Source organism: Manihot esculenta, chromosome 2 (assembly GCF_001659605.2).
Source record: "Manihot esculenta cultivar AM560-2 chromosome 2, M.esculenta_v8, whole genome shotgun sequence".
NCBI lineage: Eukaryota > Viridiplantae > Streptophyta > Magnoliopsida > Malpighiales > Euphorbiaceae > Manihot > Manihot esculenta.
The window spans coordinates 28,016,969-28,089,057 of record NC_035162.2 but is presented as its reverse complement, the minus strand read 5'-3'; the positions used below and the strand labels follow the sequence as shown (position 1 = coordinate 28,089,057).

The following is a 72,089-nucleotide window of genomic DNA, read 5'->3' as shown; positions in this document are numbered from 1 at the left end:
GTTATTGTAGGCAAACTCCACCAAAGGTAGATGCTGCCTCCAAGAACCGCCAAAGTCCAGCACACACATTCTAAGCATATCCTCAATAGTCTGGATGGTCCTCTTTGACTGTCCGTCCATCTGGGGGTGGAAGGCAGTGCTGAAATCCAACCTAGTACCCATGGCATTCTGCAGACTCCGCCAAAACCTGGAGGTGAACTGGGGCCCTCTATCTGACACTATAGAAACAGGAACCCCATGCAGTCTGACTATCTCATCTACATACACCTGCGCCAACTTGTCCACAGAGTAGCCACTCCTGACAGGGATGAAGTGAGCAGATTTGGTGAGTCTGTCCACAATCACCCATATGGAGTCCAATCTGTTGGACGCTGCCGGTAACCCCACTACGAAGTCCATAGCTATATTCTCCCATTTCCACTCTGGAATAGGTAGCGGGTTAAGCATTCCAGCCGGCTTCTGATGTTCCAGCTTCACCCTCTGACATACTTCGCAGGCTGACACAAACTGTGCCACTTCTTTCTTCATAGTTGGCCACCAGTAAACTTTCTTCATATCTTGATACATCTTGGTGGCTCCGGGGTGAATGCTGTATCTTGCATTATGAGCCTCTCTCATAATGTCTCCTTTTAGCCCTATGTCATCTGGTACACACAATCGACTCCCATAGCGGAGGATCCCCTTACTGTTGAATCGGAACTCACTGTCCTTGCCTGACTGAACAGTCCTGGCAATCTTCACTAACTCTGGGTCCTCATGCTGTTTCTGAGCCACCTGCTCCAGAAACACGGGTGTCACTTTCATCTGAGCAACCATAGCACCTGTACCAGACAGCTCCAACTGTAGACCTTCCTCAATGAGCTTGTAAAACTCTTTCACCACTGGTCTTCTCTCTGCCATGATGTGGGATAGACTGCCTAGTGACTTCCGGCTTAGGGCGTCTGCCACGACATTCGCCTTACCCGGATGATACTGAATCTTATAATCATAGTCACTCAGCAGCTCCACCCATCTCCTCTGCCTCAAGTTCAAATCCCTCTGACTCAAGATGTACTGCAAGCTTTTATGATCTGTGAAGATCTCACATTTTACCCCATAGAGGTAGTGCCTCCATATCTTGAGTGCAAAAATCACTGCTGCCATCTCTAGGTCATGTGTGGGGTAATTCAACTCATGCTTCTTTAGCTGTCTAGAAGCATAAGCAATCACCCTCTCATTCTGCATAAGCACACAACCCAGTCCCACACGGGACGCATCACAAAAGACTGTAAAGTCCTCATCACTAGATGGCAGAGCTAAAACTGGTGCTGAAGTCAACCTCTTCTTAAGCTCTTCAAAACTCTCCTTGCACTGGTTGGTCCACAGAAACTTCTGATTCTTCCTGGTTAGCCTGGTCAGAGGAGCTGCTATTTTTGAGAAGTCCTGAACGAACCTCCTGTAGTAACCTGCTAAACACAAGAAACTTCTGATCTCTGTCACTGAAGTGGGTCTAGGCCAGTTAGCCACGGCTTCTACCTTCTTGGGGTCTACCTCTATTCCATTCTCTGACACCACATGCCCCAAGAATGAAATGCTCCTCAGCCAGAACTCACACTTAGAAAACTTGGCATACAGGCCATGTTCCCTCAAGGTCTGTAGAACCAACCTCAGATGATGGGCATGCTCCTCTGCATTCCTGGAATACACCAAGATATCATCTATGAAGACAATAATGAAGTGATCCAGGTACTGACTAAACACTCGGTTCATGAGGTCCATGAATGCTGCAGGGGCGTTGGTTAACCCGAACGGCATTACAAGTAACTCAAAATGCCCATATCTGGTCCTGAAAGCTGTCCTTGGTACGTCCTCTTCCCTGATCCTCAACTGATGGTACCCAGATCTCAGATCTATTTTGGAGAAACAACCCGCTCCTGCTAGCTGGTCGAATAGATCATCGATCCTTGGCAATGGGTACTTGTTCTTGGTAGTGACTTTGTTCAACTGCCTGTAGTCGATACAAAGTCTAAGGGATCCATCCTTCTTTCTCACAAACAAAACGGGAGCACCCCAGGGTGAGGTACTCGGTCGGATGAAGCCCTTGTCTACCAACTCCTGTAACTGCTCCTTCAACTCTTTCAATTCTGCTGGCGCCATCCTATAGGGAGGGATAGAGATCGGTCGGGTTCCAGGCATCAGTTCTATCTCGAACTCTATCTCCCTAGCAGGTGGTAAACCTGGCAGTTCGTCTGGGAACACATCTAAGAACTCTCTCACCACTGGCACCGAGGCGGGCTCTCTAACCTGACTGCTAAGCTCTCTCACATGAGCCAAATACCCCTGACATCCCTTCCTAAGCAACCTACGAGCCTGAAGAGCTGATATCAGACCTCTAGGTGTACCCCTCCTGTCTCCTCTGAAGACAACCTCAGACCCATCCTGACCTCTGAACCTGACTACCTTGTCCCTGCAGTCCAAGGTAGCACCATGGGTAGATAACCAGTCCATCCCTAGAATGACGTCAAAATCTGTCAAATCTAGAACCACCAGGTCGGCGGACAAGCATCTTCCTTCAACAAACACAAGACTACACTGGCAGACTGACTCTGCCACTGATGGATCACACTTGGGTCCACTGACCCAGAGAGGACACTCTAACCCAGAAGTCATCAGACCTAACCTCCCCACGGCTCTCGGAGCAATAAAAGAATGAGATGCACCAGGGTCCATCAAGGCATACACATCTGAACAACCAATAAATAAGTTACCTGCCACCACGGTGTTAGATGCATCTGCCTCCTGCTGTGTCATTGTGAAGATCCGTGCCGGAGCTGATGGACCTTCACCTCTGAAACCCGCTGAAGAAGAGGCTGCCCCTCTCCCTCTGCCTCTGCCACTGGCCTGAGTCATGGCTGGAGCTGCTGGCTGCGCTACACTGCCTGAAGCTGTCTGCTGGGACTGAGCCATCGGGACTGCTCTTGGACAATCTCGAGCCATATGCCCCTCCTGACCACATCTGAAACAGGCATTCGTCCCAAACCGACATACTCCCCTGTGTGGCTTACCACACCTCGCACAAACTGCATTATCCGCACTAGAGCTTGAGCCACTCCCAAATCCCAGACTGGACTTGACTTTATTCCAGAACTTGTTCTTCTTACCCTTGGGCTTACCCCATCTCTTACTGCCTGAAGCTGCTGCACTCAGGGTAGAGGGATCTAATCTTCCCCCACCCGGAGTTTTAGAACCGGAAGACTGTGCCACTGACTGCTTAACTGTCCCCTGAACGATGGCACTGGCCTCCATTTTCCTGGCCATATCCACTGTGGCATGGAAGCTCTCCCTGTCCACTGACTGAATCAAGGAGGAATACCTGGAATGGAGTTTCATGACATACCTCCTTGACCTCTTTGAATCTGTGTCCAGACTCTGTCCAGAAAAAGGCAACAGCTCCATAAATCTGTCGGTGTACTCCTCCACACTCATTTCATCCGTCTGTCTCAACTGTTCGAACTCTATCATCTTCAGCTCCCTTGAATTATCGGGAAAAGCCCATCCTGCAAACTCGTTTGCAAACTCTTCCCAGGACATGCTGTCCACTCTCGGGTTCACATAATTCTTGAACCACTCCCGTGCCTTCTTGCACTTAAGCGTGAACCCGGCCATCTGAATGGCTCTACTGTCATCAGCCCCAATCTCATTAGTGATTACTTTAACCCTTTCAAGATACACAAATGGGTCATCCCCTTTTTCATACTGAGGAGCACCCAATTTCATGTAGTCGGTCATCTTAACCTTGCTCCCACTGGCTGAGCTAGGTCTAGGTGGCTGAACAACTGGGGCTGCTGGTTCTGTAGGTGGTGGAGGTGGTGCAACATTTTCTGAGGTAGGGTTTGCTGGATTTGGATGGTAGGACGGAGGTGGATACATTGGGTACTGAGAGTATGGTGGGTAGTAAGGTGGGTACGGCATCTGTGTGGGATAAGGGGTAAAGCTAGGGTAATCCGATGTACCTCCCATCGAATACCCGGGGTGTTGTGAGAAGTGTGGGTAGTGGGGTGGCTGTACAAATCCCGAGGCCTGAGTGCCTCCTTGGGACTCTCCCATTCCCTCTTCTGACATACTAACTCCCAGACTGCCATCCCTCCTCTATTCTACATCCATATCATCCCCCATATCCTCTGACGCTCCTCCCTGAACTGTTCCTCTGACTGATCTACTTCTACCCAGATCCAAATACCTTCTAGGGTCTCTTACTGCTCTGTCCCTGTTGGACCTGCTTGACATTGCCCTAGGCAATGTAGGAGGACGGGCGCTCATGCCCTCATCCTCAGGTGGCACTCCAGTCAATCTCGCTGATCGACGAGTTCACCTCATCCTGTTTTCTGAAAAACAGTACACATAGCACATAATCATTAGCATCATATGGTTCATGTGGGCACACATGAACCCGCATCACATACATCACATATCATAGCATATCATTAATGCACATGCATATTATCATGGCATTTCACATCATCATGCAAGACAGGACTCCACATCCTATCCTAGTGGACATGATCCTTCCTATTGTGCTTGACCTTCTATAACATCTATGAGCCCGACACTCTAGGTCTGACCATATGAACCTAGGGCTCTGATACCATTCTGTAACGACCCGAAAATCGGACCGCTACCGGCGCTAGGATCCAGATCGGCTTAAGGCCGCCGGGACCCGTAGCAAGCCTGACATATAACCTGTAAACCTGTATAATCCCATACATGATCCACAACATACATAAAAATTAAAACTTTTCTTTACATGAACATCAACCAATCTCAACCTGTGCATAAACATTAACATAACATTGATCCCTCTGTGGGATCTCATCAGTGCCCCCAAGGGGTGTCATAACATACGTTGAGTTGGTTTACATAAATGACATAAAATAACCAAGATCATGTATAAAAAGGGATACAACATTCTATGGTCAAGCACACACTAACATCCATAAACCTCGTTACATAACTATACTGTACTTTTACATTACAATTTGATCATGTCCATTGCTAGCTATTACATAAGCATGACTTCTTTACTCTATCCGAACTCCCGCACTATACTGTACCTGCAAGCCTGGGGGTAAAGGGAGAGGGGTGAGCTAAAAGCCCAGTGAGCTGAACTATAAAACATATTAACACTATGCTTTAATGAAAAGCATCATAACACAGACAATTCACATAAGGGTTGGGTGAACTTGTCACCAATTAGTCCAAGCTAACATGGTGCCAGGCCGTAGCATGGGGTCTTGGTCTTCCTGTCATACATACATTACTTACCATTATTCCAGGGCCTCCTCTGGGCTCCTGGTCTTCGAGTCCACAATCGTGCCAGGCCGTAGAATGGGGTCCTGGTCTTTCATTTCCGTGCCAGGCCGTACAATGGGGTCCTGGTCTTCCTGTCATGGACTAATTGGGTCATCCAACATTCACCCACATCAACAACAATCGATGCAATGCGGCATATTCGTGAATACTAATGCAATCATCCTATTGCATAATCATGATGCATGAAACATGATAAAACATTTAATTTAAAAGATTGAGTTTAGTTCCACTCACCTCTGGCTGACTCTGACAACACCGAAGCAGCTGACCTCACTGCTGGGGTCCTCGGTTCCTCGGGTCCGAACCTACACAGGTGGACTCAAATGAGGGACCAAACATGCTAGAACATAACTCTAAACTACTCCCCAAAAACCCCCTAAAACATCATGAAAACATCACATAAAAACATGCAAGAAATGGCTGAACAGGGCACTTTCGGCGGCAGGTTCGGCGGCCGAAAGTCCCTCCAGAGCCGAAAGTCAGGCAGGTTCGGCGGCACCTTCGGCGGCCGAAAGTCCCAGACAGATCCGAAAGTCTTCTTTCGGGGGCAAGCTTCGGCAGCCGAATGCTGCCTCCACAAGGGGGTTCGGCGGCCGAAACTCCCTTCGGCGGTCGAACCTGGTTTCTGCCAGAAGGGCAGAAACTTGGTTCACATGAACCCCTTGCCTCCCAAAACCTCAAATCATGCATAAATCTCAACCAAAACATGCATACAAGTTCCTAGGGGTCTCAAACAGTCATATACCCCAACTACAACACTTCAAACACACACAATCAACACACATTGTTCAAAACATCAATATTAACCCATAACTCAACATATAACCTAGCATGCATTTCTACCCATAGATCTTGCATAAAACTTATTTAAAACACATAAGGAGCTTAAGATCGGCTCTTACCTCTTGAAGATCGAGAGGGAGACGACCTAAACTTGGAGATCCACGAAAATGAGCTCCTGAGTTCCCAAAGCTCCAAAACTTGGTTTAAATGCTCAAAACTTGCAATGTGAGTTTAAAACTCAAGAAAAAATGGAAGAGATTTGGAGGAAGAACACAAGAGTTGCAAAGGGAAGGTCGGAAGCTTGCTGTGGCCGAAAATGGGAGAAAACTCGCCCATTTCGGCTAAGTGCCCCTTTTATAGGTGGCTGGCCAGGCCACGTTCGGGAGCCGAATGCGCTTCCGCATCCATGCAATGTTCGGCGGCCGAACTTGACTTTCGGCGGCTGAAACTGGACTTCCCTAACTCATGCTTTCGGGGGCCTAACGTGCCTCCAAAACGCATGCATGTTCGGCGGCCGAACTTGACTTTCGGCGGCCGAACCTGGATTTTCCTCCATGGACTTTTCATGCAAAAACTCATTTAATTTCATACTTAAAATCATAAAACACATTAAAACATTTTTATAAAACATGATTCTACCCTTCTAGAGGTCTCCGGCATCCGAGATTCCACCGGACGGTAGGAATTCCGATACCGGAGTCTAGCCGGGTATTACATTCTCCCCCCCTTAAGAACATTCGTCCCCAAATGTTCCTCAACTAGTACATACATAGCAAACAACATAGCATACATGTATGTATGTAGTCTGTCCACAATCACCCATGTATGTATGCTATGTTGTTTGCTATGTATGTACTAGTTGAGGAACATTCGGGGACGAATGTTCTTAAGGGGGGGAGAATGTAATACCCGGCTAGACTCCGGTATCGGAATTCCTACCGTCCGGTGGAATCTCGGATGTCGAAAGTCTCTAGTAGGGTAAAACCATGTTTTTATAAAATGTTTTAATGTGTTTTATGATTTTAAGTATGAAATTAAATGAGTTTTTGCATGAAAAGTCATAGGAGGAAAACCCAGGTTCGGCCGCCGAACATGCATGCGTTTTGGAGGCACGTTAGGCCCCCGAAAGCATGAGTTAGGGAAGTCCAGGTTCTTGCCCCCAAAAGAAGACTTTCGGATCAGTCTGGGAGGTTCGGCCGCCGAAGGTGCCGCCGAACCTGCCTGACTTTCGGCTCTGGAAGGACTTTCGGCCGCCGAACCTGCCGCCGAAAGTTCCCTGTTCAGCCATTTCTTGCATGTTTTTATGTGATGTTTTCATGATGTTTTAGGGGGTTTTTGGGGAGTATTTTAGAGTTATGTTCAAGTATGTTTGGTCCCTCATTTGAGTCCACCTGTGTAGGTTCGGACCCGAGGAACCGAAGACCCCAGCAGTGAGTCCAGCTGCTTCGGTGTTGTCAGAGTCAGCCAGAGGTGAGTGGAACTAAACTTAATCTTTTAAATTAAATGTTTTATCATGTTTCATGCATCATGATTATGCAATAGGGTGATTGCATTAGCTTCACGAATATGCCGCATTGCATCATGTGTTGTTGATGTGGGTGAATGTTGGATGACCCAATTAGTCCATGACAGGAAGACCAGGACCCCATTCTACGGCCTGGCACGAAAATGAAAGACCAGGACCCCATTCTACGGCCTGGCACGATTGTGGACTCGAAGACCAGGAGCCCAGAGGAGGCCCTGGAATAATGGTAAGTAATGTATGTATGACAGGAAGACCAGGACCCCATGCTACGGCCTGGCACTATGTTAGCTTGGACTAATTGGTGACAAGTTCACCCAACCCTTATGTGAATTGTTTGTGTTATGATGCATTCCATTTGAGCATAGTGTTAATGTGTTTTACTAGCTCTACTCACTGGGCTTCTAGCTCACCCCTCTCCCTTTACCCCCAGGCTTGCAGGTACAGTATAGTGCGGGAGTCCGGATAGAGTAAAGAAGTCATGCTTATGTAATAGCTAGCAATGGACATGATCAAATTGTAACGTAAAAGTACAGTATAGTTATGTAATGAGGTTTATGGATATTAGTGTGTGCTTGACCATAGATTGTTGTCATCCCTTTTATTACATGATCTTAGAGATTTTATGATGTTTATGTAAACCAACTCAACAGATGTATGCCACCCCTTTTGGGAGCACTGATGAGATCCCACAGAGGGATCAATGTTATGTTAATGTTATGCACAGGTTGAGTTTGGTTGATGAGTATGGAAAGAAAAGTTTTAATTTTTATGTTTGTTGTTGATCATGTATGGGATTATACAGGTTTACAGGTTTTATGTCAGGCTTGCTACGGGTCCCGGCGGCCTTAAGCCGATCTGGATCCTAGCGCCGGTAGCGGTCCTATATTCGGGTCGTTACATTCGATGCATAGAAAAGTCTTTCAAATTATGTGCATATATATCCGTAACATAGTAAATAATGTTATTAACTATTACATTTTATTTCTTAAGAAGATATATCTTGAGGTAGGTTTGGGCTCATATAAACTCCTCTCCAATCTGTATCTGCATTGCCTCTCACTTGTAGGCCATTTTTTTTATAACATCATGAATAATCTAACATGCATTTAAGATATATTAATATCCATTACACTATATTTAGTATGCTTGCCTAGGGTCAGATTAATATTGACTTAATATATTCATAGTATAGAAAATATCAGGTCTTATACACTATATAACATACATTAGACTCCCGGCTACAGTAGTATATGGAACATTATTCATTTGAGCTCTCGCTTTTGGAGTTGTAGGACATAATCTACAGCCTAAAGCTTTCTCTCTGAAAAATAGGAGTATCCAAGAGTTCGAAGTTTTGCATATTAATCAACTCTAAAACTTTCATGAGATATTATTCTCAGGAAAGAGACAATAATCTTTTTATTGATCCTTTAGAACCTTAAATCTAAGATTATATGCAACTTCATCGTCCATTTCATCTCAAAAAACAATCACTTCATAATGGTTGTAATATACTTACTACCATTTTTTTTTAAAGCAAAACTACTGGTTGTATTAATAAAATTCCATCAAACAAAGAGGGATATCATTCCAAACAGAGAGACGATCATGCCTAATAGATTCTCTAGCCAAAGTATGAGCAGCTAGAGTGGCATGACGTCGAACCCATCTAACAGAAATATCAGTTCTAGATTCCAAAAAAGATTTACAATCATTCAAAATTAAACCCAGTTCAAAAATGTCTAAATGTGGAGATTGAAGAGCTTAAACCACTTGCAGACAATCCATAAGAATGCAGCCATTAAAAAGCAAAAATTCCATCGCAAAGAGCAAATAGTGATGGAGAGCTAAAGTTTCAATAATTACCGGCGTACAATTACCTTCCGAGAAACCAGAAACACCACATTGAAATATATCCTCAGAGTTTTCCACAACAAAACCGTAGCCAATAAAGTCTTGAGCTTGAAACAAAGCTCCATCAACTTGACAAAGCCAACTGAAATTGTCCAAACTTGAAGATGACACACGAATTGGAGAGGAATGACTTCAGGATCACGACCAGGGTTGGAGAAATAAAACAAGTTCCTGCCTTGATATAAAGTAGCAGTGGTATTTCCATGCAAACTACCAGCATGTTGAGCAGCTTCCCAATCCAAGATATGATGCATGACGTCTTCCACAAGGTGAGCTGCTAAATTTTGCACCTGGTTCCGTAATAATGAGTTCCTTACTGACCATAATCTCCATGTACAGACCATTACAAAGGTTTTTCGAACCTTGTCTTGAGACTTCAAAATCTGCAGTAAAAAGTTAAAAAAATTATCATTAGGCTACAAATCTCTCACTCCCCCTAACCTCCAAATTTCTTTGGACATAGGACAATGCAACAAAATATGATTGACACTTTCATCTTCATGGCACCAAGGACATCTAGCATCCACATCCACACCCTTTTGCCTTAAGTTATCCTTTGTAGGCAATATATTTCTATAAGCTCTCCAACAGAAATCTTTCACTTTTGGAGGGACCGAAACATTCCACAAATTAGTCCACAACTCACCTCCCACATTAAAAGATGATCTTCCTAACAGGTCAATACACACAAAGTATGCGGACTTCACCGTATACACACCTCTTTTATCAAAGTGCCACAAGAAGGAATCTTCCTTACTGGTAATACTAATAGGAATACTAATAATAGCCCTGATATCTCTTGAAGAAAAAAGCTCCATTAAAAGAGCAATATTCCAAACCCTCCCATTACCTTCAAAAAGATCACAAACATGCAAATGTGGTTCAATAAAATCGGGGCCATCATCCGCAAAAAAGGTATCCTCCTTAGGAATCCAAGGAGCTGAAGCCACTAAAATCTTCTCTCCATTATCCACCCTCCACCTTGTACCCCTTCGAATCAACTCCCTTGATGCCATCACACTTTTCCAAATAAAGCTAGCACCATTACTTACATTGGCGGAAAATAAATCACCATTTGGAAAGTACATTGCTTTAAACACTCTATAACAAAGAGTATTAGGATTTGTTAAGAATCTCCACAATTGTTTGCCAAGTAAAGACAAATTAAAACTCCTAAAGTCCTGAAACCCCATACCCCCCTCCTTCTTTCTACTACACATCTTCTCCCACGCTAGCCAATTAATACCCCTCCGCCCTTCTCTTTTACCCCCCACCAAAAGCCATTGACCATTCTATGCAATTCATTCAAAATAGTAATGGGAACCAAAAAAATATTCATGCAATATGTAGGTATAGCCTGTAACACAAATTTTATGAGAACCTCCCTGCCTGCTCTAGATAGGAATCTGCTGCTCCATGAATTAATCCTCTTCCACATTCTTTCTTTCAGAAAATCAAAAATTGCTTTTTTGTTCCTCCCAATAAGAGAAGGTAACCCCAGATAGGCACTATGACTCAATGGTAAATGAACATCCAGGATATTACTGATATTAGACCTTAGAGGAGACCACATTGGGACTGAAGAAAATGCTAGATTTGTTGAAGTTCACCACTTGTCCAGAAGCAGCCGCATAGGTATTGAGAATAGATTTAATACTATCTACTTCCTTCAGTCTAGCATTAAAAAATAGCAAAGAATCATCTGCAAAGAATAAATGTGAGATCTTTGGGCATCTAGCACCTGCCCTACAGCCCTGCAACCAACCCCTAGATTCAACATCTTTAAGCCTTCCGCACACACCAAATATAGATACGGAGAAATAAGATCCCCCTATCGAAGACCTCTACCAGGCACAATAGGACCAATCCAATCACCATTAAAATTGATATTGTAAGAAACTTCTGAAAAGCACATAGTCAACCACCTAATCCATTGAGTAGAAAAATCAAATCGTTCCAGCATGCGTTTTAGAAACTCCCACTCTACCATATCATAAGCCTTAGAAATATCAATTTTAAGTGCACAATTACCATCATTTCTGCCCTTATTATTTTTCATATTGTGAATCATTTCAAACGCAACCATAACATTATCGGTAATCAACCGATGAGGGATAAAGGCAGACTGATTCTCAGAGATAATCATAGGAAGAACCCTTTTAAATATGTTTGCCAAAGCTTTAGCCACAATCTTATATAACACATTACATAACACAATTAGACGAAAGTCTTTAACTGTTTCAGGGTTATCCACTTTAGGGATCAAAACAATCAATGTTTCAGTAAAAGAAGAAGGAAAAGTACCTTGTTGAAGCCATATGCGACAACCATCGGAAACATCATTGCCAATCAAGTGCCAAAATCTCTGGTAAAATGCAGGATTTAACCCATCCGGCCCAGGTGTCTTGTCTGGATGCATCTGAAAAAGAGCAGCTCTAAATTCCTCATTCGAAAAGGAAGCACAAAGATCAGTATTGTAATACCCGGCTAGAGTCCGACATCAGAATTCCTATAGTCCAGTGGAATCTCGGGTGTCGAAACCCTCTAGAAGGGTAAGTTTTATGTTTTTAAAATGTTTTTAAGTTGTTTTAAGGTTTTAAGTGTAAAGGAAAATGAGGTTTCAAGTGAAAAGCACAAGGGAGAAAATGGCAAGTTCGGCTGCCGAAAGTGAGCTTCGGCCGCCGAACCTTGCATGGTTTCGGATTCACGTTTGGCCGCCGAAGGTGGTCTGGCTAGCCACCTATAAAAGGGCCCCAAGTCGGTGGAAGGATGATATTTTGCTTCCACCTTCAGCCAGAGGTGAGTCCAAACTCTTCCTAAGTTGACTTTCATGATCTTCTTCAAATCTTTCAAAGTTTTAACAAGATTTATGTTATTTTTGAAGTTTTCAAGCATAAAACCCAAGATTTGAAGTTTGGAGACTTGAGGAGTGTTTTCCCCATATCTCTACGTTAAGATCCTTCATCCTCTTGTTTTCTAGAGGTAAGTGAAGTTTCTTGACATCTTTTAGTGTTTTAAGCAAGTTTTATGCAAGTTGTGTGGGTAGTATGCATGTTTAGGTTGTATAGGGTTTTTTGTGAGTTTTGGTGCAAGAGCATGATGATGTGTTGTGTTTGTTGATGTGGTTGGGGTTTTAAGTTAGTTTTGGACCCCTTTGTGCATGTACCTGAGTATATGCTAGTTGTGGTTTGGTTGGTTGCATGTTGTGTGAAGTTTGGGTGAGATGTGCATGAAGCAGAACAAGTTTCTGCCTAACTGAAAAATCTAGTTTCGGCCGCCGAAAGAGGGTTCGGCCGCCGAACATGCTAAGGAGGTGGTTTCGACTGCCGAAGCTCGCCTAAGCTTGCCCCCAAAAGTTTGGACTTTCGGATCTGGAGAGGACTTTCGGCCGCCGAAGGTGTTGCCGAAGGTACCCGAGTTTCGTCTCTGGAAGGGACTTTCGGCCGCCGAACCTGCCGCCGAACGTGCCCTGTCTAGCCTTCTTTTGCATGCTTTGTGTGATTGTTTTAGGATCTTTTAAGAGGGTTTTGGGGAGTTTAATAGAGATGTTTTTAAGTTGGTTTGGTCCCTCATCTGAGTCCACCTGTGTAGGTACGGACCAGAGGAACCGCAGAGATCAGCAGTGTTAGCTGCACCAGAGTTACCCGAGTCAGACCAGAGTCAGCCAGAGGTGAGTAGAACTAAACCTAATCTTTTATTTAAGAAATCAAATCCCTAAAGCATGTTCATGCATCATGATGATTATAGTAGGTTGATTGCACTAGTTTCACGAATATGGCGCATTGCATAATATGATGACTATGATTATAGGGATGGACCAAGGCGACCCCAATAGCCCTAGAAATGTTGTAAGACCTGGCTGGGCTAGGCATTCAGATGTTGTAAGACCTGGCTGGGCCAGGCATTCAGATGTTGTAAGACCTGGCTGGGCCAGGCATACAGAGGTTGTAAGACCTGGCCGGGCTAGGCATACTGACACTGGAGGGAGTTTTGGTGGTCATGTCTATCCGTGATATGGAATGTTTGTGATGTGATGCATTTCATGAGAGCATGAAATTAATGAACTGTTTTCAGTGTCTCTACTCACTGGGCTTTATAGCTCACCCCTCTCCCCTAACCTAGTTTTGCAGGATCAGTGTACAAGGGAAGTCTAGCAGGGTACAGGAAGAGAAAGAGTAAGAGATGTGTAATAGCTGCAGAGTGGACATATAATATTGTAAAGAGATGTAAAAGAGTTATGTATAGAATTGTGCTTGACCAGTTGTAATGTAAATTCCCTTTATGTATACATGGTCTTTTATGATGTATATGCCTAGTTGATGAGTATGGATGACCAGGTTTGACATATACTGTGTGGACTCAGCTAGAGCTTTGATGAGTGCTCTGGCAAGGGGGGGTCTGTGTACATAGGTAGTACATGCACAGGTTGAACCATGGTACATGGATGAGTTACCAGTTTTTTACAGGTTATGTTTGATCATGTATGGGATTTTACAGATACACAGACAGTATAGCAGGCTTGCTACGGGTCTCGGCGGCCTTAAGTCGACCTGGATCCTAGCGCCGGTAGCGGTTCGATTTTCGGGCTGTTACAAGTATTATTGGCATCACAGATCAAGGGCGGCACGAACTCAAAAACCCGTTCACAATCCACAGAACCACCATAAAAAATAGACTGGAAATAATGCAGAACATGATTTTTAATTTCCTGCATGCTCTTCTATGATTATTTCATGATGTTTTAGGGGGTTTTTGGGGAGTATATTAGAGTTATGTTTAAGTTGTTTGGTCCCTCATTGGAGTCCACCTGTGTAGGTTCGGACCCGAGGAACCGGGGACCCCAGCAGTGAGCCAGCTGCTACAGAGTTTGTCAGAGCTAGCCAGAGGTGAGTAGAATAAACCTTTATGATTTAAAGCAAATAAATTACAAGTTTTCAGCATGTTCATGCATCAGGAATGCCATGTGATGAGTTAGGTTGCTTGCATTAGAATTCACGAATATGCTGCATTGCATTTATGATGTTGATGTGGATTGGTTATTGGATGATCCTTTAGTCCTCATATGATATGATGATGTTACGGCATGATATGGTATGGAAGTCCAGGTTGTACCCATTCTACGTCCCTGGCACGATGTAAGAGAAAGTCCAGGTTGTACCTATTCTACGTCCCTAGCACAGTTGGACTGTATGATATGTTATGTTAAGAGAAAGACCGGTTGTACCCATTCTACGTCCCGGCACAGTTGGACTATGTAGAGGATTATTGGTGACAATACCATCCTTATGTGATTTGTTTGTGATGTGTTGCATTTCATGAAAGCATGAAATTTTAATATATGTTTTCTCTATTCTGCTCACTGGGCTTTGTAGCTCACCCCTCTCCCCTAACCCTCAGATGTGCAGGTACAGGATAGACCAGGAGGTTAGCCAGAGTTTTGAAGGATGTTTATGTAATAGTTAGGTTGTGGACATGACAATTGTACTATGATGTAATGTAAAAGATTATAGTATGTTATGTAATGAGATATATTGAGGTTATAGTTGTGCTTGACCCTATGAGTATTGTTATCCCTTTGATACATGATCTATAGATGCGTTTATGATATTCATGATGGTCCAAGCTCAATGTATAATGAGATACCCCATTGGAGCATTTGATGAGGGCTCCAGTGGTGGTTTATGTTTATGATAATGTAATGTACAGGTTGAGCTTGGTTGATATATGAGAATGTTTACAGATTCTTTTGAGTTTGTTTGATCATGTATGGGATTTACAGGTCTACAGGTTATATGTCAGGCTTGCTACGGGTCCCGGCGGCCTTACGCCGATCTGGATCCTAGCGCCGGTAGCGGTCCGGATTTTCGGGCTGTTACAGAGTGGTATCAGAGCCCTTGGTTCACATGGTCGGACCTAGCGTGTCGGGCTCATAGATGTTATAGAAGGTCAAGCACAGTAGGAAAAGTCATGTCCACTAGGATAGGATGTAGAGTCCTGTCATATATGATGATGTGATATGCCATGATGATATGCATGTGCATAAATGATATGATATGTATGCTATGTATGTGATGCAGGTTCATGTGTTTCCACATGAACCATATGATGCTGATGTTCTATGTGTTACGTGCTGTTTTTCAGAAAACAGGATGAGAGGGACTCGTCGATCAGCAAGATTGACTAGAGTGCCACCTGAGGATGAGGGTATGAGCGCCCGTCCTCCAGCATTGCCTAGGGCAATGTCTAGTAGGTCTAACAGAGAAAGAGCAGTGAGAGACCCTAGAAGGTCTTTGGATCTGGGTAGAAGCAGGTCAATCAGAGGAACAGTTCAGGGAGGAATGTCAGAAGACATGGGGGAGGATATGGATGTAGAGTAGAGGAGGGATGGCAGTTTGGGAGTTAGTATGTCAGAAGAGGGAATGGGAGAGTCCCAAGGAGGCACTCAGGCCTCGGGATTTGTTCATCCACCCCACTACCCACACTTCTCACAACACCCCGGGTATTCGATGGGAGGCACATCGGATTACCATAGCTTCACCCCTTATCCCACACAGATGCCATACCCATCACACTACCCGCCATACTCATAGTACCCAATGTATCCACCTCCACCTTACTATCCAAATCCATAAAATCCTACCACAGAAAATGTTGCCCCACCTCCACCATCTACAGAACCAGCAGCCCCATTTACTCAACCTTCTAGACCTAGCTCAGCCAGTGGGAGCAAGGTCAAAATGACCGACTACATGAAGTTGGGTGCTCCTCAGTATGAAAAAGGAGATGACCCGTTTGTGTACCTTGAGAGAGTAAAGGTGATCACAGATGAGATTGGGGCAGATGATAGTAGAGCCATTCAGATGGCTGGGTTCACACTCAAATGCAAGAAGGCACGAGAGTGGTTCAAGAATTATGTGAACCCGAGGGTGGACAACATGACTTGGGAGGAGTTTGCAAACGAGTTTGCAGGATGGGCTTTCCCCGATAGCTCAAGGGAGCTAAAGATGATTGAGTTTGAACAGTTGAGGCAAACCGATGAGATGAGTGTAGAAGAGTTCACAGACAAATTCTTGGAGCTGTTGCCATTTGCAGGGCAAAACCTTGACACAGACCAGAAGAAGTCAAGGAGGTATATCATGAAACTCCACTCCAGATATTCCTCCTTGATCCAGTCAGCAGATAAGGAGAGTTTCCACGCCATAGTGGATATGGCCCGGAAAATGGAGGCCAGTGCCATCGTTCAGGGAACAGTTAAGCAGTCAGTGGCACAGCCTTTTGGTTCCAAGACCCCAGGCTCTTCTCCTTTTAGTGCAGCAGCTTCAGGTAGCAAAAAGTGGAGTAACACCACAAGGAAGCCTAAGAAGAACAAGTTTTGGAATAAGGTCAAGTCCAGTCTGGGATTAGGGAGTGGCTCAAGCTCTGGTGCAGATAATGCAGTATGTGCAAGATGTGGTAAGCCACATAAGGGAGTGTGTCGGTTTGGGACTACAGCATGTTACAGATGTGGTCAGGAGGGGCATATGTCTCGAGAATGTCCAAGAGCAGCCCCAATGGCACAGTCCCAGCAGACAGCTTCAGGTAGTGTAGCACAGCCAGTAGCTCCAGCTACTACACAGGCCAGTGGCAGAGGCAGAGGGAGAGGGACAGCCTCTTCTTCAGCAGGGTTCAGAGGTGAGGGTCCGTCAGCTCCAACAAGGATCTTCACCATGACGCAGCAGGAAGCTAACACATCCAACACCGTGGTGTCAGGTAATCTCATCATTGGGTGTTCTGATGTGTATGCATTAATGGACCCGGGTGCATCTCATTCTTTTATTGCACCGAGAGCCGTTCAGAGGTTAGGGTTGATGGTCTCTGAGTTAGAGTGTCCCCTATGGGTCTGTGGACCCAAGTGTGACCCGTCAATTACAGAGTCAGTCGGCCAGTGTAGTCCAGTTTTTATAGAGGGAAGATGCATGTCCGCCGACCTTGTGGTTCTAGAGTTGACTGATTTTGACGTCATTCTAGGGATGGACTGGTTATCTACCCATGGTGCTACCTTGGACTGCAGGGACAAGATAGTTAAGTTCATATGTCAGGATGGGTCAGAGGTCGTCTTCAGAGGAGACAAAAGGGGTACACCTAGAGGTCTGATATCAGCTCTTCAGGCTCGTAGGTTGCTTAGGAGGGGATGTCAGGATTTTCTAGCTCATGTGAGAGAGCTGGACAGTCAGATTAGAGAGCCCGCCTCAGTACCAGTGGCCAGAGAGTTCTTAGATGTTTTCCTAGACGAGCTGCCAGGTTTACCACCTGCTAGGGAGATAGAGTTCGAGATAGAGTTAATGCCGGGAATCAGACCGATCTCTATCCCTCCCTACAGGATGGCACCAGCTGAGTTGAAAGAGTTGAAAGAGCAGTTGCAAGATCTGGTAGATAAGGGCTTCATCCGACCGAGTACCTCACCTTGGGGTGCTCCAGTGCTCTTTGTAAGAAAGAAGGATGGATCCCTCAGACTTTGTATCGACTACAGGCAGTTGAACAAAGTCACTACCAAGAACAAGTACCCATTGCCAAGGATCGATGATCTACTCGACCAGCTAGCAGGAGCGGGTTGTTTCTCCAAAATAGATCTGAGATCGGGGTACCATCAGCTGAGGATCAGAGAAGAGGATGTACCAAAGACAGCTTTCAGGACCAGATATGGGCACTATGAGTTCCTTGTGATGCCGTTCGGGTTAACCAATGCCCCTGCAGCATTCATGGACCTCATGAACAGAGTATTCAGACAATACTTGGATCACTTCGTTATTGTCTTCATAGATGATATCTTAGTGTATTCCAGGAACGCAGAGGAGCATGCCCATCATCTGAGGATAGTTCTGCAGACCTTGAGGGAACATGGCTTGTATGCCAAGTTCTCCAAGTGTGAGTTCTGGTTGAGGAGCATCTCATTCTTGGGGCATGTAGTGTCAGAGAATGGAATAGAGGTAGACCCCAAGAAAGTAGAGGTTGTGACTAACTGGCCTAGACCCACCTCAGTGACAGAGATCAGAAGTTTCTTGGGTCTGGCTGGTTATTACAGGAGGTTCGTTCAGGACTTCTCAAAGATTGCAGCTCCTCTAACCAGATTGACCAGAAAGAACCAGAGGTTCGTGTGGACCGACCAGTGTGAAGAAAGCTTCGAGGAGCTCAAGAAGAGGTTGACCTCAGCACCAGTGTTAGCTCTGCCAACTAGCAATGAGGATTTCACAGTGTTCTGTGATGCATCCAGAGTAGGCTTGGGTTGTGTGTTGATGCAAAATGGTAGGGTGATCGCTTATGCTTCTAGACAGCTGAAGAGGCATGAGTTGAATTACCCCACACACGATCTTGAGATGGCAGCGGTGATCTTTGCACTCAAGATGTGGAGGCACTACCTCTATGGGGTAAAATGTGAGATCTTTACAGATCATAAGAGCCTGCAGCACATTTTGAGTCAGAGAGAGCTAAATTTGAGACAGAGAAGATGGGTAGAGCTGCTCAGTGACTATGATTGCAAGATCCAGTACCATCCGGGTAAGGCTAACGTAGTGGCTGACGCCTTAAGCCGGAAATTACTTGGCAGTCTATCCCACATCACGGCAGAGAGGAGACCGGTGGTGAGGGAGTTTTATAAGCTTGTGAATGAAGGTCTACAGTTGGAGTTGTCTAGTACAGGTGCTTTGGTTGCACAGATGAGAGTGGCACCCGTGTTTCTGGAGCAGGTGGCTCAGAAACAGCAGGAGGACCCAGAGTTAGTGAAGATTGCCAGGACTATTCAGTCAGGCAAGGACAGTGAGTTCAGATTTGACAGTAAGGGGATTCTCCGCTATGGGAACAGATTATGTGTACCAGATGACATAGGGCTAAAAGGAGATATTATGAGAGAGGCTCATAATGCCAAGTACAGCGTTCACCCAGGAGCCACCAAGATGTATCAGGATCTAAAAAGAGTCTATTGGTGGCCAGCTATGAAGAAAGAAGTGGCACAGTTCGTGTCAGCCTGCGAAGTGTGTCAGAGGGTGAAGCTGGAACATCAGAAGCCGGCTGGAATGCTTAACCCGCTACCTATTCCAGAATGGAAATGGGAGAACATAGCTATGGACTTCGTAGTGGGGTTACCGGCGACATCCAACAGATTGGACTCCATATGGGTGATTGTGGACAGACTCACCAAATCTGCTCACTTCATCCCTGTCAGGAGTGGCTATTCTGTGGACAAATTGGCGCAGGTGTATGTTGATGAGATAGTCAGATTACATGGGGTCCCGGTATCTATAGTGTCAGATAGAGGGCCCCAGTTCACCTCCAGGTTTTGGCGGAGTCTGCAAAGTGCTATGGGTACCAGGTTGGATTTCAGTACTGCCTTCCACCCCTAGACGGACGGACAGTCCGAGAGGACCATCCAGACTGTCGAGGATATGCTTAGAATGTGTGTGCTGGACTTTGGTGGTTCTTGGAGGCAGCATCTACCTTTGGTGGAGTTTGCCTACAATAACAGCCATCATGCTAGCATCGGGATGGCTCCATATGAAGCTTTGTATGGGAGGAAGTGCAGATCACCCGTCTGTTGGGAAGAAGTAGGAGAGAAGGCCTTGGCAGGGCCTGAGTTAGTAGAGATCACCAGCAGGGTGGTGCCCATGATCAGAGAAAGGATCAAGACTGCTACAAGCAGGCAGAAGAGCTATGCAGACATCCGTAGAAAACAGGTAGAGTTTCAAGAGGGGGATTTGGTATTGCTCAAGGTGTCTCCAATGAAAGGAGTGGTTCGGTTTGGGAAGAAAGGTAAGCTAGCTCCACGATACATCGGACCCTTTGAAATCTTGCAAAAGATTGGGAATGTGTCGTACAAGCTGGACTTGCCTGCATCCATGGAAAGAATCCATCCGGTTTTCCATGTTTCCATGTTAAGAAAGTTCGTGTTAGATCCGAGCAAGGTTCTTAGCGAGCCCGAAGTGGAGATCCAAGAGGATCTCACCTATGTAGAGCAGCCAGTGCGGATTCTTGACACTCAGATCAGAAAGTTGAGGAACAAGGAAATCCCGATGGTGAAAGTCCTTTGGAACCACCACAATATAGAAGAATGCACTTGGGAGACACGGGAGTCCATGCTCCAGCAATACCCTTATCTTTTCTGAGGTTAGTATCTATGTGTTTTGTATGTATGTTATGATGTATGCTTTGCTATGTGCTAGTTGAGGAACATTCGGGGACAAATGTTCTTAAGGGGGGGAGAATGTAATACCCGGCTAGACTCCGGTATCGGAATTCCTACCGTCCGGTGGAATCTCGGATGTCGGAAACCTCTAGAAGGGTAAAAGCATGTTTTTATGAAATGTTTTCATGTTTTTAATATTTTTAAGAATGATATTAAATGAGTTTTTGCATGAAAAGTCCTTGGAGAAAAACCCAGGTTCGGCTGCCAAAAGTCAAGTTCGGCCGCCGAACATGCATGCGTTTTGGAGGCACGTTAGGCCCCCGAAAGCATAAGCGAGGGAAGTCCAGGTTCGGCCGCCGAAACTCAAGTTCGGCCGCCGAACATGGCATGCATGCGGAGGCACTTTCGGCCCCCGAACGTGGCCTGGCCAGCCACCTATAAAAGGGGCACTTAGCCGAAATGGGCGAGCTTTCTCCCATCTTCGGCCACAGCAAGCTTCCGACCTTCCTCTCCCAAATCTTGTGTTCTTTCTCCGAATCTCCTCCATTTTTCTTGAGTTTTAACCTCACATTGCAAGTTTTGAGCATTTTAAACGAGTTTTGGAGTTTTGGAAACTCAGGAGCTCATTTGCTTGGATCTCCGAGTTTTGGCCGTCTCTTTCTCGATCTTCAAGAGGTAAGGGCCGATCTTAAGCTCATAGAATGTTTTAAGTAAGTTTTAAGTTGTTTTATGGGGTAGAAATGCATGTTTAAGTTAGTTGAGTTATGTTAGGTTTTATGTGATTTTTGGACAATGTATGTTGTTTATGTGTGTTTGAAGTGTTGTAGTTGGGGTATATGATAGCTTGAGACCCCTAGGTGTAATGTATGATAAGTATGCATGTTTTAGAACGAGTTTATGCATGATTTGAGGTTTTGGGAGGCAAGAGGTTCGTTTGAACCAAGTTTCTGCCCATTTGGGAGAAACCAGGTTCGGCAGCCGAAGGAACTTTCGGCCGCCGAACCCCCTTGTGGAGGCAGCATTCGGCTGCCGAAGCTTGCCCCCGAAAGAGGACTTTCGGATCTGTCTGGGACTTTCGGCCGCCGAAGGTGCCGCCGAAAGTGCCTGGCTTTCGGATCTGTCTGGGACTTTCGGCCACCGAACCTGCCGCCGAAAGTGCCCTGTTCAGCCATTTCATGCATGCTCTTCTATGATTATTTCATGATGTTTTAGGGGGTTTTTGGGGAGTATATTAGAGTTATGTTTAAGTTGTTTGGTCCCTCATTGGAGTCCACCTGTGTAGGTTCGGACCCGAGGAACCGGGGACCCCAGCAGTGAGCCAGCTGCTACAGAGTTTGTCAGAGCTAGCCAGAGGTGAGTAGAATAAACCTTTATGATTTAAAGCAAATAAATTACAAGTTTTCAGCATGTTCATGCATCAGGAATGCCATGTGATGAGTTAGGTTGCTTGCATTAGAATTCACGAATATGCTGCATTGCATTTATGATGTTGATGTGGATTGGTTATTGGATGATCCTTTAGTCCTCATATGATATGATGATGTTACGACATGATATGGTATGGAAGTCCAGGTTGTACCCATTCTACGTCCCTGGCACGATGTAAGAGAAAGTCCAGGTTGTACCTATTCTACGTCCCTGGCACAATTGGACTGTATGATATGTTATGTTAAGAGAAAGACCGGTTGTACCCATTCTACGTCCCGGCACAGTTGGACTATGTAGAGGATTATTGGTGACAATACCATCCTTATGTGATTTGTTTGTGATGTGTTGCATTTCATGAAAGCATGAAATTTTAATATATGTTTTCTCTATTCTGCTCACTGGGCTTTGTAGCTCACCCCTCTCCCCTAACCCTCAGATGTGCAGGTACAGGATAGACCAGGAGGTTAGCCAGAGTTTTGAAGGATGTTTATGTAATAGTTAGGTTGTGGACATGACAATTGTACTATGATGTAATGTAAAAGATTATAGTATGTTATGTAATGAGATATATTGAGGTTATAGTTGTGCTTGACCCTATGAGTATTGTTATCCCTTTGATACATGATCTATAGATACGTTTATGATATTCATGATGGTCCAAGCTCAATGTATAATGAGATACCCCATTGGAGCATTTGATGAGGGCTCCAGTGGTGGTTTATGTTTATGATAATGTAATGTACAGGTTGAGCTTGGTTGATATATGGGAATGTTTACAGATTCTTTTGAGTTTGTTTGATCATGTATGGGATTTACAGGTCTACAGGTTATATGTCAGGCTTGCTACGGGTCCCGGCGGCCTTACGCCGATCTAGATCCTAGCGCCGGTAGCGGTCCGAATTTCCGGGCTGTTACAGTGTTTGATGTAAATTAGAATTCTCCATTTGAGAAGAAATAAATCTGCATCCATTTGATGTAATACAATATCCAAGTTAGCAACTAATGTATTTTAATAAATATAATCTTATCGAGGTTAACCTCACAATAGATAAAAAAAAATCATCGTAATACATTTCTTCCTACTCTGTATACCCCTTAGCTATCAAATGAGACTTGTATCTTTAATACTGTAGTCAGTTTTATATTAATTTTGAGAATTTAAGAATTTAATTTAAAAAATATAAGGACTGATCCGTCAATTGTGTTAATATTTAGAAATCAAAGTGTAATTTATACAATATAAATTCACACCTATATTGTAAATGATTTAAATGTTCATGAGGATATTTTAGGTATATTTAACTCCTTTTAATTAGTTGACTAATGAAATTATGGATGAAAATACCTCTAATTTGACGAAATGATTATTTAGGGATTTAAATATTTCAAAAAAAAGTGTTCGATTTTAAAATATAAAGTTCCATCTGTTAATTACATTAAAATTTATAGACTAAATATAATTTACTTAAAATTTTAATTAGCAAAATAATTTTTTTTAATTTATTATTTTGAATTTTAAATATAATATCGACAATAAGTTAATATCCGCTAATATATTTTTGTATAAAGATCAAATAAGACTATTTTCACTTTCTTTGTCAAAGAAACTTAACTCTACATAGGTCTTTTAATATTAAAATTTTATTTTTTAATAATAAAATATAATTTTTGTATTTTTTTAATATTTTATTATTATAAGATTAAAAGTGATCAATATTTAGAGCTCTGAACTTAGTAATTAAAAAAAATTAAAATTAATTTATTTGATCCTCACTTGCAAAGCATAGGTATTGATCTGGACATAAATCCATGAAAATCCAACTCCGCTTATAGCAAAGTCTCATATGTTTCTATTGTTTTCTCCCTTCATATTTTCCATAAGGTATATAAAATTCACAGCACAGCTGCAGTGGCTCTCTCTCTCTCTCTCTCTCTCTCTCTCTCTCTAATTGAGACATGATAGTAAGCAATTGCGTTCAGAATGTGGTGTGGCTTCCATTATCATCCTCAAATGATAAGAGGAAGCCTCGGCCACTCTCACCCACTGCCAAAACCGAACATATCAGGGTTTGCACAAACCGTACATGCCGCCGGCAAGGTTCCATGCAGACTCTCGAAATCATGAGGGCTCTCTCTCCTCCCGACCTCCCCATTAACTCATGCGGTTGCTTGGGCCGATGTGGTGCCGGCCCCAACGTCGCCCTTGTCCCGGAAGGTATCATCATCGGCCATTGCGGCACCGCCGCTGCAGCCGCTCGCATTATCGCTCGACATTATGAGCACGAAGATGATGATGCCACAATTCGCAAGTCTTTGGATGCTCTTGCTCTCAGAAAGAGAGCCCAGGTTGAATTTGATATGGGCAATTTCCCCCAGGCCGACCTCCTCCTTTCACAGGTTGTTTTCAATTTCATTTTTTTTAAAGTGGGTAAATATGCTTGTTCTTATTGGCTAATCACGCCATGTTTCTTAATGATGCAGGCTATACATCTTAAACCATTCGGTGGTCTCCATATTATTTATACATACAGGTTCTTTATTTAGAATTCATTTGTTTGACCAAAAATATGTTTGAGTAAAATATTTTTGGTATTTTCTAGTGTTTGAAGTACTCAGGAAATTGGTTAACAAAAAATATTTGCTAGTCAACGGGAAGGAAAAATGAATTGTTATATTCAAATGAGAAAATTATTTTCTGCATTTTGAAAATCTTATTAACACCATAATACTTTTAGATACAAGTTTGGTCAATTTTGTTATTCAATGGGAAAATATTAACCATTTTTAAAGAAAATGACTTGCTAGTTTCAAAATATGAAAAAAAACCTTATCACCACCTCTATACTTTCTGTATATAAGTTAATTAACACTTTTTGTTTTTTAACCTTGCAATCAAGCAATGGTAAATAAGTTATTTTCTTAGAAAATATTTTTCATGGAATATAATTCACATATAATTGGAGGCTTAGAATTGGAACATTGCATGATTGTATCCAATTATTTGGAATAAAAGATATGATTTGGTTTCAAATGTCTACATGATAATAGACTCATCGATTAGTTAGTTGGATTAGTGACTAAACATTAGAGTTATGAATATAGCTGAAAAATCATGTGAAGTGGATTCTAAATGATGTCTATTTATAAAATATTTCAAATTCAAAGTCCTGTGTTGAGGACAAGTTTATTTAATTCTATTTTCGTTTGAATAAAACTTGGAAAATTTTTAGTTATATCCATATAAGTATATTGTTTCTCAAAGTTTGCACCCTATCTAGACCTGGTCGTGGGCCGGCCAGAAATTTGAGCTGGACCAAAACCAATATCTAGACCTGGTCGTGGGCCAGCCAGAAATTGGAGCTGGACCAAAACCAATCAAAACCAAATTGACCAAAATCTACCTTAATCACATCATAACTGGAACTGGCCTCTCCTGTTCCAGAACAAATCAGATATCTTTTTCTTATTTTCAAAAAAAAAAAAAAAAAGGAAAGGAGAATTTTCAATAGTTAGATTTGATCAAAACTAGTTTGAATTAAAATGAAACTGAAACCAGGGGACAGTTTACAGTCCGTTTCTAGTTTTTCTGAAGCTTGAATTGGAACCGGCTCAGTGGCCACACATAACCTTAATCTTAGTCTCTTAATAACTGTTGGAGGCAGTTTTGTATAAAAAATATTTTATACACAAATCAGTTTTGCTGGTACTACTTACTACTACCATGAAATTTGCCAATTAAATTCCCTTGCACATTCTATGCACTCATCTTTGTTTTCCATGTACTTAGAACAATCTCTTTCTGGCATTTCCTAGGTTCTGCTTAATCTTCCTAAATTCAGGTCTCAGGTAAGATTGGCAATGAAACACTATTTGGAGGCTCTTGAAGATGCCCAAAATGCTTTAAATCTTGCTCCTCAATATACTGAGGTGAGATGAGTTACTTCTATAGAATTTCAGATGTTTGCAGCTGCACTGCTATGCCTAATATCTCAGAGACTTGGTATTTGAGCTTCACTGCAGCTGTTACTGCATGAATATCATCAAAGAAAAAGAACGCGGATTACCCTCAGAAATGGGGAAAAAAATGCCTGCCAGTCAATCTGAATTGTACACTCAAAAGTATTCCTTTTGAAAAACTTAACTGACTGATTTGGAAAAAAAAAAGTATTTGAATGTGTGTAATTTTATCTGTTTATGTGTGTTATTTTTGGTACGGTACTTTAGTATTTTGAAGATATATTTATGAATGTCATTTAGCAGGCATGCATTTGTGAAGGTGATGCCTTCATGGCAATGGAACAATATGATGCAGCTGAGAAGTCATATTCAATGTGTTTGCAGATAGACCCTACCATTCGTAGCTCAAAAGCATTTAAGGTATCATCTGCTTCTGTGATTCTATTATAAGAACACCGAGTTGTATATAGTTATATGCTCTCTCAACTTGGTAGAGTCCCCAGGCACTAAAATAAAATCTATATTCTCTCTTGATGCAACACTCTCACTCTCTACCCTGCTCTCGTGTTCTGTCTCTATTTCTGAGTGTTATTAAGGGTGCACCTGGGGCCGCAAGGTGAACGGCACAATGCCTTGAAGTTCTCTAGGTAGCCGATGTTCATAAGGCGAGCTCAGGTGTGCCTGTTTGTAAGTATGTATTGGTGAATGTTTATCCTGCTTCTGTTCAATTTCAAATGAATATCTCTAACAACAGTATAACTAATGCAAAATTGTTATATCTATCCTTTCATGGTATTTTATTTCATGTAATTTTATTTTGCTAAAATTGGGTCATCTAAGTAGTGTGTTTATATAGATGTATGTATGCATATATATATATATACATACATATATATATATGTGTATCGTATGTATAAATCTGAGTATTATTCTTATTACTATTATCATTATTTTTGGCAATCTCTCCTGATTGTGGGTGAAAATCCCACCAGTTATTATTGGTCAATGTTAATTTATACTCTCACTTAATATAATGGCTAGAGTTTTGGTGATGTGGACTGTTGCTGGTTGACATAACAATTCTTGTTATATATTTATGTATCCTAACCTAATATACATGTGAGAAATATATGTTTATTAAATGTCTTAAACCTAAATAGATATAAATAAACATTACCAAAGAAGAGGCCTGCATCAATTTCATGGAGGGAAAAATATTATTTAGTCCCTGTGGTATGGCAAAACTAACTAGTTAGTCCTTGTGTTTAGAGAAATAGATTAAATAGTTTCTGTGATTTTGAAAAGTCAATTAAAAGGTGTATCTTGTTAAGTTTTAGCATTGTTAAAAATGTGAGAAAGAAGCTAATGGTAATAGTACAAAACTAACATTAACAGTGTTAAAACTTAACGGGGGACTTTCTAATAAGTTTTCAAAAACACTGGTTTGAAGACACAGGGATTAACTAGTTAGTTTTGCCATATCACAGGGGCTAAATAATAATTTTCCCTTTCCTTAACTGATTTTGCTTAAAATCAGGTCAAAGTACTAAGAGAAATAGAGTTTTGCAATCTAATTGTGATGAATTCCTATTCTTATGCAGAGTCGTGTTGCACAAGTTCAGGAGAAACTAGTTGCTGCAAATATGCCTGACAACCAGCAATAGCAGTGAAAATTTTGAATGCATGTGCATGCAGAAAAGTAAATCTTGACATACATTCCTCCATTTCCAGGTTTGACTCATTCACTAAAATATGAAATTCGTGTTAATTGATTTTGAAATATGTATGGGCTCCATATTTTACTCATAATGAAGGATAAGAAAAAGAAAAGTAAATAATATCTCATATAACTGCGATTGCTTGGCTATTCCAATTAAAAAGTAATAATAATAATAATAATAATAATAATCCGATTCTTAGTCCAAGCATTTTTCACTATTTGCCATTTTCAGATGCGATTCTGGACTATGAATAGACTCATGTTTGGTAGGATCAACAAAGCCAACTAAAAGCTGTAAAATGATCAATAAGATTTAGTAAGTAGATTTCTTGTGCCTAGGTATTGGATTTATACAAAATTAGGAGCTAATGTTCTTAGATTGGTTCGTACAAGTAGGATTCCATCGAGGGTTTGAAATATTAAGTAGTTGTATTTGTAAACATTATAACTAAATATTTGTTCGTTCATTCAATTGTTGTCCACCCAATGTACTTCTATATATTCTTTTTCTTTTGCATTTACATTTTATTACTAATTTATAAGTATATTCTTTTAATTAAGAAACAAAAATATATTAGATATTTCTAATATTTCATATTAAATTATAATTAAATTAAAATGTAAGTTAAAATTAGAAATATAAAATCAAATACCTCGAGGAAGTATATCAAAAAGAAAAGCAAATCTTTGGCTGGTCAAACGTGTTGATGTGTGTGGGCTTTTTGCTTTTTTAAGTTAAAAAAAAAATTCTCAGAGAAAAAAAAATTTCCTGAATTAAGGTGAAAAGCAAGTTTATTGCGCCTTAAAAGTGCAGTAGAATTCACCGTAGAATTCACTGTAATGCATGAGTGCGGCTTCACCGTACTTAATTAATTTAAATTATAAATTTAATTAATTATTATATTTTATTAATTTAATTTATTTAATTATATATTAAATTTATAAAATATAATTATAAAAATTATATTAATATTAATGTTAATTAATTTAAATTATTTGTGATTTAATATTATATTTATTAATTTATATAATTTAATTAATTATATATTAAATTTATATAAATATAGTTATAAAAATTATATTAATATTATTATAAATATTAATTGTTTTAATTTATTTACAATAAAATATTATATTTTTCATATTTATCATTTTATTTTATTATTTTTATTACAATTAATTTATAAATATTTAATATAAATATTTGTATTATAAAAACTATAAAAAATTAAAATTTATTTTATTTCATAATTTTTCTCTATTCTCTCATATTTCTCTCAAAATACTCTATAAATATTGATTTTTAATATTCCTATAAACTCTACAAATATTGATAACTGAACTTGAGGGTACAAATCATATAAAACTCCACATTCTCAGAAAAAGAGGGACGGCCATATAGCACGGGAGCACATTTAATCATTCTTAGTATTATTTTTTAATTTTATCATTTGTATATATATTAACTTATTTTTATTACATTCCGCTGTTTTTAAGCATTTACATGTATTTTTTTATTTAATTTTTTATATTTTTTACATTGATAAATATGATTAATAAAATAAATTATATATATATCCTTAGCATTAATTAATACATTTATAAAATAAATTATATTAATACATTTATATATATTCTTAGCATTAATTAAATTATATAAATTAATGAAATAAAATGGTAAATATAATAAATATAATATTATATTACAAATAATTTAAATTAATTAATATTAATATTAATATAATTTTTATAATTATATTTTATAAATTTAATATATAATTAATTAAATTAATAAAATAAAATATAATAATTAATTAAATAAAAAATAACTAATATTAATATAATTTTTATAATTATATTTTATAAATTTAATATATAATTAAATAAATTAAATTAATAAAATAAAAATTAAATTTATATTTTGAATTGATTGGCGCACTGAGTGCATTACCGTGCGATAATGTATTAATTTTTTTTTAAAATACTCCATTCAACCGGCTCTACCATACTTTTAACCTGCGTTAGAATCGCTTTTCACTCTGATTTTGGAAATTTTTTTTTTCAGATTAGGGTTTGAAAAATTCTTTTTCTTTTTAATTTGGAAAAGCAATAAGCCCGATGTGTGCACATTGCTCACTACTGGGGTGAGCATTCGGTCTGTTCGGTTTAAAACCGAACCGAATAAATCAAAAATCAAAATTTTGGTATTTATAAAAACTTAATCAAACCGAATTGAATTGATTTTGATCAGAAATCAAATCGAATCAAATCAGTCTGATTTGATTTAATTTGATTTGTTTGATCGGTTTGAACTTTTAATAATTTTTTTATTTTTTACATTGTATTTTTAGTATTTTAAAATTTAATTGAAATATTTTAATCTTGATATGATCTAATCTCTTTATATTATTGAAAACAGTATACTATTATTACTAATCGGTTTGGTTCTCTTTTTTCGATTTTTCTAACAAAAAACGAACTGAATTGAAATAACTGAAATTTTTGAAATTTAAAATCGAATCAAACTGAAATGAATAAAAAATCAAATTGAATTTTCAAATTAATTCGGTTCGATCAGTTTTTTCGATTTGAACCAAATACTGTTCACCCCTACTCATTGCAAGTGCATAGGTTGTTGAAGTAATAAGGAGCATAGGTTGTTCAAGTAATAAGGAGTCGGTAAGTATCATTTTCACTAGAAATTTAGGTTTTAAGTACCAAACTATGGGTGAAGCACCGTCAAAGCTAATGACAATGTAATATTTAAGTACAATTTAACTATAGCGATAAAAATAAATCCAAGTATGCTAAAGATGAGTTAATAAGTAACTAAATGCAAGTAAATTAATTAATTAAAATAAGCAAGTAAAAGTATATTAAAATCTATGAAAAATAGACTAAAATAAAGTATAAAATGTGGGAAAGCGATTTTATATCTTGGGAGGCAAAACTATAATTTAAATTAGTTTTTTTTCTCAAGACAACTAACATGTTTAACCTAACAAAACCCATTTTCATGGTATTTAATTAAACTGAAACTCAGTAATCATATTTAAAAGCCTATTAATACTCTTAAATCCTAGTTTATCTCTAAATCTAGGTATCCAAGTCCAAATCCAAGATCATCTATCAATGATTTTCACCTCTCGGTCCTTCAATCAAAGATTAAAAACAATGCCTTATAGGTACCGACATTGGGCAAGTAAAAGAAGCACGCAAGGAAATGAATCAAAGCTTAGAAATTATATAGATATGAATAAATCAGCCCCCAATCACAATTTGTTCAAAATATTACATTTCAATCTCTAAAATCAAAGAAATATACTCAAAACTAACCATATTTACGAAGAAAACTAACAAAATAACAAAACCCATCTGATAAGGAAACCCTAAGAAAACTGAGTTCTTGAACCCCCAATCTATTGGCTTATTACCCAACTTTCTATCTCAATAATATGTTAGATCAAATCCCAATTATACGTAATTGAGAAAATCTCAAAGAAAATAGAAATCAATTCACGTTGCAAGTACTTGCTGCAAATCAATTTTTTGAAGTAAATCAATTTTTTGAAGTAACCAAGAAGGAATTCACACCTTACTTGAAGAAATCCAAATCTGGAAATTTGTTCATCAAAGATTCAAAAGTCCTCATACAGCCTCATCTCATTCTATTTATAGATAAATAAGGGGAATAAGATGACCTAATTTCTAAATAAGGGGCATGTTTGGATGATTACATAATATTATGACAATAAAAGTAAAATTAAAGGTGTTTCCAAACAAAGCTTTTGCTTTTAACAATGGACTTAATACAAACAGTCCATAAAACAAGTTCAAGCTAAAATAAATAAAAGCAACTTAGTTACAAGTCCAAATGATACAATCAGCCCCTTTATACGAGATATTGAGCTTGTCTTCAAAAGTTGGCTAAGCACTAGCCTCTCCACACGTCTCCTTTAGTAAAATCACAAGCTTTGGCATGCCTTGGTGTTCCTCTATGTTTGTCTCGACCTCATCATGAATTTGAGATGTAATTAAGCCTTGAACAAATCTTTGCATAGCTTGCTTGAGCTTTGAAGCTTACTATCTTGTAATTGGTCCACTAGGCATTGAGTAATGTGGTGTTGAATCTCCTTACAAAGATTGGTTGTATCATTTCCTCCCTCCTCTAAAGGATTCGTCCTCTAATCAACCCCTACATTATCAAATGGAGAGAGATCCACTAGGCACTGAAAGCTTGTCTTGTTGAGTAATGTGGTGTTCAATCTCCTTACCAAGACTGGTTGTATCATTCCCTCCCTCCTCAAAAGGATTCGTCCTTTAATCAGCCCCTACATTGTCAAATGGAGAGAGATCCACTAGGCATTGAAAGCTTGTCTTGTTGAATAATGTGGTGTTGAATCTTCTTACCAAGACTGGTTGTATCATTCCCTCCTCAAAAGGATTCGTTCTCTAATCAGCCCCTACATTATCAGATGGAGAGAGATTAGCAACATTAAATATAGTAGACACTTGATACTCACTTAGTAAATCAATCCTAGAGGTATTATTATTAATCCTTTCAAGCACTTGAAATGGCCCATTGCCTCTAGGATCCAACTTTGATTTCCTTTTCTTAGGAAACCTCTCCTTCCTGAAATGCACCTAAACACAATCTCTAGGTTCAAATCTCTTCAACTTGCGCCCCTAATTAACTCTTTGTGCGTATGCTTCATTTCTCTCTGTTTGGTCATCTGTTTGAGGATGATATGTAGTAGAAAATAAAAGTTTAGTATCTAACTTTTCCCAAAGCATACGCCAAAAATGACTTAAGAACTTTACATCATGGTCAGAATCAATTGTCCTAGGAACACCATGCAAATGCACAACATCCTTGAAGAACAAATCAGCAATATTTGTGGTATTACCATATCATGACATGCAATGAAGTGTCATTTTACTAAATCTATCAACAACCATAAATATACTATCCCTACTCTTTTGGTCTTAGACAGCTCTAAAACAAATTCCATAGATATGTCAATCCAAGAATGCTTAGGCATAAGCAAAGGTGTGTATAAACCATGTGGATAGATTTTTTATTTTGCTTGTCTACACGCAACACATTTAGAGCAGATTTTCTCAACATCTTTTCTCATATTAGGCCAATAAAAATGTTCACAAAGTATGTCATGTTTTTTACATCCCAAAATGACTCATCAAACTCCCACATTGTGATTCACGCACAAGTATGTCATGCATAGAACAATTAGGCACACAAAACTTGTTCTCTCTAAACAAGTACCCATCATGCCTATAAAACGTTTGAAATGCAACCTGCTCACACACAGAATAAACATTCCCAAAATCAGAATCCGAAGCATACAAATCTCTAATAAACTCAAAGACAAGCATTTTAGAACTTAAAGTATTGATTATAGTGTACCTTCTTGATAGTGCATCGGCCACTACATTCTCCTTACCTTGCTTGTACTTGAACATATATGAAAAAGTTTCAATGAATTCTAGCCATTTTGCATCTTTTGTTCAATTTACGTTGACCCTTCAAATGCTTAAGTGATTCATGGTCAGAATGCACTACAAACTCCTTTGGCCTTAAGTAGTGTTACCAAGTGTCTAATGCTATCACCAAGGCATAGAGCTCTTTTTCATAAGTGGAATAGTTCTGTTGTAGTACATGAAGCTTCTCATTAAAGAAGGCAATAAGATGCTTATCTTGCATCAAAACAGCACCAATATCTATTCCGGCAGCATCACATTTAATTTTAAAAGTTTAATTAAAGTTAGACAAACTAAAAATAGGTGTAGAATACAACTTATTTTTCAAAGTATTAAATGCAAGTTCTTGTGCCTCATTCCACTTAAAACCAACATCCTTTTTAATTATTTCAGTCAATGGTGCAACTATGGTTTTAAATAATGACCGTTACGTAACGTAAAGGCCATTATTTATAGGTTAGGAAGGCTGTCGCGGCTGTTATGGTCGATAAGTAACGGCAAGAAAAAAGTGTTGTTGTAACGACCAATATGGCCGTTACGCAACGGTAATGGCCGTTATCGGCCGTTATGTAACGGTTGTATTGCCCGTTACTTTCCTTTATATATCAAATCATTAAGGAATCTTGCATAATTTTGTCCAGCCAGCAGCTCCAGGAATCTTGCAGATTTTGTCCAGCAGCTTCAACCTGTGTTGTCACGTGAAAAACTGAAAATGCAAAAATGATTTCTCTACCTTTTCTACTTCTTTTTTTTTACTCTTTTGTATTTCTTTATCTTTATTCTTCAGTCTTTAGTCTCTCTTCCATCTAGCACTCTCTTGAGTCTCTCCAACACTTCTCTTTCTCCATCTCCTCTAGCCTCCAGCAGCACAAAGAGAGTTCTTCTTCTTCCATAGTTTTTTTCTTCCATAATCCATACTTATTTTCAGCCTCCATTGAGGTAAGTTACTATATATAATGTTTAAAATTTATGAATTTTATGTTTATTTGATATATTTGTACTTATTATTAAGTTATATAATTTAATTTTAATTATATCTTTAAATATCTTTTAATTTCATGAACTTTACAAATTATAACTAGGTACGGCATACAAGTTACTTTATTATAATATATTTTTTGTTTGCACATTAATTTGAATTTAAGTTAATTTGCACATTAATTTGATAATATATTTTTTATCTCACAGTATATTATTTGATAATTTGAAAATGCCGAGAGGGGGATCTAATAAACCAAGTCAAGATATTGGATAGAATTTTGCCACTCCTACGGGAAAAAAAAGAGAAATGACCTGTAATTTTTGTGGTAAAAAAATAATTGAGGCGATAACTCGCTTGAAGTATCATTTGGCAAATATACCAGGGCAAGTAAAAAAAGACATGGAAAATATGTTAAGGGGTTTTGAATCTGCAAAAAGGGATAAAACAAAAAGGGCAAGGGAGTTGAAAGATAAAATCATGAAGATGACAGAAGTTGAGGGTTCAGATTCAGACGAAGAAGATATTGAACTAGAAATTGCGAGACGCGAAAGCATGCGGCAGTTTGATGAAGATGCTTATAGAAGGAGAGCTTTTCATTATGAAAGTGGTGGGAGTAGCCATCAAGCTCGGAAATTAGTCGTTCATCGACCGTTCGTGAAAGAGGTAGAAAAGCATCAAGATTTGTCGAGCAAACATCAACACCTGTTTTTAGATTAGCAGCAGCTGAAATTGAAATAGAAAAGAATAAAAGTTTGAAACAACTAAAGATTAAAACCAAATGACTTAATTCACATAAAGAAAAGTTGCTTAAAGCCTTTGGTAATTTTGTTATCCACAAGAGATTACCTTTTAGTGTGGTTGAGTCACCATGGACAAAGTCATTGTTCAGAACGGCCGCTGAAGTGGGATCTAATGTATCACCACCTTTAGCATATAAGATCTCTGAAATATATTTGAAAAATGAGTACAAAGAAATGAAGAAATATATTGCTTCATTTGAGAGCATGTGGAACGAAAGAGGAGTTACCATTATGTGTGATGGATGGAGCGGACCAACCAGAATGAGTATAATTAATTTTCTACTCTACTCTCCTCGTGGAACAGTGTTCCATAAATCCATAGATGCAAGTAAAGTTGAACGAAAAGATGGAGAATATTACTTTAAGATTATGAAGGAGGTGGTTGAAGAAATTGCTCCAAGCAAAATTGTCCCAGTGGTAACTGATAATGAAACTGCTATTAAATCTAGTGGTAAAAAGTTGATGGAGAAGTTTTCAAATTTGTATTGGATAGCATGCAGTGCACATTGCATTAATTTAATTTTAGAAGATTTTGGAAAGAGGAAGAATATAAAGACCGTCATTGAGCAAGGAAAAGTTATAACCCAATTTATTTACAATCATAATTTGGTGGTAAATTACATGAAGAAATTAACTGATGGTTGAGATATAATTCGCCTCGGGATTACTAGATTTGCAACTAATTTTATTGCATTGGAGAGTCTTCTTCGATGTAGAACGGGGTTAAGAAATATGTTTGAATCCGAGCAATGGGTATGAAGTAAATATAGCCAGCCTATCAGTAGACCAGCTTATGAAGCTAAGAAAATTGTTCTTAGCTTGGATAGAGAGGGAGGAAATTTTTGAGAGAAAGCCGAGCAAATTATGAAAATCTAAGAGCCATTGCTTAAAGTGTTGAGATTAATGGATGGTGACAAAAAACCAACAATGGGATTTATATATGAAGCAAAGGAACGAGCAAAATTGGCCATTAAGTAAAATTCCAGAAATCACATAGACTACTGGAAAATTATTGATACTCATTGAAATTTTCAATTACATCATGATTTGCATGCGGCTAGTAAGAAGCACATAAACTTAATACTTAATACTTTAATTTCTATATCTTATAAATTTTAATAATACTTTTATAATTTGCAGGATATTTTTTGAATCCTCAATATCAGTATGGTTCACACGATATTGGAAATGATAGTGAAATTATTGCGGGCTTTAAAAATGTTATTCAAAAGCTAGAGAGTGATTTGATAAATCAAGGCCATGCATTGAACCAAGTATATAATATATACCTAACTTGAATAATTTTAATTACAATTTTAGTAGTATAATAAAGCAGATAATTTTTTTTATTGGTCGTTCCATTGCTTAATGGCTAATTTTGCTCGTTCCATTGTTTCATATATAAATCCCATTGTTGGTTTTTCGTCACCATCCACTAATCTCAACACTTTAAGCAATGGCTCTTGGATTTTCATAATTTGCTTGGCTTTCTCTCAAAAATTTCTTCCCTCTCTATTCAAGGTAAGAACAATTTTCTTAGCTTTATAAGCTGGTTCACTGGTAGCTTGGCCATATTTACTTCCTATCCATTGCTCGGATTCAAACATATTTCTTAATCCCGTTCTACATCGAAAAAGACTCGCCAATGTAATAAAATTAGTTACAAATCTAGTAATCCCGGGGCGAATTACAGCTCAACCATCAGTGAATTTCTTCATGTAATTTACCACCCAATTATGATTGTAAATAAATTGGGTGATAACTTTTCCTTGCTCAGTGACGGTTTTTATATTCTTCCTCTTTCCAAAATCTTCTAAAATTAAATCAATGTAATGTGCACTGAATGCTGTCCAATACAAATTTGGAAACTTCTCCATCAACTTTTTGCCACCAGATTTAATAGCAGTTTCATTATCAGTTACCACTTGGACAATTTTGCTTGGACCAATTTCTTCAACCATCTCTTTCATGATCTTGAAGTTCTCCATCTTTTCGTTCAACATTACTTGCATCTATGGATTTATGGAACACTGTTCCACGAGGAGAGTAGACTAGAAAATTAATGTTACTTATTCTGGTTGGTCCGCTCCATCCATCACACATAATGGTAACTCCTCTTTCGTTCTACATGCTCTCAAATGAAGCAATATATTTCTTCATTTCTTTATATTCATTTTTCAAATATACTTAAGAGATCACATATGCTAAAGGTGGTGATATATTAAATTCCACTTCAGCGGCCATTCTAAGTAATGGCTTTGTCCATGGTGACTCAACCACACTAAAAGGTAATTTGTTGTGGATAAAAAAATTACCAAAGACTTTAAGCAACTTTTCTTTCTGCGACAAGCCATTTCGTTTTAATCTTTGGTTGTTTCAGACTTTTGTTCTTTTCTATTTCAATTTCAGCTGTTGCTAATCTAAAAGCAGGTGTTGATGTTTGCTCGACAAATCTTGATGCTTCCCTCCCTCTTTCACGAACAGTCACTGAACGACTAATTCCCGAGCGAGGAGGAGCTTGATGGCTACTCCCACCACTTTCATAATAAGAAGCTCTCCTATAAGCATCTTCATCAAACTACCGCATGTTTTCGCGTCTCGCAATTTCTAGTTCAATATCTTCTTCGTTTGAATTTGAACCCTCAACTTATGTCATCTTCATGATTTCATCTTCCAGATCTCTTTGCTTTATCCCTTTTTGTAGCTTCAAAACCCCTCAACATATTTCCCATGTCTTTTTTACTTGCGCAGAAACTTTTTGACAACCAGCAACTTGTCCTGGTATATTTGCCAAATGATGCTTCAAGCGAGTTATCTCCCGGTTATTTTTTTACCACAAAAATTAAAGGTCATTTCTCATTTTTTTCCCGTAGGAGTGACAAAATTCTATCTAATATCTTGACTTGGTTTATCAGATCCCTCTTTCGGCATTTTCAAATTATCAAATAATATACTGTAAAATAAAAAATATATTATCAAATTAATGTGTAAATTAACTTAAATTCAAATTAATATGTAAACAAAAAATATATTATAATAAAGTAACTTGTATGCGGTAACTTGTAAGTTATAACTTGTAAAGTTCATGAAATTAAAACATATTTAAAGATATAATTAAATTATATAACTTAATAATAAGTATAAATATATCAAATAAATATAAAATTCATAAATTTTAAACATTATATATAGTAACAACAACATACCTCAATGGAGGCTGGAAATAAGTATGAGTTATGGAAGAAAAAGACTATGGAAGAAGAAGAACTCTCTTTGTGCTGCTAGAGGAGATGGAGAAGGAGAAGTGCTGTGCTGGAGAGACTCAAAGTGCTAGATGGAAGAGAGACTAAAGAATAAAGATAAAGAAATACAAAAGAAGAAGTAAAAAAGGTAGAGAAATCATTTTTGCATTTTCAGTTTTTCACGTGAAACACAGGTTGGAGCTGATAGATAAATTCTGCAAGATTTCTGGAGCTGCTGGCTGGACAAAATTATGTAAGATTCCTGAATGATTTGATATAAAGGAAAGTAATCGGCCGTTATAGCAACACTTTTTTCTTGTCGTTACTTATCGGCCATAACGGCCACGGCAGCCTTCCTAATCTGTAAATAACGGTAGTTACATAACGGCCGTTATTTGAAACCATGGTAGACACAGTCATTACTTATCGGCCATAACGGCCACGGCAGCCTTCCTAACCTGTAAATAACAGCCGTTACGTAACGGTCGTTATTTGAAACCATGGTAGACACAACTCTATAAGCATAAAATGGAGAGTTTTGGGTCCGCCTTAGCACAAAAAGTCATTAAACTCACTGATCCAGGTTAAAATATAAGATTTACACATTATGTTATATTTTTAGTGTTCTAAAATATAAAATCAAATATTTGAGAAAATAATATGTATTATTAAAATTATTATATGTTTTAATGCAGCTAAATGGTGGATATATTATGGTGAAAGTGCTTCTGAACTACAAAGAATTGCAGTAGGAGTGTTGAGTCAAACCACTTCTGCATCTAATTGTGAAAGAAATTGGAGTACTTTTTTACTTATACATACAAAGACGAGGAACATATTACGGTATCAAAAATTGCATGCACTCGTCTTTATTCACTACAATATGCGGCTGAAGTTGAGGACTTTGAGCAGAAAGAGTCCGCATGAGCTAGAAAAGAGTTATAATCCAATTAATTTGGACTACATTTTCGAGGAAGATGATCCGCTAAATCCTTGGTTGGAGGAAATGGAAAATCCTATGCTTGATGGTGAAGAAAATCCTTGGCTAGAGGAGGATGAGCCTGCTCCATCACAATCACAACAAGTTAATGCTCCAACTCATGGACATAATATTGGAGGCAGTGGTGATGCTAAACTTTATACTATCTAGTTCCAGTGATGATGATGATGGTGGTAGTGGTCAGGGTGAAAGAGGTGAAGGTCGTGGAGCTACTAGTTCATTACAATCACATGATGATCCTTCATATCAGAGGCATAGCCTATCTCCAGCTCCAGCTCCAGCTCCAACTTTGCAACATACATATCACAGATCCCGTGGTTCTGATGGTAGCAGTGATAAGGGAAAAGGTGTTGCACATGGAGAGTATTCTATGGATGCAGATAATTATGGATATGGGAGTTATAGTACAAGTGAATCTTCAATGGAAGCAACCTCTACTGGTGATTATAGATATAGAGGAAATTTTCAATGGAAATAGTCAAATCCATATCCATATCAGCCTGCTCCATTGTATTCTGATTTATTTTTATCAGAGCAATCATTCTCCCACACCCAAACCCAGTCCAATCCTAGTGATCAATTTGGTATGGGTTCATTCTTCAGCTTTGTTCCATCACAATACTATCAAGATCATCAAGATCAAAGCTCTCAATCACAAGATAAAGGTGGTGGATCTATTTAAGAACCTGCTAGACGCTCATTCTGGTGGTAATTGAAGTAAATTACTACATATAATGTCTAAAATTTATGTATTTTATGTTTATTTAATATATTTGTACTTGTTAATAAGTTGTATAACTTAATTTTCATTTTATCTTTCAATATATTTTAATTTCATGGACTTTACAAATTTTCTAAAAAAATTTGCGCTTATGACCGTTACAGGCCTGTTTTCGTTACTCGCGACCGCGATTTGAAACCATGGGTGCAGCAAGGGTGCTAAAATCCCTAATAAAATGCCTAAAAAAATTAATCAGACCATGAAAGTTACACACATCAGTGAATCTTTGATAGCCTTAACCTTCTCCTCATCAACATGAACACTACGGGTAGATATAACAAAGTCAAGAATCACAACTTTATTCATACAAAAAGAACACTTTTTAAGCTTAGCATGCAATTTTTCACTCCTAAATGCCTCAAGCACAAATTTAAGATGCAAAACATGTTCATATAGGCTTTTGCTATAAATCAGAATATTATCAAAGTATACGACCACAAATTTGCAAATAAATTTACACTAAAACATGGTTCATCAATTTCACGAAAGTGCTAGGTGCATTTGTCAAACCAAATGACATGACCAACCACTCATACAAACTATATTTAGTTTTAAAGGTTGTTTTTCACTCATCTCCTTCTCTCATCCTCATTTGATGATAGCAACTCATAAGATCAAACCTTTGTAAGAAATGTGCATTATGTAACTCATCAAGCATATTATCTAATTTAGGAATAGGGTGGTGATACTTTACAATTATCTTGTTTACTGCTCTACAATCCGTGCACATGCGCCACATTCTATCTTTTTTTGGCACTAATAATACTGGAACAACACATGGGCTTAAGCTTTCCATCACATGCCCTTTCTCTAAAAGTTCCTCTACTTGCCTTTAAAGTTCATTTGTAATAGTTTATTTGGATAGGGGGAAAGTAGGGAGGAAAGAAAATAAAGAAGGTAAAATAACTTTGATGTGACATATTCCTTTCTTTGGATAGAGAAGAAAAATTGGAGAGGAGAGGAAAATAAATTTTATTTTTTGTTGGTTATTTTCTCTCCATTTTGGAGAGAAAATAGGAAATCATATATTTTTTTATAAAATTACAATTTTATCCTTTTATATCACTACTATTTTTCCTTCCTTTACCTTCTTACTTTTCACCTATCCAAACACAAGGAGGGAAAATAAACAATATTTTCCTCATCTTATTTTCCTTTCCCTTTTCCAAAATATCCAAACATAGACTAAAAGTTCCTCCACTTGCCTTTGAAGTTCCTTTTTCTCTTCAGGATTACTCCTATAGGCTGGGCGGTTTGGAATTTGAGTCCCTAGCACAAAGTTAATTTGGTGTTCAATGCTATCTCAAAGGTGGAAAATTTGGTGTTCAATGCCCTCTCAAAGGTGGAAGTCCCTTGGGCATCTCATCTGGAAATACATCTGAGTATTCATGCAGAATAGTTTTAACAACACTAGGCACAGAAGAATCAAGGTCAACCTCATTATACAGAATTTCTTTATAGTTAAAGCAAAAATGTAGGCTTATGTCTGTACAACACTTATCTCAACTCTCTTGATTTTGCAAAGAAGGTACACTTTTTCCTTCCACTCTTTTTTTCACTCAACTCTCCTTTTTCAATTGCACTACTCTCTTTCTTTTGTTTACTAGTGCAATGACTCTTAATTGGGTCTTTATTTTCAATTTCTTTCATGGCCTCTTTTCCTTTTTTTTCTTTTTCAAACTCTCAGCCTCCCTTTGTTTTTACTCTTCCATGGCTTTTGCATGCATAATTTGATCTTTATGGACCTCTTTTGGCTGTAGAGGACCCAAAATATAGTTATGATCTCCAATTTTAAATGAGTACCTATTCTTATAACCATCATGGATTACACACCTATTGTACTGCAAAGGCCTCTCTAACAGTATGTGACCTGCTTGCATTGGTACTACATCACATAAAATCTCATCTGAATATCTTCCAACGAAGAATGCAACCATAACCTGCTTGTGCACCCTCACTTCTCCACATTCATTGAGCCATTGTAGCTTGTATGGCCTAGGTTGTTTGATAATGAGCAGCCCTAACTTCACCAAAATTGTACTAGCCACATTAGTACAATCTTCCCTATCAATAATCGTGCTACACATCACGGGTGTGGAAGATGTTCTCCCTTTGCTCATCCACCTGCATCTTTTCTTGAACATTAAGAGCACGCCTAACCACAAGGGTTTCGGCTTGGACAGATTTCTCCACCTCCACATCACTACAATCTTCCAATTTAGGCATTTCTTCATCATCACTCTCTTGGCACTCAGTTCCTCCATCATCCCTCAAAACCATGAGTTTTCTATTTGGACATTGCGAAGCAATGTGACTAGATCCCAAACATTTAACATTTGATATCTCTAGCTTAGTAGGTGTATTAATAACATTAGGCCTGAAATTGGTACCTTTTGAGGATGTCCCTTTGTCTTTGGACTTTTCTTTGTAGTCATTGGACTTATCCTTGCGCTTCTCTTCCTTCTTAGGCCATTTGGAACCCCATGAGCTTGAAGAACCATAATTTTGTGCCTCGGTAGAACTCTTACTCTTCAGTTGCCTTTCAATTTTCATGGCATATTCACCATTTCCTCAATCTCCATATAATGATTCAACTCCACCACATTGGCTATGTCTTTATTCAAACCAGCAAGAAACGTTGCCATGGTGGCTTCCCTATCCTCTTCAATATTAGCCCTAATCTTAGCTATTTTCGTCTCTTTATGATAATTTTCCACACTTCTAGTACCTTGTGTCAAGGTTTGAAGCTTTTGGTGGAACTCCCTATAGTAGTAACTAGGTACAAAGCGTTTTTTCATTATAACCTTCATCTCTTCTCATGTCTCAATAGGCCTTTCACCAACTCTTCTTATGCTAACTAGCAACTGATCCCACCAGATAGCAACATAATGTGAGAATTCGACTGTCGCCAATTTTACTTTCTTCTCCTCTAAGTAGTTATGGCAAACAAATATCTTGTCAACTTTCCTTTCCCACTCTAAGTAGACATTTGCATCATTTTTCCCTTGCAAAGCTGGTATATTCATCTTGATGCTTCCAATATTCTTATCCACTCTTTTTGTTTCTTCTTCCTTTTCTCTGTCATTTCTTGCTCTACAACCTCTAAATCTGCCTCGGCCATTTCCTCCACCTCTACCTTCATTTCTGCCCCTATGTCACTCTTCCTCATCATGGTCATCAAAATCATCATACTCTTTATAATTGTATGTGTTTCGGATTGGGGTGGTAGTAGCACCTCTTTTATTTCCCGAATCTCCTCTATCAGCAGATTGTGATTGCTCCTTCAATCTCTCAACTTTTTTTCCATATCATCAAACCTCGAGTTAAGTCTCTCAAACTAACGATACATGGCTTGGAAAGTGAAGTTTGGATCTGTTGGGTTCTTTTGTTCTGTCTTCTTTGCACTATTATCACTTTCAGTAGACATGTTAAAACCTGCAAGTAAATGTTAGAAAGCACCTCATTAGCACTCCCTCACATGTTTTACTCTAAAACAGAATTTTACTACTCGTGTTTCACGCCAAATAATGGCTTTTCACTTGATAGGTTCACACTCTTGCCTTTTACATCTCAAGTGATGTCTTTGTAAAAACCAATTCAAACAAAAACAAGCAAACAACAAACAACACAAGTTTTAATTAGAAAGAGCAAGATAATTTCTAACAAGAATGAAATAGACAAAGACTAGAAGCAAATATATTAAAAAGGATAGTAGCAAATTATCTATGCCAATACACAGATGAACGATGTGTATGCAATGATTTTTGTAATTAATTGAACAATATAAGTACAAAATTGTCCAATTCAATGTATTAGAGGCAAAGATAGGCACAATATCAAAGAAAGACACAATTATTAGCCAATCTCACTAAAAAAAATAAAAAAAAAATGGAACTTAGATGAACAAGTTCAAATCTGCCCCAAATTCAAGATAAGTAATTCAAAATGTTTCAGTGATTCTTGCACGCAAATTAGTCTAATTTGTGCTTATAACCTAAATTCATGCAAGAGAAATGATTGACTAAGTTTGAATTGACAAGAGGGGCATATAAGATTGAAAAAAACCTATCTTGATTAATCTGAATTTTTTTTTTAATCTCGATTTTTATTTTTATTTTTTTGAAATTTCAAAAAAATAGGCAAGTATTAAAAGATATGTATGAGTTTTAACAATGGGCTTAATACAAACAGTCCATGAAACAAATTCAAACTAATAAATAAAAGCAACTAAATTACAAGTCCAAGTAACATAATCAGCCCCTTTATAAGAGATATTGGGCTTATTTTGGCTAAATACTAGCCTCTCCACAAGCCTCCTTTAACAAAGTCACAAGCTTTGGCATGCCTTGGTGTTCCTTTACGTTTTTCTCAGCCTCATCATGAATATGAGATGCAATTAAGACTTGAACAAATCCTTGCATAGCTTGCTTGAACTTTGAAACTTGCTGCTTTGTAATTGGTCTACTAGGCATTGAAAGTTTGTCTTGTTGAGTAATGTAGTGTTGAACCTCCTTACCAAGGTTGGTTGTATCACAAATAGCTACAACAAGGGCCTGGTTTTCTTCCTCTATCGTCTCCTCATTTCAAATTATGTTTCTTTTAGCAGTAAATGATTGTAGTGTCCCAAGGAACCCTTCTTCTTTCTCTGCCTTCTCCTAATGTCAAACCTCTCTTCTTTAAGGATCACAAAATTATTCAATTGCACTTTTAAATCACAAATACCACAAGATTAATACCATCTTTCACAATTTCTTTCTTCCCTTGTTTTATTTTTTTCCTTATCAAGAACAACCCCACAAGAAGAAAAGATTTTGATGTCAATTTTCTTGTATTAAAATCAAATTTGTCCCCAGGTTACACAGATATTCTTTCTAAGAAATCAATTTAAACTTAATTTTACCAAGACAGAAGAAATAACGGTTATACATACATGCATATATATATATATATATATCCTCTATTAAAATATTTTCCCCTAATTTATACTTGTATATATAATAGAAATTGTAAATTATAGATATTTTCAATATTTTTTTGCTATTGAATTTGTCCTCAGATTACATAGATATTAAGCTTAATTTTACCAAGATAGAAGAAATTGTATATCCTTGTTGAATTTTAGTACATAAATAACCATACAATAATAGGTAGTAGCTGAAGTGAATTCATTCCATAGACTATCTTTCTTATTGGTTGACAAATTAACATGCAGTAGAGCTTTCAATTTAAAATAAGAGATATGAGAAGAGGGAGCAAGAGTGAGCGGGGTGCACTTTCTGTCATTTCTACCTGATAAAGCGTGTCTGATTACTGCAACACATTTTGTAACAAAAAAGTTGAACTTACTTGGTTGTGGGATTTTTATGTTTTATTTTGGGAACAGTAAGAGACAACATTCTGATTTATTCAGGGAATTTAAGAAACTAATATGGGCACATGTCTTCAAGTGTTCCCTAAATCTAAGGAAGCACATTGATTGTCAACACTTCTTGCGATTATTCCTCTGTTCCTCAAAATCTAAGGAATCACATTGATGGTCAACTTCTGGCCAAGTTCGCAGTGATCACTTACTCCACATATGAACCACATTTGGCCAACCTCTGATAAGACCAGTGAGTCATTACCACTTGTGAACAATCCTATGTATGTGTCTTTTATGCATCCTTCATAGGCTGTTGAGTTCACTTGCATTACATTGTGCAAACCTCTTTCGTAATTGAACTCTGTTAGTACAAGATATTACATATGACAAAACATCATTTTTGACAGATCGTAAGACTTTAAAAAGAAGTAACCCGTTTTTGCGTGTTTTGATATTGGAAAAAGTACTGTTTAGCCCTTTGTGTTACAATTAATAATATGGTTCTCATATTTGCAATATCATATGATTTAGTACTTTACTTTTGATTTGTTAACTATTTGGTCTTTTTGTCTACTTTTTCAATTGTTTACTAGTCAAGGGACTAGAAAGTTGTCAATGAGAGACAAAACTGTTAATAATGATAAAAGCTCAGAGATCAAAATTGTTTTATGATGGTGAAAACATTGTTTACTATTTATGGTCAAAATTGATAGAGATAGATAACAGACAATTATATATCTAAATCTAAACTTAAGAGCCAACTAATGTGTTCTTTAAAATACAAGGACTAAATCATTAATTTTCCTGTAACACAGGGATTAATTAGTAATTTCATTTTGTTATTTGTGCTAGACCATCTGCATATGCCTGGAAACTGTTCATGTGTGCATGTAAACTTACCAAGGACATCACTGACGTGAAACTCTTTTCCTTGTACCCAGTTGGATGAATTGGTGAAGAGCGTCCATCCATCGATGCCTCCAACCACATGAGGTGTTGCTATTGCATGAAGCACATTAAGGTACGTAGCAAGAAAGTAGACTACAACCATACTGGAGAATGAATGAGCTTGATGGGGCATTCCTTTTTCCTTTAATTTCCAGTGCATAGGGGTGATGATTATGTGTGCCTGAGGGTTATAGAAATTTTGGAACTGTCACTGATAAAGTTCTGGAGGATCACAATGTTTCGGTGTCCTGATTAGGTTGACATGTAAATTGCGTTACTTGTCTGCAATTACAAACATGTCATGCTTTATGCTATGCTTTGTTTGTATCAATTAACAACACTAACATGTGTTTGCCTCAGCATTTGGAATGAATAGTTTTCTGTGCTTATTTCGTTTGTTTTCTAAAAGCACGTCAAAATGAATGGTCTTATATATAATTTTAAATTATTTATTATCTATCCTTTTATTCCATCTGACAAGGCTTTTATTAGTAAAAAAAATTAATTAATTTTTGTTCTGTTTATTTTTAAACTTTAGTTACAGCATGATGATTTTTGTAGTAGCAATATTTTAGGGCTATCCATAAAAATAAAAAAGTAAAATCTTGAACTTTACATCTTTTCCAATTTTGTTTTTAATTTCTGTCATGAGATTATATCGACATTTGATTTACTAGCAGATCCGTACGAACTTTGAGATTAATATTTAGTTGTTTAATTAATAAAATTTAAGCAAATTTATAATATTGATTATATTTTTATTCAATTTAGTAGATTTAATATTGAAAATTTATATGCTCCAAGACTTAGCCTGGTGGAAAGTGCATCCTGTAGCCTTTCAAGGTCTAAGGTTCGACTCCCCCAACCCTCTATTTTCAAAAAAAAAATATTGAAAATTTACATGCTTTGGAAAAAAAGGGAAGAAATCGGGTACAAAGACTCGGAGCAGGAAGAATAAAACTACAGATTCTGGGCTAATTTTTTGGGACTCTAATTTGTGATGCCTAATTATATATTTACATCTCTGACACTCCCTTTCGAGCTAAAGATTATTTGGAATATACTCAACTCGTGAACTCCATGGATAACATCTGCTAATTAGTCAATTGAGTTGATCATCACTTATTAGCTTTATTTTGTTATTAACAAAATGGGATAAGCCGTATTCGGTTTAAATTAAAAAAAATAAATTAATTTAAAATTTATTTTTATTTTTTATTCATTTGGGTTCGATTTAATTTTTAATTTTAAAAATTTTCGATTATTTTAATTTGATTTGATTTTGATCAGAAAAAAAATTAAATCGATCAGTGATAATAATATATTATTTTTAATAATATAAAAAATTAGATAATATTAAAATTAAAATATTTCAATTAAATTTTAAAATTTTTAAATTTTACGGTAAAAATAAAAAATTTATTAAAAATTTAAATTGGTCAAACCGAATTGAATCAGATCAGTTTAATTGGATTTGATTTTTGACTAAAATAGATTAATGTTCACCTTAACGTTAACTCATAAAGAAGTTTGCTTCAACTAAATAAATTTACTGGTTCCTAGAATCATGGAATTTTGGATCCATACTCTATTTGTGTAACCAGATAAAATTTTGTTCCTTACTTCAAGATAGGACATTCTCTCCAATCGCAACACAATATCTTGAAGTTGTCTACTTGTCTGAGAGAGCTTCCTTAATCTGCAAATGAGCACCACCTAATAGTTTGGTTCTAGAGATTTTTTGATTTATCTGAGAATGCGGATTCATAAATTCGGATGGTCACCTAAACTGAACTATAAAAACTAATCACACTTGCAACAAATTTATCTACCAACAAATCTTTGATACCACCACAATTTTTTTATAGCTCTCCTTGTATGGGTAAAAGTATTAATTTTGGATCCGTAAAAGTATCAGCAGTTTTGCGATTTAACATACATGTTTCCTCAGTATATCTGAAGCATAGTTTTTTTATGCAATCTATTTTAGATTGTGTTACCTCAATTCCCAGAGAGTATTTCAATTTTCCCATATCTTTAGTATGAAAGTAGCGGGATAAAAACTGCTTGAGTTGAGAAATTCAATTAGTTAGGATTTACCAATTAGACTGGTAGATAAATATATTTATCATGACCACTATGATAAAAGAATATTGAATGGCTTACATCATCTTTGAGAAATTATGAATTACTAGATCATAGTATTGAACTGTTTAAGCCATGCTCAGAGATCGCTTTAAACCATATAATGTCAATTATAAATGCATACCAAAACTAGATTTACTATGAGCAATAAATCTTAATGGTCGCTCCATGTAAACCTCTCCATTAAGCTCTATGTATTGAAAGTCATCCTTAATATCCAATTAATGAAGAATACAATAACGTATGGCTGAATATATACTTGCTCTTCTATACTTTATTACTTTTGCACACCTCAATCGTAATTGTGACCTACTAAATATCTTAACTTTAAAAAAATATTAACTTTAAACACAACTTAATCAAATTCATGATTTTAAAATTGTATTTAAAAGTAATTTTTTCAAATTCATGATTAAATTTATAGTTTTAAAGTTGAGTTTAAAAGTAAATTTTCAAATTCATGGTTTTAAGGTTGTGTTTAAAAATAATTTTTTTAAAAAAATTAGGTATATAAAATAATATTTTTTAAAGGTTAGGTGTTTATTAAGTCATGATAAAAGATGAGATATCTAATAGAAACAATATTAAAGTACAAGTGTGCAAGTATGAATTTGGTCATAATATATTGTAGCAAGAAAGATGAGAAAACAAATGAGGTAATTTTGACTATCGAATAAAATGTATCATCGTAACTGATGTAAGTACAACCAACAACACTAAAAATGATGAGCTAGCATTGCCTCAACGATCAATTATAAGGTTGAGATCCGAGAAGTTGAAGGAAGCACTTTAAGGATTATGAAGGGATATGTTGAAACTTTACAAGTTCATTTTGAAGTTGAAGAACAATTTGGTCATTCCAAGTCAATTATGCCGAATGTGTCCTTATTTACAATTCAAATTTTGTATTTTGCATCAATAGATTTCTCATTACTAATTCAATAGCGGGTAGTTATCTATTAATGGGTAATTATCCAAAAGTGGGTAGTGACATAAATCATGAGTCTATGCATAGTAGTAGGTAGTGGCAAAGATTATGGGTTTTATGATGCTGTCATCATGTTCTATTTAGTTATTTAATTATTTTCATGTTTTGTGGGAAGTAATGTTATTTAGTTAGTATAGGTTTTACTTATTTTCTTTTCGTAATTGGATTAGGCTGCCCTAGGGTATATAAGGCATCACTTTTTTTCATATTGTAGACAAATGATCAATTATTCAAAACAATTGTTTTACGCGATACTTCTTTAAGAGCTTAATTGTTCTATTTAGTTATTTAATTATTTCTATATTTTGTGGGAAGTAATGTTATTTAGTTAGTATAGGTTTTACTTATTTTCTTTTCCTAATTGAGCTACGCTGCCCTAGGGTATATAAAACATCACTTTTATCATATTGTAGACAAATTATCAATTATTCAATACAATTGCTTTATGCGATACTTCTTTGAGAGTTTAAGAGAAATCTTAATTTTTGACATTGCATCACGAATAAAGTTTGATACTAACTTGTATGGTTCTTATTCTTACTACTCTTAAAATCAATTAATTATAAGTATTCTTAATTGCATATTAATTAAGAGTGTTTTAAATTGGAGAATTATTTTCTGAACCAAGTTCTTTTTATTAGGGTATGTCGTTTCAGTCTCTAATAGGTTGGGGTTCCGCATCAATTGGTATTAAAATTTGGTTTAATGATAATTTCTTAACAATCATTGGTGCCTTTGTTTTTTCAATTTTGTGTTCATTATTGGCTGAACATATCACTTTGGTTATTTGGTATGTTTTCTTTAATTTTTCATGATCTTTTCCGATTAGGATACCTATTAGAGTCGAATTTATTATTTAGTAGCTATTTAAATCGAATTTTACCCTAAATTTTTGTTAAGGCCGAATTACTATATTTAATGATTTGGTTTGTGATTTCTGCCCTAATTCGTATACTTTTGTTCTAATATTCTTATAATAGTATTTCTATGGTTTTACTTTTGTCCATATAAAAAAAAATACCAAAAGAAGAAAAAAAGATTTGCAAATTTGGATCAATTATTGAAATTTCATTTTAATATTGATACCTACTGATATAAATCATATTTCATATACCTTGAACATATTTCTGAGCTTAGGATTCAAAATATATGTTTGGGTTAGTTTTAGAGCCAATTTGGATAGTATTTTTACAAAATAGTTGTACTTAATACTTGTTGTTTTAAGTGTCTAATTTATTTACTTGTTTTGAACTATTTTTGTTGAGTAAATATTAACATCAGTTAACCTAGGATCGCATGCTTAGGAAAAACTTCATATTAAGCACATCTGTCTCGCCAATGTTGATTCTTAGTTTGTCAATTTGGTATTTTTCTGTCTGTTGGTTCCTTACACTTAGTTTGATAAATTGCACATTGTTGAACATCTAATTCAACTTGGTACACGAAATTTCACTCTTGTGTGCTAAATCAATCTATTTGTTTATTTTTTGTCAGTTTGCATCTAGTGTTATTTTCTATCTTTTCTTGTTAGGTCATTCTTTGCTTTCCTTATTATCTGAATCATACAAGCTTGCCTTATTGAGTTTTTCTTCTGAAGTGCAATTTTGAGACACCAAGTGAGTGCTTGAAAGTTAAAGGCGTGAGTTAAGAGAATTGTGAATTTTTGTACAATGTCTAGGTATAATAATGATGATACTTATGACTCTACGCCTAATCTTAAAGTTATATATAAAGCTTTTATGGTAGCTTTTAGAAGTTAAATTTGAGAATGAATAATCTTGAGAACAGCTTTAGATCTTCAAAGGGCAAGTCTAATAAGGGGATGATGATACACACAATCCATTTATGAAGAAGAAAATGAAGCACAGTCAACCCCTTTCCGAGCCAGAAGGTTCAATGATCGTGTACCCCATATAGATAATAATATGAACTCCAAAAAGATGAAGATTCCAAACTTCAATGGTAAGGCTAATGTTGATGCCTATTTAAAGTGGGAGCGTAAAGTGAAGATGGTTTTTAACTGTCAAAGCTATTTCGATGATAAAAAGGTAAAACTTGCTATCCTTGAGTTTTCAGATTATGCACTAATATGGTGGGATGAGCTTGTGAAATCTAGAAGAAGGAATAGAGAGTTACCCATTGCTACTTGGGAAGAGATGAAGTGAATCTTGAGGAAGAAATATGTGTCTACTTATTACCATAGAGATCTCCATCATCAGTTGGAAAGACTGACCCAGGGATCAAAATCGGTTGATGAGTATCATAAGGAGATGTAGTTGCTCATGATTAAAGCAAACATTGTGAAGGAGGAAGACCAGACCATGGCTCGTTTCTTTAGTGGTCTAAACAAGAAAATTGCTGATATGGTTGATTTAACCATATGTTGATTTGGAGACTTGGTGAACATTGCCATTAAGGTGGAAAGACAAAGAGGCTAAAGTAGATAGGGGAGTAACAGGGCTGCTCAAAACTCCAACAACAAATAGGGTTCCAAATGGAACACCAAGGCTGATCCTAAAAGGTTTGATAAGTCTTCAACTTAAAAAGATACATTACCTTCCAAGAAAATATCTAACTCTCATAGTAAAAATGAACCAGCCCCTAAATCTAATAGGACTAGAGATATTCAGTGCTTTAAATATAAAAGGCGTGGGCATTATGCCAACGAGTGTGTTAGCAAACGTGCCATGATAGTGAAGGGAGATGAGATAGCCTCCGAAACTAATTCTGATTCTAATAAAATGTCACCTTTAGAAGATTGTTTTAATATAGAGATAGAAGAGTATCTTGTTCAGGGAGAGTCCTTAGTGATATTGCATACTTTAAATGTTTAAAAGAAGAGGGATTTAAACAGTATGAAAACATATTTCACACTCATTGTTTGGTAGGTAGTAAAGTCTGTTGCATGATAATAGATTTGGATAGTCAAGTTAATTGTGCTAGTACTATTTTAGTCAATAAATTAGGACAAAAAACTATTAAATACTCTAATCCTTACAAATTTCAGTGGTTGAATGGTAGTAGTGTAAAGTGTCATTTTCTATTGGTAAGTATGTAGATGAGGTTACTTGTGATATTCTACCTATGCAGGCTGATCATATTTTGTTAGGTAGACTATGTCAATTTTATAGGCGTGTTATTTATGATGGGTATAGTAATAGATTTTCTTTTACGTTCCTTGGTGTAAAATATATACTTGTACCATTATCTCCTAAAGATGTATATGTAGATCAATGTAAAATTACAATAATATGTTAAATTATATAAGAGAGGTGAGGGAAATAGGCCAGTAGTAAAAAAAAGGTTTCGAATGGCCTAAAGGAGAGTGACTACATGAGTAAGGGTAAAAATGAGAGATGTGCAGAAGAGAAAATATTAGTGAGTGTGGAGGTAAAAGGAGAGCTGAGTGAGAAGAGTGAAAAATTCAGCAAGTCTTCCTTCTATTGTAAAGAGAGAGAGTTGAAGAAAGTATATTTAGGGAAGAGAACTTTGATTATGTTGTATTTTAGTTTCAATTTTATGATTGAGACCAACCCTATTAATGAATTGCCAAGTTCTTTTCTTAAGTTATTGTAGGATTTTACATATATATTTCCTGAGGAGGTGCCATCTGGGTTGTTGCCCATTAGGAAAATAGAATATCAGATCGATTTTGTTCCTAGAGCTCAGATTCCAAACCGTCTAGCTTACTAGAGTAATCCTGAGGATAGGAAGGAATTGCAAAGGCAAGTTGATAGTTGCTGGCTAAGGGACATATTAGGGAGAGCTTCAGTCCATGCGCAGTACCTGTTTTGCTGGTTCGAAAGAAAGATGGAACAATGCGCATGTGTGTTGATTGTCGTGCAATCAATAGAATAATTGTAAAGTATCGCCATCCTATTCCTAGATTAGACAATATGCTTGAAGAATTATGTAGTGTTGTTTCTTTATCAAAATTGATTTGAAAAGTGGTTATCATCAAATTAGGATGAAGTTAGGTGATGAGTGAAAAATGACCTTTAAGACTAAATATAGTTTATATGAATGGTTAGTGATGCCTTTTGTCTTAATTAATACACCTAGCACATTTATGATATTAATGAACCATATTTTGCATGATTAACTAGGTAAGTTTGTAGTTATGTATTTTGATGATATATTGATTTATAGCCGAAACTTGGATGATCATATTAGACATGTTGAACTTATTCTACATAAGTTGCAGAAACATAAAATATATGCTAATCTTAAGAAATGCACATTTTATACTGATAATATCATATTCTTAGAATTCATTGTTAGTTTATGTGGATTTGAAGTAGATATTGAAAAGATTAAGACTATCCAAGAATGGCCTATACCTAAGAATTCTAGTGAAATGAGATCCTTTCATGGATTAGCAAGCTTCTATAGGAGATTTGTTAGAAATTTTAGCATTATTACTGTACCTCTAAATGAGATTATTAAAAAGAATGTTGGGTTAAAAGGGGTAAAGAATAGGAATTTGCGTTTAATACATTAAAAGAAAAACTTATCACTGCTCCTGTTTTAGGGTTACTTGATTTTTCTAAAACCTTTGAAATCGAATATGATGCTTCTGGGATTGGTATTGGTGTTGTTCTTATGCAGGAAGGTCGACCCATAGCATATTTCAGTGAGAAGTTAGGTGGCGCATATTTGAACTATTCCATCTATAACAAAGCATTCTATGCATTGATTAGGGCTCTTGAAGTTTGGGAATACTACTTGTTGCCTATGAGTTCGTGATTCATACTGATCATCAGTCTCTCAAACACTTGAAGGGACAACGTAAGTTAAACAAGCGGCATGGTAAGTGGATTGAATCGAAATTTTTTTCTCATATAATACAAGCAAGGTAAGGAGAATGTGGTTGTTGATGCATTATAATTTAAAAGAATTACGATTCTGATCTAATTAATTAAATAGGAATTTAACTGAATTTGTCTATGATTTATATAGTTTGTTTATTAAAGTTATGGGCTATAGTTGTAATTTATTTATTTAATTAGTTAAATAAATATTATTATACTAAAACCTTAGGGTTTCAATATAAAATAACCTCTTATGAGAGCTAAATGACATACTTTCGAGACTCCAAAAATTCGTAAGAAAAGGGAGAGAGTTAATACTCAAAATCTTTTCTCCTTCTCAACTCTTAGAATTGTTTTAAGGTATTTCGATTAGTATTTTGTATGGATATCATTAAAAATAGTACATTTGGACGATTTATAATTTACAACAATTCAATCGAGACGAACAATCTCACCTTTTACAGCAAAAAATAAAAAAATATTTATTTTCTTTACTTTTATTGCTTTATTCGCTTAAACATTATTCATATCTGTAAGAAAAATATTTTTTTGCTGCATTTAATCCGATTAAATCTCAACACTATATTTTATGAAGGCAATTCTAAAGAAATTTTTAAAAAAATTAAAAATTAAAAATTAAAAAAGAATTATCACTTTGCACTTTTAATCAAATTTAATCCCAAATATTGATCTTTATTAAATTTCAATTCACCTTCCTAATTTTAAAACTTTAATTATTAAATTAGTATTTCAATTTTAATTAAAAAAAAGTGAGAAAGAAAATTTTAATTTTAATTTTAATTTTAATCTAGTACATTTAATCCTATCTTTTAATATTTAGTCACTTTAGTTTTTAATCATAAGATTAAAAAGTAGTTGAAGTAAAGAAAAAACAAAATAATCCCATTTAATCTTAATATTTGATTGTGGTTCTTTTTATTTACAACTTTTAGATTATTGGTGAAGATAAAGACAAATGTTTAGTAAACTATATTTAAATTTTACTGTTTATATGTAAAATGACTAATAAGGGTATATATAATATAATTTATTTATATATTATTAAAATATATATAATTAATAATTATATATATATATATCATTTAAAAATATGGTTATTAATAAAATAAAATTTATTTAAAAATTTTACTATTTAATTTCTATAATATTTTAAAAAATTTATTAGTTAATTCTCTATTTTGAAAAATATATTAAAATATTTTTAAAATTTTAAAAAGTCTAGTAATTAATTTTTTATTAATTTTATCTATTAAATATTATAAAAAAAAATAAAATATACTTAATATAAAGAGATTAATTAATAAAATTTTTAGTAATTTGAAAGACTAATTAATAATTTTTTTAAAAAGGATTAAATAATAAAATATTTAACGGATAAAATTATTGAAAGAAATAATTAATAGACTTTTTAAAATATTAAAAATACTTTAATGTATTTTTCAAAATTAAGAGTTTCACTAAGGAGTTTTTCCATAGGAATTAAGTAGTATTTTTTAAATTTAATTTTATGTATATATATATAACTAATATAATAATTTTTATAATATTTATATTTATTTTATGAGTATAAATAATTTATTATTGTGTATTAAAATTTATGTTAATATGAAAATTTATAATTAATAAATATAAAAAGATAAAATTTAATTAATTAGTAAAAAAATTAAAATTAAAATTGATCGAAAGGCTGATAAGGAAGTTACCAACCATATAAATTATCCGTATGGGAGCTGATCAGTCAAATGAAAATGATAAATCAAACGCGTCTTTTAATTTTATTCAATTTTTTATTAATTTTAGCTTAATTTAAATTTTTAGTGTTAATTTTAACTCATAATCAAAATTAAAATTGTAGACGACTAATATGACAGTTAAATATTATTGATGTGACTAAAAATTTTATAGTAAAAATTCAAAATTTTTATATATTTATTAATTATAGTATAATTTTAAATTATTATTTTAATTATAATCGATTGACTAATTTTAATTTAAATTATTTTAAATTAATATTTTTTTACTTAATATAATAAAAAAATAATATATTTATTTATTTTATTTAGTATAATTTATGAAATTTTTTCTTTATTTCTCATGTTATATTTTTAAATGTATTTATCAACATTATTTATGAAATAAATATAATATTTCATAATTAGAAATATTATATTATTTAAAGCATTATTGTAGATAATTTTTACTTTTCCTCAAATTAATTATTTTTCTTAAAATTTTTTGTGAGCTTGTGTAATTAATATTTTAAAAATGTGAAATGTTCTGTATATCTGTACAAAAGTTAATTTATGTGGTAGTAGAAAAATATCAAAGTAGATGTATATAAGATTATCTTTAATATTTTTACATGTTTTTTTAATATTCCCTAAAGAAATAGTAGCAGTTATATATTTTTTATTAAGAAAAAAGTATAAAAAAACATATATTATTCTTTCATTCATTTTCATTTCAGAATCTATTATTCAATTTGTATTAAAATGGTATATGTCATATCATGCCATTAGTAAATAGTAGTAACTTTTTAATAAAATCAATAAATATTGACATAGTAATTAAAATATAATTATTAATTAAAAAATAAAATCATAAAAAAAATAAATTATGATTTTCTTCATTTTCATTTTAGAGTTTGTTTTTCAATGTATGTTAAATTAGTAACTCGTAATATGAGTTTCGTATCAATATTTTTTACGACATCTAAAAATTACACTTTTTTATTAACAGCGTAATACTATAAATACTATTTTGATACAGATTAAACTATAAATCTTAAAATGAAAAAATAAACAGGTAAAACCCAGCACTCCGAGGCTTAGCCTGATAGAAAGTGCATCCTTGTAGCCTTGTGAAGTCAAAGGTTCGACTCCCCCACCCCTATTTCAAAAAAAAAAACAGGTAAAACCTGATAGGGTTAATACTCACGCTATGTGAGTTTCAACCAGTACTTAAATGTCATTTGAAATACTTATACTTAAATATTTCCTAATAGAATGCGGAGAAATTACAACCAATAATTAATATATGTTTTACTAAAAAAGAAAATATAATTAATAAGAGATATTATGTTAAAATTGAGTTGAAGTAATATAAATAATACATTATGTTGTGACAAATTATATTTATTTAGTTTACTTAGTATATATTAAAATAAATAAATGAAAATATTAAGTAATCAAAAATTATTTTTGACTAATTTAGGTTAAAATTAGTCGGCTGGCTATGCTTGAAATAAAAATTTGAAATTAAATTATCATTTATAAAATTGAAAAAGTTTAGATTTTTCCATTATAAAATTTTTATTCACTTTAATGATATTAATATTCATGCGATATCAGTCGCCACATTAGGAATCCTAATTTTAATTTTGACCGTAGATTAAAATTAACATTAAAGTTTTAAATTAGGTTAAAATTAATAAATAAAAAAATTTTAGTTAAAATTAAAAAAAAAAAGCTAAAATTTTGGACTTTTTACGGTTTTTATAAAAGTGCTACATTTTTAATTTGGTGAAAATGTATATAGCATTTATATTTGGTGTCACTTTATATTATATTCAGAATCAACTTATATATTGAAAAAAAAAATATCGCCCTATATTGACGTTTAATAATATATATTTATTATAATATAGAAATTACTTTTTATTAAAAATATTAATAAAATAAATTATTAATATAATTTATAAGTGATGTTGCGAAAATTAAATTGATGATTTGTTGGAACAGAGCGGTGTTGTGATTGGTTAAATCAAATTGATAAATGTGAGGTAGTAGGTATTCACGACAGCTACTTCGATATTTGAGTCAGTATACTGAAAAATAAAATGAACGTAATGAACTATTTAGAATTTTAGTGTGATAGAATAGCGTGTATTTGTCTCTATGATCCTTCACCTTTTATACTGTAAGATAAAGATAAATATAATATTTTTTAATAATATGACAACGATGTAATTGGTTGCTTGATAAGGGATATCACCAGCAAATAGGTCGGTGATCCCGTGACTACAGATACGATGAAAATACGTCTGCTTCATTGATCACTGGGGGCGTGTTTTCTCTATTATCTGGAGCAAAGAAAATGATGACTCTCTCATTGGTAGTGATATTAATAGCAACTCTAGAACTTTCGGTCATTTTGAAAGTGAAGGAAGATGATAGGAAATCGGTCGAGATCCAAATGAAAAAAAGGGGATTCAATGGGATCCTCCTGACAATAGAATCAAATGATATTGCAGAAATTAGTTTGATGACGTGGCCAAAATGGAACAGTACTGCGATTGGTCAGAATCTACAATGGAGACAATGTGAGGTGGTGGTGAGTGTCCACGACAGCCACTCTAATGCTCAAGTCAATATCTCGGCAAGTAGTTATGGTATACTAAATTGCTTAGAGCTTTAGTGTGTGAGAATAGCGTACCTTTATTTCTGTTGTTTTTCTCTCTTTATATTATAAGAGATAGAGATAAATATAATATTTTTCTGATAATCCGATAATAATGTAGTCTACTGCTTGATATAGGACATCGCCAGCCATTAAGTTGAAATCCTGTAATTACAGGCGTAATGCAGATATGCTAAGTTATATCTGATAACTATAACTTTATATCGAGACTCATACTGTATATAGAAGGACGAGTCTTCTGACAACGATATGAGTATTTAAAGTATTCATATCTTCTCTTTTTTGTGTTGGTCTGTGTTTCTTATATATCCAATTATTGTCACGTCCTACTTAATAGCAATAATTTACCTCTTATTTGAATAGATGTTATGTCACATAAAAAATAATCTTTTTATATTTTTAATAATAAAAAACTATATAAAATTCACATTTTAAATGTTATATAAATATTAATAATAATTTTTCAATGAATGTGATAAAAGGATTGTTATTTATAAGAATAAATATTTATATTTAGTTTAAAAGTAATAAAAATATGAATAAATTAAATTTATTTAAATTTTATTATTAATTTACTTAATATAAAAGAGTCAATTAAATTATATTTATATTTAAATTGATTTTAAATAAATAATTTTTTATAAATAAAAACAAATTAAATTTTTAATAAATTTCAATTTTTTTCTTAAAAAAATTATACCAAGGTTACTATATATACCATAACAGTAACAATCTGAACATTCGGTTCGGTTCAAAATCGAATTAAGCTGAATAAATCGAAAATTGAAATTTAAATATTTTTAAAAATCAAACTGAATCGATTTTAGTTAAAAACTGAATCGTCTGATTCAATTCAATTCGATTTTATCGATTTTTATTTTTAATAAATTTTTTATTTTTACACTTATTTTTAATATTTTAAAATTTAATCGAAATATTTTAACTTTAATATGATCAAATATCTCTATATTATTGAAAATAATATATTATTATTACTGATCGATTCGGTTGATTTTTTTAATTTTTTTCTGATTAAAATCAAATCGAAATAACTAAAATTTTTAAAATTAAAAAACAAATCGAACCAAAATAAATAAAAAATTAAACTAAAATTTTAAATTAATTTAATTCAGCCAATTTTTTTAACTTTAACAATCCTTCAAAAATAATAAAAAAAGCTTTTCATTGAATTTTTAAAAATATATGAATTATTTAATATATTTTTAAAAATATAATAATTAACTAATTAATCTTTTCAATATCATCATGTATTAAATAATACATTTTTCAATATTTAATAGTAAATCTCTTCATCCTAAAATGTAAAATTGTAATATCAAAATTTAGTTAACATACACAGACAATTTTAAAATGAGTTGAGATGTTGAATTCACTACATCTATTCATTAAATTCCTTAATTATGAAAATGTTGTGCTAATTTCAAATTTACTAAGTGGATAGCATATTTCTTAATACCTCTTGCCAAGAAGCTACACTTTCTTCCATTTTCCGAGAAAGTACAAATCTATCCAAGACTAAACAGAAAATAATAATATATGTAATGCAAATTTAAAGGAGGAAAAATCAAGTCGCAGAAGAAGATGAAGTGGGAGAAGCTATGCCCTTCACCACTCTTTCCCACAACCACCACCAGTTAGTCACTCTGTTTGACCCGCTACGACCGCCGCCACCACCACCGTGACTTTTTACCCCGACAGCAGGTTCACTTCTTTTCTTAAACCTGAGCCTCTCCAGTTTAAAACAACCCATCAAACCTGCTTTCTCATCCTCTAAATTTTCTTGGTTGAGCAGCTGCTGGTAATACTCCTTGTTCCTCTTCTCCAACCCATAAATCTGGCTCTGAAGATCCTCGATTTTCCGATTAAGCATCCAAACCCTGTGATCTTCTCTCATCTTCAACACACACCTTGCAAGTTGAGCAGCTTTCCTCTTCAAGAACATTGCCTCCGACGAGAGCCCTTTATTCTCTTCTACCAGTGCAGCCATCTTACACCCCAACATCGCATTTTCATTCAGTAAATACATCCTTTCTGACTCTAACACCTCCAGTAGCTTCTTTAAAAGCTCTACTTTTCTCCAAGATTCTTGGCATTCTTGCTCTAATATATCTTCCTCCACGCTCTTCATTACCAGATTGGCTACAATCTCATCAACTTCAAATTTGGGTTCTGATGATTCTACACCACCTTGAGTTTCATCATGATGATGCAGGATTTTCCCATCGTTAAGGTCAGCTTCTTCTGCTTTTTCATGGAAGCTAGAAGCGGAAGATGTTAGAGAAGAAGAGTATCGCAGCCGGTGGTTGTTGCCTTGCATATTCTGGTTGCTACGGTCAAGCAAGGTGATGTAGGCATTGTACAAGTCGTGAAGAAGTTCAAGAAGCTGAGGACGTCTCCGGAAAAAACATTCAGCACGCTCTGAGAAGGTGTCGCCGGCGGCCGGCTGCTCTGCTTCAAGAAACGTTTTAATTCGGTGGTGGAGATCTGCCATTATCATTAAGCAGAGAGAGAGAAAAAAAAAAATCAATAATCACTTGAAATGATGATGGTCATGAATATATATATATATATATATAGAGAGAGAGAGAGAGAGAGAGAGGGGTAACATTTAATTCAGTTTAAAACAAAGGGACCTACTCTTGTCCGGCCTTCAGCATTTCAAATCTCCAACACTGACATATCTTTTTCTTCAGGAGTTAATAAAAAAAATTATATCTTTTATTAATTTCGAATATAAAATTTATAACAAAATATATAATTTATACTTCACATTTTTTAGAAAAATCATCTTATTTCTTAAATTTAGTTTTGTGTTATTTATTTTTTCAACTTTTAAATAATAAAATAATTTAATTTTTATACTTTATATGTAATATTCACGTTTTATTATATTATAAATATTAAATTATTTAATAATTAAAAATTGAAAAGATAATATATATATTCTCTTATTTTATAAAGGTTAAATTATTTAAAAATTAAAAATTAAAAAAATAAATAGAATAAAATTAAAATGGAGAGATAAAATAATTTTTGAAATAAATTATGTATTTGATCTAAAATTTATTGTCAATGAAACTTTAAAGTTAATATCTTATTATAAACACAACTTTCTGTTATTTTTACGGTTAGAAATTAATAAAACTGCTATACCATTATACCATTTGATATGTGGTGGCCACGTCATCTTACATATTATTTTTAAGTTATTTTATTACGTTAATAAAAATTTAGAATACAATGAATTATAATTTAAAATTTTAGAGTTTAATTTATAATTTTAAAGTTTAACATGCAATTATAAATTTTTTAAAATTTGAAAATTTTTTTATAATTAAACCTAAAATTAAATTTTATAAAAAGTTTTCATAGTTTTATAAATTTGTATTATTAATTGTATTAAAAGATAATTTATATTATTATTATTAATAAATTAATCTCTATATTTTAAAAATTTATTAATATATTTTTAATTTATAATTTTCTAGTCACTATACGCCCGTATATTTATCTAGAGTTTCTTTTAGTTTTTAAATTTGATCGTATTAATTATTTTTGTGTGCCTATTTTAAAAAATAAATTAAAATATTTTCTAATTTAAAAGAATATTTTATACTTAATAGCTAATGTATAGTTGGAAAAAGAGCAGTTAACAGAATTTAGACTTAAAAAATATTTTAATAAATTTTAAAAAATACTTAATTTATTAATAATAGCATTGTTATTTTTTAGTTCACCCTACAAAAATAATTCAATATTTTGGGAAAATTACAATCCCATCACAAACTGATAGAGCATTAGGTACTAACTTTGACTAGAGAAATCAGATTAAAGGATGAAATTGTAAATTAAAAAGTAGTACAATCTTAAATTGTAATTATAGACAGTTAGGGAGGATGAAAAGATGCAATTTCTTCAAAAGAAAAGCAACAGCAGCTAGCTGCTTGAGTTTAAAATTCAAAATATTGATTTTGAATCTTGGCATCATTTGTGGCTGTGGGGACAGTAACTGACAGAGACCATTCTTCTTTCTTGCCTTTCGTTACTTTCTGGAAACACGAAAGAAGAAACTGTAAAAGCTGAGAAATTAAAGGGCACGCATCCCCATTCTGTGAAATGTATCTTTCTTTCTTTTTTTTTTTTTCCAATTTTTGTCACTGTATAAAAATAAATCTATAAATTTTTAAATTGAGTGATGTTAAATAAATTTAAAAATAATTAATATCTCTTATAATTTCTTATTCTTTCCTCTCTCCTTAATATAATGTACCTAACAGTTGAGTTTCAGTATGGGACCATGCTCGGTTGGTATACGATGTGTTAGAATTTTAGAATTTTAAGAATTAAAATTAAAAATTTTTTAATAGCATATTTGGAAGGTATGCGGTTTTTAATTTAGTTGTGCAAGTTCTTTTAGCTACTGCTTGGAGGATTTCAATAGATTTTTCATGATTACACTTTAGTGAAATTTTTTTCTAATTTCTTTTTTTTTTTAATCGTCTTACGTCTTTTTCTCAAATTGCTTCGCTTTCTTTGCTTTATTGCGTTTTGAAGTTCAATTGCGATATTACTTAAAAGAACCGATTTTTTGTGATTACAATTATTATGATGATTAAAAACAATATTGGTTCTATTGTGTATAGTCTTAACATATTTAATGTTCTTTTTCCCTTTTATGATGAAATTTCTATTTTATTAGTAATAATATTTTTAGTTATGATAATAAATTTCACTTATAATTTATGAGATGGTTTTATTACGTATTTTTTGAATTAATTTTTCATAAATACTAAAAGTATATGATAATATTATAATTAAGTAGTCTCTTTAAAAAATGTTACTCTTGAATTGGAGATTATATTTGATATTCTTATATCTAAAAAATAAAGTTTACTATGTGTGTGAGTTTGGTCGAGAAAGATCAAGTTCCTTCATTTTATATATTTTTCTTTTATCTACTGGTGACGTTTAACCATTTCTCTATTACAATGTTACCTGTTTTTGTCACTTAAACCCGTACGTACGGACTCGTTAGAGCATTACTTCATGTCAAGCAGCCATTTAATTTCCCCTGGCGTGCGTGCTGTTAAGGCTGCAAAGTGATTGGATCAGTTATTCTCCTTCACGTCATATCGTCGGACTGGATTATCTGGTGTTGGGTCCGTGCCCATAAGCCATCCGGCCTACCTCATGTATTCAGGTTAGAACTTGCGATAGTCAATCGGTCTGAATAACCTGATGGATTTTAAATCTGTATTTTTCTTTAGGTCCGATCTCACCCCAAATATAGAAAATTGGAAATCATCAATATTCTTTAGTGAAATTATGGATTTTGTTGTAATTTTTATAATACCAATCATCTAATGCAATCTTATTTAAAGGAAAAAAACTTATATTAGAATTTATGTAAATAACTTTTTAAGAAAATTGACTTAATAAGATATTATAATAAATTTAATAATTATATTTTTATTTAAATTTAATAATTTATTATATTTAAAATAAATATTTTATTTATGATTGTGAAATTTATTTGTTTCTTCTGAATTAAAAATGATTTATTATTATTTTTAATTAATAATAAAAATAGTGTTAAGGGCTTTTTTTTTTTTTGGTCGAAGGGGCCATTTTATTCAGATGAATGAAATTGAAATTTACATAAGAATATTGTATTTTCAATATAGCTGACACTTGTTTGATAGTATAATAAAATCTAATAATTATATAACATATAAATTTACAATATATTATATATATTGTAATTGTTTGTATATAAATATTTTATTGTTTGTTAATTTTTTTCTTTTTAAAAATACAATAAATATTAACGAAATAACCGACAAATATTTTATACAGCAGATAGAGCCCTTAGCACCACAAATGAGGATAATTCCTCAAGCTATATATGCTTATGCATATAAAAAAAAAATATTGATAATATGCCGAAGCGTGTGCAAATTGATTTGCCAAATGGGGAACATGGAGAAAAGGGATGTCCTGGGATCGGTGGGGAATGTCTAAAATTGAAAAGGAAGTAAAAGAATTTGCTTTCTTTATTCACATAATTCTAATTCTAATTTTAGATAATTTATAATGAGAATTTTATAATATAATTGTACTAGAAACTAGAATGTGAATTAGAAAGCAATCAAGGACAGAATCAGCTCTAAACTAAGAAGGAAAAAAATATAATTGTTGTATATTTTCTAATCAAGAAAAAAAAGAGAGATTTAAGGTAGAGAAAGAAGAAAGAAAATCAAATATAATAGTTGTATATTTTCTAATCTAGGAAAGAAAGAGAGATTTAAGGTAGAGGAAGAAGAAAGAAAATCAAATATAATAGTTGTATATTTTCTAATCTAGGAAAGAAAGAGAGATTTAAGGTAGAGGAAGAAGAAAGAAAATCTCAACACTCCTATCAACTTTCCTACAAGCTGTTGATATCTTCCTTTGTCTACTGGCACTTGATCTGCCTTAATAGCTAGTTGACATGCAAACATACTTGTTTCTTGTAATAAATCTAATGCATATTTTCTGTGAGATAAGAGAATACCCTTCTTAGATCTCAAGACTTTAATTCCAAGAAAATATTTCAAGGGGCCAAGACCTTTCATTTCAAATTTTTTTGATAAGTATTCTTGTAATTCCTTTCTTTCTTATGCATCATTTTCGGTAACCACCATCATTTTCGGTAACCACCATGTCATCCACATATACAATGAGAGCAGTGATCTTACCTTGTTTCTTCAAAAATAAAGTGTGGCCCAAATTGCATTAATGGTATCTGAATGCCTTCATAGACTTTGTGAACCTTCTAAACCATGCTCTTGGAGATTGTTTCAGCCCATATAATGATTTCTTTAGTTTGCACACCTTCCCACTATGTATTTCTAGTATCATACATCCTGGGGGAGGTTCTCTATAAACTTCTTCAGATAATTCCCTGTGTAGAGAGGCATTTTTTACATCAAATTATTGTAGAGGCCAATCCAAGTTTGCAGCTAAAGACAACAACACTCTAACAGTATTGATTTTAGCTACAGGCGCAAAAGTGTCTGTATAATCAATACTGTATATTTGTGAATATCCCTTCGCTACCAATCTCGCTTTGTACCATTCAACAATGCCATCTGCTTTATACTTTACAGTATAAATCCATCGACAACCCACTGGTTTCTTTCCTTTTGGATAGTCTACCAACTCCTAAGTTTTGTATTTTTTCAAAGAATTCAATTCCTCATCCATAGCATCTTTCCATTTTGGATCAGCTAATTCATCTTGCACACTATTAGGAATATATACAGTAGATAATTGATTCACAAATTATTGATTTGATTTAGATAGATTATGGTTAGACACATAACGGCTCATAGGATATTTATTTTTGCTAAAAAATTGAGCCTCATATGTGGGTTTAGGAATACCTCTATTAACACGATTTGGTAGATGTTTTCTATGTACCTTACCTTCAGGGATAGAACAATTCTCGACAAGCGATTGGTGTGGTGTTTCAGAAGGAAAATAGACCTCTTCGGTTGAAGAACTTGTATTTGTTGGTGGACCTGTAATACAAACATTAGTTTTCTCTTCACTTGACATTGATTTTGAATTCTGTGCTTCTTCAAAATCTTCATCCTCATTAAATTCCAAAGTGACCTCACCAGTAATATCATTTCCATGGTCAAGATAATCAAGATTCTGAATTTTCTTTCGGTAGTCTCCTTGAAGTTCAGAGAACAAGATGGATCAGAGGTAGTCTTCCGAGGAGACAAGATAGGTATGTCTAGAGGTTTGATATCTGCTCTGTAGGCTCATAGGTTGCTTAGGAGGGTTGTTAGGGATTTCTTGCTCATATTAGAGAGGTTAATAGTCAGGTTAGGGAACCAGCTCCAGTGCCAGTAGTTAGAGAGTTTCTTGACGTTTTTCCAGACGAGCTACGAGGTTTATCACCTGCTAGGGAAATAGAGTTTGAAGTTGAAGTAATACCCGGAACCAGACCTATCTCTATTCCTCCCAACAGGATGGCACCTGCCGAATTGAAGGAGTTAAAAGAACAGTTGCAAGAATTGGTAGATAAGGGTTTCATTCGACCTAGTACCTCACCTTGGGGTGCTCCAGTTTTGTTCATGAAAAAGAAGGATGGATCCCTAAGACTTTGTATTGACTACAGGCAGTTGAACAAAGTCACTACCAAAAACAAGTATCTGTTATCCAGGATTGATGATCTGTTTGACCAGCTGGCAGGAGCCGGTTGTTTCTCCAAGATAGATTTGAGATCCGGGTACCATCAGTTGAGAGTCAGAGAAGAAGACGTACCTAAGACAACTTTCAGGACCAGATATGGGCATTATGAGTTCCTAGTGATGCTGTTCGGGTTAACCAATGCCCCTGCAGCATTCATGAATCTTATGAACAGAGTTTTTAGCCAGTTTCTGGATCACTTTGTTATTGTTTTCATTGACGATATCTTGGTGTATTCCAGAAACACAGAGGAGCATGCCCATCATCTGAGGATTGTGTTGCAGACTTTGAGAGAACACGGCTCATATGCCAAGTTCTCTAAATGTGAGTTCTGGTTGAGGAGTATCTCTTTGTTGGGGCATGTAGTGTCAGAAAAGGGAATCGAGGTGGACCCTAAGAAAGTAGAAGTTGTAGCTAACTGGTCCAGACCCACTACAGTGATAGAGATTAAAAGCTTTTTGGGTTTGACAAGTTACTACAGGAGGTTTGTCCAGGATTTCTCAAAAATTGCTGCTCCTATGACCAGGTTGACCAAAAAGAATCAGAGGTTTGTCTGGTAAGATCAATGTGAGGAGAGTTTTAAAGGGCTAAAGAGAAGACTGACGTCAGCACCGGTGTTAGCTCTGCCTACAAGTAATGAGGATTTCACAGTATTTTGTGATGCATCCCGAGTGGGACTAGGTTGTGTGTTGATGCAGAATGAGAGGGTAATTGCTTATACTTCTAGATAGTTGAAGAAGCACAAGTTAAATTATCCTACACACGATCTAGAGATGGCAGCTATGATTTTTGCACTCAAGATGTGGAGGCATTACCTGTATGGGGTAAAATATGAGATCTTCACAGATCATAAGAGTTTGCAATACATCTTGAGCCAGAAAGAGTTGAACAGAGAAGATGGATAGAACTCCTTAGTTATTATGATTGCAAAATCCAGTATCATCCCAGTAAGGCAAATGTAGTGGCAGATGCTCTCAGCCGGAAATCACTTGGCAGTTTATCCCATATCTCAGTAGAGAGAAGACCAGTAGTGAGGGAATTTTATAGGCTCATTAGCGAGGGTTTACAGCTAGAGTTTTCTGGTACAGGTGCATTAGTAGCTCAGATGAGAGTGACACCTGTGTTTCTGGAGCAAGTGGCACAGAAACAGCATGAGGACCCCGAGTTGGTGAAAATAGCAAGAACTGTTCAGACATGTAAGAATGGTGATTTTAGATTCGACAACAAAGGGATCCTCCGTTAGGGAAATAGATTATGTGTACCAGATGACATAAGCTTGAAGGGAGACATTATGAGAGAGGCTCATAATGACAGGCATAGTATTCACCTTGGGGCCACCAAAATATATCAGGATCTGAAGAGAGTTTATTGGTTGTAATACCCGGCTAGAATCCGGCATCGGGATTCCTGCCCTCCGGCGGAATCTAGGGTGTTGGATCTCTCTAGAAGGGGTAAAATGTATTTTCTAAATGTTTTTATAATGATTTCAATGGTTTTATTTGAAAAAGAATTTAGATTTTGAAAGGAAAAAGACCAAGGAGGCAATTGCCAGGTTCGGCCGCCGAAAGTGAAGTTCGGCCGCCGAACATGGGAAGGCTTCGGGAGCGCCTTTGGCCTCCGAAAGTCTTGTTTGAACGAGCCAAGGTTCGGCCGCCGAAAGCCAAGTTCGGCCGCCGAACATGCATGAGTTTAGGGGGCACGTTAGGCTGCCGAAGGTCTTCGACCAGGCCACCTATAAAGGGCCCTCAGATCGGAAATGGGTGAGTTTTCTCCCCATTCTCGAGCTCAGGTGAGTTTATGCCTTCCTTTGGTCGTTTTCGTGTTTTCTCTACCCATCTCTCAAGTTTTTCATGATTTCTACCCTTGTGTTTGAAGATTTAAAGCTTAAAAGGAGTTTTGGGAGCTTGGAGCTTTTGGAGCTTGGATTCTCCACACCTCCGAGTTAGGAGGTCACACCACCCTCGATCTCCAAGAGGTAAGTGTAGATCTATGCTTCCTTTTATGTTTTAATGAGTTTTAAGTAAGTTTATTGGAGTTTTGAATGGGTAGAATGGCATGTTTAGGTTTATGTGGGTTTTATACCCAATGTATGTTATGTGATATTTGTGTTAAGGAGTTTATGTTAGTTTATGCTCCTTTATGCTTGTGGGAGTGAGTATGCATGATTGGGAGAGAGTATGTAAGGATTTGGGTGTTTTGAGTTTGGTTTTTGGCTAGGCAGAATCGGACCTGTCGTCCAGAGGGGACCAGGTTCGGCCGCCGAAAGGAGTTTCGGCCGCCGAACCTGCATGGGAGGCAGTCTTTAGGCTGCCGAACGTGCCCCCGAAGGAGGGACTTTCGTTTCTGTTCCAGGGTTTCGGCCGCCGAACCTGCCGCCGAACCTACCCGAGTTTCGTCTCTGGAAGGGACTTTCGGCCGCCGAAGGTGCCGCCGAAAGTGCCCTGTCCAGCCGTTTCTTGGGTGTTTTCCATGCATGTTTAAGTGATGTTTAGAGGGGTTTTTGGGGAGTTGTTTATGAGTTGTTAGAATGTGTTTGGCACCTCATTCGAGTCCACCTGTGTAGGATCGGACCCGAGGGATCGAGGAGGCCATCAGTGTTAGCAGGTGCAGAGTCAGTCGGCGTCTGCCAGGAAGTGAGTAGAACTAAACTTAATCTTTTATGCACAAAATCTAATGCCTAAAGCATGTTCATGCATCATGATTATATGTAGTAGGATGATTGCACTAGTTTCACGAATGTGATGCATTGCATTATTTGATGCTGATTCAGGAGGTTCGGACCAAGGCGACTTCAATAGCCCATATCTGTCATTGAGTCTTGGGTGAGTCTTTTGAGAGCCGGACAAGTACATATAGGAAAGTCCTTGTGAGCTCTCTGTGGACTAGGCACCCTGTCATGTATGTGAAAGTCCTGTGTGAGCTCCTTTGGGGGAGCCGGGCACCGACAGAGGGATTTTTGAGGTCATGTCTGATCCTTGAGAGTAAAGATGCTAGCAATTCAAGAGTACTCTCAGAAAACACTCCGTGGGGAATAGTTATCTGCATGAACCCCGAGACGGACCAGAGAAAGTTATGTGATTTACTTGTGTTATGACGCATTTCATGAAAGCATGTAATTAATGAACTGTTTTCTCTGTTTCTACTCACTGGGCTTTTTAGCTCACCCCTCTCCCCTAACCCCAGTGTTGCAGGTCTAAGTCAGAGCTCAGAAGTCAGCAGGGTAAAGATTAGGAGACGTGTGTTTTATGTAATAGTTTATGTTTATGGATTAAAGTGTGCTTGGCCCTATAGACTGGTTAGTCCCTGTTAATGCATGGTTATGTCTATGTTATATGTTGAGTTGAGAACCAAACTTGAGGCATGTAATGTTACCCCATTGGAGTATATGATGAGGACTCCAGTGGAGGTTTTATGATTTTATGATGTATGTTTCATGTCAGGATACATGCACAGGTCAGGTTTGGGTTCATCAGATGTTCAGTTTTCATGTTTTTATGGTTAAGTTTTAATCATGTATGGGATTTGACCAGGTAATAGTATGTATGTTTGGCTTGCTACGGGTCCCGGCGGCCTTAAGCCGATCTGGATCCTAGCGCCGGTGGCGGTTCGGGCCGTTACAGAGGGGTATCGGTTTCCGGGCTGTTACAGAGTGGTATCAAAGCTTTGGGCCTCAAGAGTACGGTGTTTTGAGCAAGGATGCTCAGGGATGAAGGTATCCCACATCGGAAAGAGGTTAGCCTTAAGGTCATAGAAGGGCAAGCACAATAAGAAAGATCAAGAGTAGAATCATGTCCACTAGGATAGGATGTTGAGTCCTGTCTTGCTATGATGATGTGATATGCCATGATTTCATGCATGTGCATAAATGCTATGATGTATGACATGTTATGTATGCTATGTATGTATGATGTAGGTTCATGTGTTTCCACATGGACCGTATGATGCTGATGTTGTTTGTATGCTTGTGTGTTGTTCTTCAGAGGAGCCAGAATGCGAGGTGCTCGTCGATCTGTGGAATCGACTGGAGTTCCATCTGAGAGGGAAGGTATGGACACCTTTCCCCCTGCTCTGCCAAGAGCGCAGTCTTGGGGAGTTAGCAGATGGGAAACATCAAGGGACCCTGGAAGGTCTTTTGATGCAAGCAGAGAAGGTATGGATCTAAGAAGGATGTCAGCTAGTATGAGAGAGCCTGAGATGGATGTTCAGAGGAGAGATATGAGTTTGGATGTGGCTATGTTTGGAGAAGGTATGGGAGATTCTCAGGAGGATGCTCAGACTCAGGATTCTAGGATTTCAGGTTCAGGAGGGATTGATCCCTCCACTCTGAGTACAGCTGCCACGAGAGGTAAGAAATGGAAGAGAGGTCTCAGGAAGTCGCAGAAGAAGTTTTGGCAGAATTTGAAGGCTAGTTTGGGTTTTGGTGGCTCAAGCTCTGGCTCAGGTAGTTCAAGGTGCTTGAGGTGCGGAAGGCCGCACAAAGGAGCCTGTCGGGTTGGAACGACAGCTTGTTTTAGGTGTGGACAGGAAGGACACATAGCACGTGAGTGTCCCACTGCGCCCAGGCTGGCTCTGTCCCAGCAAGCAGTTTCAGGTAGATCAGCTCAGCCAGTAGCTCCAGCCATAGTTCAGGTTAGTGGTCGAGGCAGAGGAAGAGGGTCAGTCCCTCATTCTTCAGGTTCCCGTGGAGAAGGTCCGTCAGCTCCAGCTCGAATCTTCACCCAAGCTCAGCAGGAGGCAGACACATCGAACACGGTGGTGCCAGGTATGCTCACTTTTGAATGTTCTGATGTGTATGTTTTGTGAACCCTAGTGAGTTTCTCTTTCTTTAGTTGCTCTAGGAGCCGTCGAGAGGTTGAGTGATAGCTTCTAGGCTAGAGTGTTCTCTTTGGGTCAGTGGACTCAAGTGTGATCCATCTGTGGCAGAGTCAGTCTGCCGGTCCAGTTCTGTGTCAGTTGGGAGTAGATGCCTTCCACTCGACTTTGAGGTCCTAGACTTGA

The 72,089-nt window shown here is 35.9% G+C and overlaps 5 protein-coding genes across 16 annotated transcripts; 2 read left to right on the top strand and 3 right to left on the bottom strand.

Moving 5' to 3' along the window:
• Positions 1-9,519: 9,519 nt before the first annotated feature.
• On the bottom strand, positions 9,520-11,990 carry LOC110608920. The gene is made up of 4 exons (XM_021748201.1): positions 11,414-11,990; positions 11,128-11,273; positions 10,060-10,863; positions 9,520-9,954 (listed from the first exon to the last, which is right to left on the bottom strand). Exons 1-4 carry the CDS (start codon positions 11,988-11,990, stop codon positions 9,520-9,522), a joined length of 1,962 nt encoding a protein of 653 aa, XP_021603893.1.
• Positions 11,991-23,974: 11,984 nt separating this feature from the next.
• LOC110609795 (RNA polymerase II-associated protein 3) lies at positions 23,975-46,834 on the top strand. 12 transcript variants are annotated; one of them, XM_021749603.2, is made up of 7 exons: positions 23,975-24,551; positions 24,636-24,685; positions 25,994-26,081; positions 26,412-26,531; positions 26,708-26,802; positions 27,713-27,842; positions 46,439-46,834. In XM_021749603.2, exons 1-5 carry the CDS (start codon positions 24,111-24,113, stop codon positions 26,729-26,731), a joined length of 723 nt encoding a protein of 240 aa, XP_021605295.1. In that variant the 5' UTR covers positions 23,975-24,110; the 3' UTR covers positions 26,732-26,802; positions 27,713-27,842; positions 46,439-46,834. The 12 variants fall into 12 exon arrangements, with proteins under 12 accessions (XP_021605295.1, XP_043807403.1, XP_021605296.1 ...); XM_043951466.1 differs by having other exon boundaries at positions 23,978-24,551; positions 26,415-26,531; XM_043951458.1 differs by lacking the exon at positions 26,708-26,802 and adding an exon at positions 45,546-45,747 and having other exon boundaries at positions 23,978-24,551.
• Positions 34,712-35,757, top strand: LOC110608919. The gene is made up of 2 exons (XM_021748200.1): positions 34,712-34,975; positions 35,152-35,757. The coding sequence occupies exons 1-2, from the start codon at positions 34,712-34,714 to the stop codon at positions 35,755-35,757; spliced, it is 870 nt and encodes a 289-aa protein (XP_021603892.1).
• Positions 45,653-46,578, bottom strand: LOC110608918 (basic blue protein). The gene is made up of 2 exons (XM_021748198.1): positions 46,398-46,578; positions 45,653-45,858 (listed from the first exon to the last, which is right to left on the bottom strand). Exons 1-2 carry the CDS (start codon positions 46,576-46,578, stop codon positions 45,653-45,655), a joined length of 387 nt encoding a protein of 128 aa, XP_021603890.1.
• Positions 46,835-60,269: 13,435 nt separating the features above from the next.
• On the bottom strand, positions 60,270-61,391 carry LOC110609853 (kinase-interacting family protein). The gene has a single exon (XM_021749679.2). The coding sequence runs from the start codon at positions 61,345-61,347 to the stop codon at positions 60,415-60,417; it is 933 nt and encodes a 310-aa protein (XP_021605371.1). The 5' UTR covers positions 61,348-61,391; the 3' UTR covers positions 60,270-60,414.
• Positions 61,392-72,089: the final 10,698 nt, after the last annotated feature.

Coding starts and splice junctions, on each gene's coding strand:
- LOC110608920 (XM_021748201.1), bottom strand. CDS start 11,990: ATGCATCCAGACAAGACACCTGGGCCGGATGGGTTAAATCCTGCATTT. Junction 11,274..11,413: donor TCCTATTGTGCCTGGTAGAG/GTCTTCGATAGG, acceptor TATTCTTTGCAG/ATGATTCTTTGCTATTTTTT. Junction 9,955..10,059: donor GGTGCCATGAAGATGAAAGT/GTCAATCATATT, acceptor TTTTTACTGCAG/ATTTTGAAGTCTCAAGACAA.
- LOC110609853 (XM_021749679.2), bottom strand. CDS start 61,347: ATGATAATGGCAGATCTCCACCACCGAATTAAAACGTTTCTTGAAGCA.
- LOC110609795 (XM_043951458.1), top strand. CDS start 24,111: ATGATAGTAAGCAATTGCGTTCAGAATGTGGTGTGGCTTCCATTATCA. Junction 24,552..24,635: donor CCGACCTCCTCCTTTCACAG/GTTGTTTTCAAT, acceptor TTAATGATGCAG/GCTATACATCTTAAACCATT. Junction 26,082..26,411: donor TTGCTCCTCAATATACTGAG/GTGAGATGAGTT, acceptor AATGTCATTTAG/CAGGCATGCATTTGTGAAGG.
- LOC110608918 (XM_021748198.1), bottom strand. CDS start 46,578: ATGCCCCATCAAGCTCATTCATTCTCCAGTATGGTTGTAGTCTACTTT. Junction 45,859..46,397: donor TCACGTCAGTGATGTCCTTG/GTAAGTTTACAT, acceptor TTGTACTAACAG/AGTTCAATTACGAAAGAGGT.
- LOC110608919 (XM_021748200.1), top strand. CDS start 34,712: ATGGAAAATATGTTAAGGGGTTTTGAATCTGCAAAAAGGGATAAAACA. Junction 34,976..35,151: donor ATCGACCGTTCGTGAAAGAG/GTAGAAAAGCAT, acceptor GTTATCCACAAG/AGATTACCTTTTAGTGTGGT.